This window comes from Sinohyriopsis cumingii, unplaced genomic scaffold (genome assembly GCF_028554795.1).
Source record: "Sinohyriopsis cumingii isolate HCF-2022 unplaced genomic scaffold, ASM2855479v2 utg001437l, whole genome shotgun sequence".
Classification (NCBI taxonomy): Eukaryota; Metazoa; Mollusca; class Bivalvia; order Unionida; family Unionidae; genus Sinohyriopsis; species Sinohyriopsis cumingii.
In genome coordinates, this window is record NW_028315999.1 from 753435 (window position 1) to 825523 (window position 72089).

Consider the following 72089-nt stretch of genomic DNA (forward strand, 5'->3'; position numbering starts at 1 on the left):
ACTTTTCTGCTATGAACCTTGCGTCTTCAGATGCTGCTGGTAACAGGCAGGGCTAACAAAAGTGCGCTGACAAGCAGGGCAATGTACTCGTTGTTGTCCTTCATCCAGACAGGGTTGAGTGGGCAAACATCCTTACATTTCGATCCACAATGCTTGTGTTGCTCTCGGTTGTTATAACCATGGTCACATTTCTCGCAATAATAACTGCATCCTAGGAATGCAGTGATACTGGTGATGGCATCGAAATGTTCATCATGATAATAAACGTGAATGTGTTTTCCGTCTTTGAAATCTTTGCTTCGAAACAACAAAGGTCTGCGCACTTCTTGAGAGTGCACTTTCAAGGTGTAGCGTGGAGCCAAAACGTCTTGCAAGTTTTGCATTTCAGGAATGCCACAGGATGTGTATTTGGACAGGTCAGCTTGCTGTAACAGGACTACTCCTTTTCTTCGTTGTTTGGCACGATTCGATTTTTGAATAGTTGTCCAGGCTTTTGTTCCATTCTACCGTGTCGTCCTTGTCGGCATACGTTCGTCCCACCACGATGGCACGGGCTAAACACATCTGGTCTTGAGAGTTGTTAACTTGAACGAGGCCCTTTTGGGTGCTGAAAAGGTGTCGTGGGTGCACAGACCGATACAGCCGTCCACATCATACGGGCACTGTTCTTCACATGGGTTCATTGAGGAGCATTTTACTTTACATGGGTTCATTAAAGTCGCCCGCCTATTCCAAACAATCTAATGAAACCCACACCAAAAATAATATTCCAATTTTGGGGAGGGAAAAACTATATATTATCTCTCTCTTTCACCTTCTCTTACTAACCTCAAAAACAGCACAGGATTGCATCAGTTTCTCTTTGGCTACAATAATCAACCAGAATTCAGAATTCACCCTACACACAAACCTGGATCCAGTGGACACCACAAAATACAACAGACGACGGCTGCCGCGCCTTGAAATAGAAAATATAATACACATTTGACATGAGTGCATGAAGGGTCTATTCCCACTCGTGTCAGCCTACCATTCAGCTAGCATGAAACATTATGTTTCGCCAGCTGACGTCTAAGATTATCAGCACTCTTTCAGGGCATAAAAGCCTGGGGGATGAGGTACTGTTTCCTTCCCTCTGGAACAATTATCAGGCTGCGGTGCAGTCATAAACCAGTGGTACATTTACCTATGTACGCACGCCACTTTAACTTAATGAAGCAAGCAAGCAACTACCTACATGTTTTCTATCACGTCCGTGTGATAGAGATTTTCGATCCGTTTTGGGATGCTAAGGTATTTCAAAAGTAACTATGAAATGACTTGAAACATACACCAGAAAATTATACAACTTTACTAAATCATAATTGTAACTAACAAAAGAATAACTCCCTTTTGATAAGTATACCATCATAAATGTGCACTCTAAAGAGAAATTACTAGAGAGAGATTTAGGAATAACACAGAAAAATTCAATCCTTATATCAGATGCTAAGGCACTTTCAAGTAACGTTTGTATGCAGTGTGCATAATACACTAAAGCAACAGATTCGTAATGTGTTCCGTGTAATATTGACAGCTGTTTTCGGTTATTGTTGTTAATGAGGCTACACTCTCATCGTATTTTAATTTTTTTGTACAACAGCTTCTCGTTTAAAACCTTCGCCATAAGCCCAAGTGTGTTACCAAATCCATCTAAAAGTTTGAGATACATTAAGTCATGTAATTACTGCAAGATCTAATGTAACAGCCGCTATCAGGAACACTTTCCATTCCAAAATATGCAAGTTAAACGACCAATATGCTTTGTTATAATTTTACCTGAAACTTTTGTTATGTTCTATCTCTTTATCTCTTTAACTAAATCATTCCCCATGTCATTAATTTTCATGGAGCTAAAATTTCTTCCAAGGGTATTACGTCGTTTATCACGTAAAGATAATCATCTATTTACCATTTAATTAATCTTTTTACTTATATATATATATATATATATATATATATATATATATATATATATATATATATATATATATATATATATATATATATATATATATATATATATATATATATATATTCCATTTTAATATGATTATTGGGAAATTAAAATTGGATTTATTTGTGCTGCATATCATATAGAAAGATATGCAAATATTTCGGCTGAGGGATAACTAAATTACTTTAAAGAGAGCGTAAAGGAAACGTTAGTAATTTTGTTTACAACATCGGCCTGAAAAGGTTGTATTTGATAAAGCCTTCTTCGACAAGGACATGTCTATATCATCCTTGATATTTTATTTGATTCGATTATTGCATTCTAGAAATTAGAAGACAATGAACTAATTTGTTATTGTAAATTTAAGCATTATGTAAACCTGACACTAATTGACGAGTTGTAAGTATGTGGCTTCTGGTTGAGTCCTCAATCCAGTTGTTATCAGTTGTAGCGGTTACATATTAGATAAAGAAAGCTTTGAAGTATCACGAACACAAAGGTGAACTGTACTGTTGAGGACCCCACCATCGATTGCATAATGATCATAAGGAGATCAAACAGAACAGGAAATTATGTAAAAGTACATTCTGCGCATTCTCTTCTTGCAAGACAAACAAATTAATTTGCCCGAAATACTCATTAAAATATATAACTTGAAATTGTCGTCCTTATGTTTGATATTTACTTGGTTTGTAGTACCTCCTTGTAATAGTTTATATGGACTACTTATATCATATTTGATGAAATCACTGTGAAATAAATTTTCAATAGTAAAGACTAACAGACTATAGCAGGAACTGCTTTTGTACTTATTTATATTGTTTTGATAATTGAGGAAAATTTATAACTGTTCAGGCTTCAGATATCCGCAACATATTTCTTATTTCGTAAAGTTATTTATTGGTCTCTAATTATTAAATCCTGGAAATTTTGCGTTGCACTTGGTTATATACGATGTGTAATTATGGATAGGAAATATTAAAGCATTAGAGTTTGATTTCTGCTCTCCAATGTGATTTCGTCTTTCAAATATTATTTATATTTACTGCTCAATGACGTTTGTATCCAGTGTGTATAATATACTAAAGCAACAGATTTGTAATGTGTTCCGTGTAATATTGACAGCTGTTTTCGGTTGTTGTTTTTAATGAGGTTACACTCTCATCGTATTTTAATTTTTTTGTACAATAGCTTCTCGTTTAAAACCTTCGCCACAAGCCCAAGTATGTTACCAAATCCATCTAAAAGTTTGAGATACATTAAGTCATGTAATTACTGCAAGATCTAATGTAACAGCCTCTATCAGGAACACTTTCCATTCCGAAATCTGCAAGTTAAACGACCTATATGCTTTTGTTATAATTTTACCTGAAACTTTTGTTATGTTCTGTCTCTTTATCTCTTTAACTAAATCATTCCTCATGTCATTAATTTTCATGGAGCTAAAATTTCTTCCACGGTTATTAAGTCGTTTATCACGTAAAGTTATTCATCTATTTACCATTCAATTAATCGTTTTACTTATATTGTCTATTTGTCTGGAAATATCACTTGTGCATTTAGATAGTCAATCATCAACTGATCTTAGAAAATAAGACTATTTTTATTATTTATTCTGTACCCATGTGTGTTGCATAATTTATTGCAAGCAAAAATCTTTAGGTGAAGCAGTGTCCATTCCCATTGGAAATTAAAGGGTGTGTGATCTGGATCGCATTGAGGCATATTATTTATATTGGTCCTACACATGAAATTAATTAACAGGTTTAAGTTAGACACACAAGAAATAAAGAACCTAACAATCAAAATTAATTTTTAAGTGTTTAAACTTTGCTGTGAGAAATTATTAAATCAACCGTATTTACATTTGCATCTATACTGATGGCAAATATAATAGTTCACGTTAAACGTTCTCCTTATTTTAATAAATCATCACTAAAAATTTTGAGTCTTTATTTAATTTAATGTCATGTATAGTCTAAGGGAGATAAATGAATGAAATACATAAGTGTGGTGTTTTTTATGTCCTACAACATATTATACGTGTAATATAAATTAGTATATACAAACTGGTATTTAAATGCATGTAATTAAATTATCTCAATATAAATTATTGATAAAGTGAGGAACTAAAATTCAGGTTCCTGCATGTAACGGAGACCTTTAAAATGAAATTATTTTTTTTACTGAAACGAGGCGGTTGCCCCATAACAGATGGATCATGTTCTCTAGGGTGCAGTCAGAAATAAATATGATTAACTTAAAGTCAGTAGAGTGTTATACATGGGTTTATGCAAATGTCAATGAAAAATGCTGACTTAAAGAGCTGTTTTTGTCGGCATTCCTGCTTCTTCTACAAAAGAAAACTGAAATAATTTTAAGGCAAGAAAATGTACAAAAAGGACCAATTGTTAGCAATAAAACACGAGAAGGAAGACTATATCTGTATTAAATTACTTAAAATTACTCACATCACAATATCATATATGATACAAAGTGATCAACAACAAATGAACTACCTTTTTGTTTATGGCCCGAATTACAAGACTCAGATAGTTATTAACATGCGTTTTTCCTGAGATGCTGGTAAAATAGTTAATCTTTGGCGAAAGTCATCCACACTATGTTTACATAGCTTATCTTGTTGCACTTGTGCCAATGTTCGAGCTGACTCGGCTGAAACAAAGCCATCAGGACATACAACCCCTATCTGTCATAGCTATATGTATCAAAAAATCTTCTCCAAAGCAAACATATCCTATTTTCATATATTTTATTGCTAAAAGCCTGTCAATATTTGACCATAAATCTTCAGTGTCCATTTGTTTTCTTACATCGATCTAGTACAGTTTATAAATGGTGCCCTCATGTATGCGTTTATATGGATGCATTATGATGCCGTTGTTCCCTATAGCTATCATAATAAAAATTATTTTTCCAAGGACCTCAATGCTAACGTAAGGTGAAATAAATATACTTTCTATCACACACTGTCCTAGAGGGCAATGTTAGATTGTCAGTCTGGCAAGCACACACATGGGTACTTCATTGCGTTTAAGAGAGATAACTCTGCTTGAACTAAACTGGGGTAGGAGTTATCCAATCACAATATATACAATTTAAAAATTATGTGTCACGGCTGTTTAAAAATATAAAATATAAAAAAACATGATCTATATATAAATTAACATAATCTCACATGTTGCCAACAGTCTCATTTTTTTTAACCCTGACAGAAACTACAACCTTACATAATGCACGAATCACAGCTATTTTGTTTGTTTATTTCTGAATACAATGATTCCAACAAATTTAGTTCGGCCCCTGGGTATGTTCAGTTGGGTAACAATGAGAATTTGAAGATGGTTTTGAACGCAATTTTACCGCGGTCAGTCTAATACATAACAAATTAAACTGACTAATTCGCTAGGTACCGTATTAAATTGCTAGTCTTAGACTGCGATAGTCTTAACATCCATGGCTTCGAGAGTGATTGATTTTTAACTGTGATAACGGTCAGAGAGATGGACGAGGCAAGGTGAATTTGTATTTAAGTAGCGGGAAAATGACAAAGTGGAGATGATATAGAGACAGTTTTGTTAAATTTGAACTATGTGTCATAAAGTGAAATTCTCAAAGAATCGGATTACTTAAGAAAAGAGGAATAGAGAGAATTATTCTAAGTTCGATGATAATTTCCTAATTTTCGGCGATTAGATAAATATAATCCCAATTATCTAAGCTAAATAAGGAGTGTGTATTCCGAGACGAAATTCAATGTTTAAGTATTCCCCTCGCAAACTTAGTCAGTCCAAGGTATTGGCTCTGGTGGAATCGAACGTATTCTCCTCTTATAAATTATCTAAAGGACGGGTGTCTGGAGGTTTAAGAAACACGAAACGTAAAGCTAAGCAAACGAGCATCGGAAAGCACGACATAATTGTCTCCATTTCATGCAATGTTCATGGTATGAGTTCATAATTATTTCCATGAATTTATTTGTATTATATTCATACATCATTTTTCCTTTGATTACTTCGGGAGATAATTGTTTGCTTTCATTCGTCTTGAATTATATATGCCTCGTTTATTCTAACAATTTCATTCATTATTTTTTATACGAGTTTGAGAGAATTCGGTGAATTCATCCGTGTTAAATGATATAAATGATATAGGCTAGTAATTGATATTACTATGTCTGGAAATGTTATGCCGATGAATTTTTATTTAGCAAATATTGTAATAAGACATGAAGTGCATTTCGTGAATTCATTTGTATAATCAAAATTTAAACTATTTTAACCGAGAATCATTGGTATTAGCATTAAGAGCGTCTGCCGGCTGACACTTAGTACAGTTAATGATTTATAGTCCACAGCTTAGGAATGGTTCATTAAAAAGTCCAGAGTATGTCATAGTTCAATTAGGGATACTGAATAGCCGTCAGCGGGAGACATTAATCATCTGGTACTAGCCGAGTGGTCTAAAGCGCTCTCCGTTACGGATCACTGCCTTCTCACCTCTGTCTGCGTGGGTTCGAGTCAAGGATTCGGCCAATGTGGCTATGTGAGAAAGCTTGCCAGTAGCTTCTCGTGGGTCGATGTTTCTTCCCGGGGTTTACCCGGGTTCTTCCTCCACCATTAATACTGGCCGCCATGCATAGCCTATCGTGTGCTGAAAAATGGCATTAAACCCTGCAACAACAACAACATCTTTTACTAAGTTTGTGTTAACTGATTTATATTAGCCTTAGTTTCTTTGAATTACGATATGACGATATATTACGTAACGAGAGAGTAAGTAATGTTCGACCTAGAAGTAAAAACCTGACAAACATTAAGTTTGCTTATTTATTTAATTTGAAAAAAGAAATGGCTCATACTATAAACACACATACAGTGCACAAAGTGAAGAGACAACCATAATCACGGCCATGGACCGGAAAGGAAGCTGGAGAGAGAAGATGAAAAGGAATATGTCGACTATAACATATCACCAACGTTGAATTTGGAAGGACCGGCATCTAACCAAGCTATACAAGCAGGTTAGGTAATTGAGTTCAACCGATTTCGTGATGAAGGTTGTCTTATCGGTATAAACAGAACGGCAAAATTCATTGTTTATAACTTTTGTAATTTTATTTCCAAGAGAACGTCTGTCATTCCAATGTCGTGTTCAAATTCATTTTGTTTATATAATTGATTAAATTGTTATATTCAGCATACTGACACTCGTGTTGTTCTATTCAGTACTCTTGCTGAGGTCTTTGATTATTCAACCCATCAATTTCATATTTTATTTGATTATTTACTCCACCCGAGCAATAACACCTTGGTGGATCATCGTCTAGGTAACGATAACCACAACCACCATGTATCAAAGTGGTATCGTTATACCTATAGTCATTTTTAATTTTTCAATAATCTCTGATATATGTCAAGAATGCACAAGTTAGCAAGTCACTTAGTCTCGTTTGCCAAAACACTTTGCTGAGGTACCAAGCTATATCTTATAGTATCGTTTATATAAATGTCATAGCGCAGTTTCAGCTGCTCTTTTCATACTTATGCTTTACTACCAAAATATTGTTGCGAATCAAATCAATTGTTTTAACTGTGAATTATGTGTTTTATTCTTATCTGCACCTATTGAACCTCTCATGAGTGATAAATCACATTATATCATATTATGTAACAACCACGTCTAATCACAATATACCAATCAGCATGTACCTCTCCTATGTCCGAACAGAGAAAGAATTCATACAAAATAAAGCACTTTATATTTGTTTAGTATACACAGAACATAACATCAGAGGCAGGTTAACGTGACCAATTCTTATCATACAATACATGATTGCAGCTCCTGACACTGACTTCAGATACATGAGGTCACTTACCCCAAATCCTTTCAAAAATGAACAACCTACCTATCCTATCTGTAACACAACTAGAAAACTTCCCTCATTTCTGTAGAGAATAAAAATTATTAAAAAAGTATGTCACCAATTACAGTAGATCACAGCTTATGTGCAGTTATTTTAGGTTTTGGGTGATTTTTTGGAGGGGGAATGCGGAACAATTCCAAAGAAAAACATTACGTATCTCAGGTCAAATGGACGGGAGGAAAATGTGCATCTAAAATGGACATGTCATTTATAATAAGGAAATCAAAAGATTCAACAGCAACATAGAGAAAATTAAGAAGAGGCAGTTTGATCACTTTACCTTGCATAAGGTTTGCGGAGTCAGTGAAACATGGGTCCAATCACAGTATGAAGATGCTTATACTATTGCATACCTTACAAGCAGTGTGCATTTCCATCTTAGATAAAACGGTGAATACATTAGATCATATAGATGCATATACCTTTTGATGGTCCTACAAGTGAAAGTGCAAAAATCTTTTTGAAAATCTTTTTATTGCTACTTATCCTGTGTGGATGATTGTACCAACATATGGTTTACACCCTACATCATAACAACATGTAGCTGGTCAAGAATGAAAATGATGCGAATCAGATTGCAACATGTCCATGCTTTGTGAATGAGTTTGAAAGCCAAACCTGCATCACCTTGGGGTCAAGACAAAGATGACAATAATGGTCATCAACTTGTTTGTTACCATTACTTCTCTTGAAGAAGTGTTGATATTGTCATGAGGTTTTAAGTAAAACACTTTTGATTTGCAATTTCAATTTGAGATGTGAAAAGTTAATATCTGATCACCAACATGTCTGTTAAAACCCATACCTATCTTGGGGTCAGGTCAGAGGTCACTGCTTGCTTTCTTATACTTAACAGTGCTTATAACAGTGATTTGCATATCTGCAGTCAACCATAGATACTAACTTACAAGTCAAATTCAACTGCAAACAACAATGAATCATATCTACTGTTACATAATGTGCCAACAGACCCGATCTGCCACCATATTATACAGTGGCAGAAGCTGGTCTGTGCAGTTTGTATATGAACTCTACTTGTAAGTTAGTATATATGGTAGTTGTCTTAAACAAGCTGATAGTCAGCACTCAGAAGTTGATTTCATGATCTAATTCCTCAGTCTGGATTTTATTCATAATGGTTTTGAGCATGATGTCAAAAAAATTATGTATTTTTATCATGCCCAGTTTGTTAATATATCTGACAAATGTTGTGAATGATACTCAGTAACTTGGTGTTTGTTAAAAGATGTGAAAGATATACTGAACCCAATGTAGCATGTGCATCATATGTACTTGCTTATAAGAGGAGTCCAACTGCAAACTACACAGACCCAGATCTTTAGTTGCATAATGTGCCAGCATGATCTCGTTCTGTGAAGTTTGTTAGGAGTAATCAGTAGAACCAACAATGTAGACCCCGATTGGCAGGTACTTTATGCAATGGCAGATCAGGATCTTTGTTTGCAGTTTGACTTGACTTGTAAGCCAGTATATACTGTATTTCTTGACAATAACTGAGACAAGTTCAGTGATTTTCTATCCATGATATCAGGTTCAAAGTCAAAGGTCATGATAAATATTTTTCTAATGCACTTGTGAACATGCTAAATTTGACCGTTAAAAAAATATTTTTGTTACCAAACTTGATATATTGCATTTTTTGGGGTCGCTTATCAGTGATTTAAATACTCAGAGGTTACAGAGAATAAAAGGAGGGTAGAAGGAGGTTTCTTTTCAATTGTTTCTGGTTCTTTTTGACCAGTGGAACATCAGTCCTTTCAAAGAAGCAATTGAGTACAGTTGTGCATATATTTTAAATATATCAGGATTTCAAGTGTTTTTCTATATCTTATAGTTTGCCAAGTCCACATTCGTATCGCTGGATTACATTTAAATTTGGTTCTAGATCATTTATTATTTAAGATATTTTGACAAAGTTTGCAGTTTGCAACTTATCTACAGATTTCTATTATGGTTAGTTGGAAGTTGTAGTATATTTCAGACATTTTGACTGATAATTCTGCCAGTATGCCTTAACCAAGATATGCATTGATTACAATTTTTCATTTATATTGCATTTAAATTTAGTTTGACAATATTTCTTGTGGTTTGAATCTGTTGTTTGCACATACTCTCAGGTCGTTCTTCTAGTTTATTAAATATACAATCTGTTTCAGAAAACGGTGACTCAGATAATTCTACCGATGAGCCTCCACCTCTTCCAGATAAACATTCCTCCACAGATAGAGATGCTCCACCTGTACCTTCTCGGTCTTCCTCATTAGCAATCCCAAAAACACCACGAAAGCCCAAGGTTAGTTTCCTTGAGAAAATCAAAAGTCGTGCATCCATTTCAACAAACTGTCTGTCTCGACTTAGCCGTGAGTCATCACCTGAAAGTACTGATTGACTTCACAGCTAAAGTGATGCTTGTTTATATCATACTGTTTCTTGTTCATGAAACAAAATTTTGTTTAAATATTGAGGACTAATACCTCAACTAGTTATGTCAAAAGTGACTTGGCCAAAATGGCAAACAGGCTGCCTCAGAAACACTGCACAGAACACACTGGAACCATTTTTTTTAACAAAGTGACAGAAATTCTGGAAATGTGTCAGTTAAACAGAATTTTATGAGGAAAAAAATTTAGAAAAAGATGCATAATTATATGAAAATAGGAGTCAGAAATTGCCACTTTGTGACATTGATACTGGGTAATTGTGACATATAGATACTAGGTAATTGTGACGTATTGATACTGGGTAATTGTGACATATAGATACTAGGTAATTGTGACATATTGATACTAGGTAATTGTGACAAATTGATACTGGGTAATTGTGACATATAGATACTAGGTAATTGTGACATATTGATACTAGGTAATTGTGACAAATTGATACTGGGTAATTGTGACATATTGATACTGGGTAATTGTGACATATTGATACTAGGTAATTGTGACATATTGATACTAGGTAATTGTGACAAATTGATACTAGGTAAATTGATTATCAAGTTCATTATTCAACACATGGATGCCACACTTGCATAAAACTTGTCATCAAAAGACAATCAATGGACTAATATAGAGGTTGATTAGGGAAAATGCAAAAATAAATTTTGATCTATATAAAGTGCTGTACTCTGTACAAAGCAGGGCTGGAAAAATTCATTGTCTAGTGGCCAGGGACAAGACAAATTCAAAACTGAGCAACCAATTAACTTAAAGTCTCAGTCAGAGAAACAGTTTTTGTTATGTTTAAGGTAAAACTGAATATATTTGATAAAATGTAAAAGCCATAAAATAAGTTGTCAACAATGGAAATTTAAAATTGGAACTTTGGCCTTCAATTTTAGATGATATCCAATGAATCCAGTGCTTAATTTTCAAAAATAAATTAATCACTGTTTTAATTGGCATTTCCATTTGAAAAATTTAATTAGACAACCAGAAATCTTTGGTGATAAACCACATCCATTTCACTGAAATGTCTCAAATTTCTTCTTCAAACTGTGATTTTTTAAAAATCTTATTGCTTAGTTGATAATCATTGATTTTTCACAGAACAGCCAGTAGACATCAGGAATTAGAAATTGTAGTCATAATATCTTAAATTCTCCAGATAAAAGTCTTGCTTTATGTTGGTGGACGTTTGAAGGATTTGCTCAAATTTGAGAACGTCATAAAATTGATTTAATATCAGTAATACTTAATCTGTTGCTATTTCTTGGATTACTCTTTTTCTGGATGAAAAATACCCTCAGCCAAATGATATGGATTCATCCTCCGATAAGGTGACTTTGAGAAAGTTGTCATGTCTAACCCATGACCAATAGTCCTCATTCATTTTTGGTTGCTGCAGTTATTATGGAGGTTTAAATTACACTTCAAAGAAAATTGTCTTCACTTTCATCCATGTGTTGCGAATAGAGTACTATCATTATATGCTGTGCTTTTACAGTTGGAGTTACCGTCATATCAAGTATTATTTTTCTTCAGAATTAGCTCTCAAGAATTTTTAGCATTGTTTGGTTAGGTTTTTTTCATAACCTTGCACTTAGGTTACTACACACACACATACACACACATCAGATGAAATCTGAAAATTTTGTGAAAACAGATGGACATGCAAAGAAAGGAAGAAAGGGCCCTCCTCTTTTTTCTTTTGAACTTTCTGGATTTTCCATCACTTATTCCCTCTGGTCTCGGCATAGATATAGAATAGATTCTTTGGATATGTAATAAACCCATGGGGCCCTTACTAGGGGAGGAACTAAGTGGTGGAGAGTGAGTTGTGGGCTCCCATTAGGGAGGAGCAGTACCCTCTCCAACCCTTTAGGGCTGAGAGCAAGTTATGACCCCCTCCCCTACAGGAGGGTAGAGCAGCACCCTCAACTGGCCCACAGCTATGGTGTTGGCTAAGAGTAAGTCTTTCAATCCTCACCCCCACAAGGAAGGAGCAAGCACTCTTTCAGCACATGAAGCCCATTGTTGGTGATAAGATTCAGTTACTTGGGAAAGGGAGAGTTACAATACAAATCATTAAGATTTGAGGAAGGGTCTTCCTGCAGATCATTGTCACCTGACCAGTGACTGAGCACTGGGTGTCAGTCACCTGGCACCAGTCTATGAGAATTGGTTATAGGACACACACACTCCAGTATGAGGAAATGGTTCAGGTTGAGACCACCCATTTCACTTGGCTAATATTGAATCCCACGTAGGCATGGGAATCTGTGTACATGTGCCAGATAGGGAAGGGGCTCAGATCAGTAAATTCCTATGGAATATGGGGCTTTCCACCACAAGGACTTCAGGTCTTTGGCCCAGTGGTAGAAAGTTCAATGTTTCAGTCCAGAGGCTGACATTGACCTCTTATAAGGTGAGGTCAGAAAGGAAGGAAGGGGCAGACCTTCTTCCCCTAACCAACCCAGAAAGAATGCAAGTTCTAATCTCTAATCCAACTGCTAAGTCTGCCAGAAGAGACAGAAGGGAAGGGACTCCTCATTGTGAGGAGTTATGGGTCAAGGTCCTCCCCGTACCTGCAAAATCTCCCCTGCCACAGAGGTACATTGAGTCACAAAGTCCTGCACACACACACACACACCACCAAGCTAGAGCAGGATGAGGATGTCTTGTCAGTCCTTGTAGATTCTCACAAGTTTGATGTATAACAGGAAAAAGTGGCACCTTCCCCTTTGGGTCATTTACCCTGTTTTAATCCTACATTCTAACCAAGGTTCAGGGATAGTGTACATGGGCTAAGGTCATGGGTTAGATGTGAGAAATTTCTTAAAGTCACCTAATGGGAGGGCGAATTCTCATCATATCGTCACATCTGGAAAAGAGCACACTTTGCAGTAGAAGTAGGTAAGTATTACATCATTTATTACCACCACCCCACCACCAAACTACATCTTTAGAAATTAAACATTTACCATTAATTAATTCCATTATAAAATGTACCATTTATTTTTTCCTCCTGTCCACTCTTTCTGCCTTTGAAAAAAAATATTGATTTTTTATGAAATGTTATAAGCAAGATTAAGTAAAATCACATTTTGAGGAGAAATTTTGTGAAAATGGAGCTAGATTATTTTTATGGTTGTAGCTCTGTTTGATAAACATTTGTCTTTCCCTGTCTCAGAAGGCAAGTTTAATTTTATCATTTTGTGAAATTGAGATTCGTTTCAGAATTCATCACTGTGTCTGTAAATCATTTGTAACTAAATGAGGTTTTCTTTCTTTAAAGAGTTTCAAAATTTAAATGTAGAGAAATAGGAGGAGGACTGATAAACATGAGAGATGTTTATTGGTATACTTTTAATTATTTGGCTATGATAGATTTAGAAAAAACTGAAGAAATGTAATTCCATTTGTTGCATCTCACCCCCGTACACATTTGGATATCATGGTTAAAATATATACTCACTTATATGTTGATTCCAAGTGCAAACTGCATAGACCAGGATCTGATATTTGCAAAATGCACCATCAGTTCTGGGTGTTATCAATTTATTAGGAGTAATCAGTAGAATAAGCAAAATGGATCTAGTTTGTTTGCAGTTGGACTAAACGTATAAGAAAGCATGTATGGTATATGTTATTTCTTGATCAGTTTGCATATATTTAGGGCAAACTAACGAAATAATCCTAATGTAATACTACTAAACTCTCACATATAAAGGCCAAGAATTTACTTGTGTACATGTGTACATATAATTGAAGTTATCAGTTTTTCTTTTTTCTTGTAGAGTATGAGAATAGTAAGTATATTCACTAGGATGACTTACAAAGACTGATCAGAGCTGTCTTAAGGCTTTTTGAATAGTACCAGTCCCTGTCACCATTTCACAAGGATCTTGTGTGCATGGTCTCTTATAAACGTCATGTATATGAACATTGTATGTCACATGTCTTAGTACCATTGTTTATCAAGTTTTATTGCAAAGTCGTTTAATCTTAAATGGTTGATCTGTTGTTTGATATGGATGTTAAGTCTGTATTTCCATATTGTACATCTGGACTGGCACGGTTTATGGGTTTTCACTCATGTCTGCATCTTAAAAGGCTTTGATCCTCTGAATCAAACTTTAATCAGTCTCAGATTTGTTTTGAATTTCATTCACTCTGTATAGTAGAAAGTCTGTGGACAGTATAAAAAAATTCAAGGTAGTGTATATAATAACTACAAAACTGTTTTGTTTTGAGTCTAGTAGAGAACTCTTTTACAGGTATATGGTATTAACAAAATTGGCCTCACTGCATCAACATATTTCTTCACCATATCAGATTTGTTCTTTTAGGTGACTCCAGACAAAACATATATTATTTTCAAATAACATACATATTAGCTTTGAAAAATCAAGCCATCAAATAACATACATATTAGCTTTGAAAAATCAAGCCAGTGTAATTGGTCCACTAGTGAATGCTGCAATGGTGATCTTCACATTAAATTTTCATCATTGTCCAAGTGTGAAAGACATGTTGATACCTTTTGTCTCACTGACAAAGCTGGTTAAACATATGTGTTATTTTTCCAGTAGCAGCAAGTGGAACAAATCATAATGGTCAATTTTAAGATTCTCTAGCCAAATTGTTTGAAGTTTTTGCAAAGAAGTGAGGATATGTCAGTGCATGGGTCACAAGTGAGACACCTTTCTGTACAGAAGCACTGTAGTCAATGTTGCAGCTTTATTCTTCCAAATATATTGTTATTTATTACAAAATAGTTTTAAGGAGAAAAAAAATTAAAATGAACTGCTTGAGATGATTAAAATTTGTTTCAATAGAATTTAAAAAAAAATACATAATTGAATTATATAATTATTCAGACTTGACAAGTTTCACAATTTGTCCTTTAATTTTTTAAATCTGAGTTCATTACAGTTGAGTTTGTGTGGTCATTATGTTGCTTAGTTGAACAAATTATTGATGTGATGTTTTGAAAGGTTTCTATTGGTGCATTCTTTTGAAGACAAGAATTTGCATCGTTAAGTATGATATAGAGATTTTGATGTTCTAGATGGAATACATGCTTAATTGAATGTGTCTATACTGTATAACATGTATTTATATGCACTGGCTAACTTATTGTTGTATGCTTCTTGTTTATCCAGAGAAACAAACATGTCAGCATTTACATCTACATATATCATAATCCATTACTACTTGATATTTTAAGCCATACAAATGAAACAGAGATGTCAAATTGCAGCTATTCATTTTCACTTCTATTTCATAACTGTTTACTCATTATAATTATGCAGCTAATCTTTCTAGGCTTATATCTTACTTACACAATATAATAATGGTAATAATGGAAGCATTATCTCATTAGCCTGTGATTTTAATAACAATAGTTTGTGTTATTCTAATTGAACTGTGTTGGTACGCTGAATGACATTTCCAGTCAATTAGCTACCATATATACTCATCTCTAAGTTAGGCCCAGCTGCAGACTTGACCCGGCTGGAAAAGTAGTCAAAGGAAATTGCCTCTATAAATCACTTACATATCTCACCTCTGTCCACATGAGTTCAAGTCTTGACTCAATCAATTGTATGTAAGAAGTCTTTCCAGTAGCTGCCTATTGCTTGTTGGCTCTTTCCAGGATCATCATGGGTTCCTCCTCCACCAGATATGACGACTACCATGATATCCTATCAGGTGCTGAAAAATGGCATTAAACCACTTTTTAAAAAAAAACTGCAATCTGCCATTAGCTGCATATATATAGACCATTATCCAACGCACCGGTAGCTTTGGATCAGTGCAGTTTGTTAGGAGTAATCAGTTGTACAACATGGACCTTAATCTGTTTGTGCATTATGTGATGGCAAATCAGTCTTTTCTGCAGTTGGGCTCACCTTATATGTGGGTATATAAGGTTTGATTTGTGCATTTTTCTTCTCGTTTGATTGCTGTTTCAATCAAATTAAAAGTAAGAGCATGTGTTCCAGGTGTATAGTTCTATCTCCTGTATTGGCAAAAACAAATGTCACTTGCACTATAGTCATGTGTCAGTGTCAGCACTGATGTTACTATTTGAATTGTCAGATTCCATGCTTGAATTTTGTATTAAGTGTTTGAAAATCCAACGTATTTTTGGGGTAAATCTTATCATGATGTATAAGTGCTCTGTAGCACCTTTATCATTGTTTATTCATGTTAGGTACAATTTGTTGACTAACTTTTTGGCCTTATCTAGCTGTCCGTCAAATACAGCTTCGTTACATTTTGCACTTAGGTCAGTTTTCAGGCTGTGTGTTGGGGCTTCCCTTTTCCATAATCACTTTCTAGCTTTTCAAAGTTATACATCTCATTTTCAATCAGTTCAGTAAAATTATTTTAAGCATGGTCTATGCAGTTACCCTTTCTTTTCCCCAGACATCATATTGTTGACTTTGATCAAAGTCACAATTCTTGCAAACAGTTTTAGAACTGTATTGGGGTATGCAGCTTTATATGGATGAAACCATGTGTTAGATTAATTTCAGACACTCCACATTATCGTTAAGAAGAATTATGGCTTGGTCCCTGATTGTCTGCTCTCCTTTGGTTTCTGCTGCATAACTGTACTGAGCAATGTCAAATTTCAGTCACTATCATTCTTCTTAATATTGACCTTGAATAAACTGGATTTACAGGATTCCACTGATTGTGCATTCTTCTAACTTGAGTTTTCTAACGCAAGTTCCTGTTTATTATCCTCTCAAGCAATTTGTACTGACTTGGTTTTATTTGATAAAATCCACAGGCATTTATAGTTTCCTTCACAAGTTTACTGCTGGCATCAACTGATGGCATTTATTATGGTTATTAAGTTTCACATTTTGCAGATGCTCAGTTGTTTTCTGATACAGATTTCCTCTATGTGATGGTGTCTGCATATGTCTAGTGACATCATTTTTGTCACCCATGTACTAGGATAAAATCCACTTTGCATGAAGCACACAATGCAAACTCAGGACCTTTGATACTCACCTGCACCAACTTACGCTCTAATTTTCAAGGATTGTTGAACTTGGTGTAATATTTTTAGCTGATTTTGTTTTTCAGCATCAGAAGAAAGCACACATTTCAGCATTTTGACATGAATTGACCAAAAAGATATGATATATTTCAACTATAAAAAGGTATGTGTGGTAGACAGCCTTTAGTATGGTATTTTTTGTCCACCAGCAGAGGGAGACACATGTATGGATAGGTGAATGCTTATCAGTATTGGGGTAGGTTTAACTACATTTTTACGGGCAGTTTTAGTGACATTAAAAGTAGGATTATTTTAAAGACAACACATATCAGCTGAGCTTGAATACAAGTCTTGCCTCTAGTTTTGCATGTATATCTTTTGTTTTGTTTTTCAGCCTCTTCCTCCACAACCCTCAGAATCTGAATCTGAGATGAACTTTCCTGCTATTCCACAGAAGAGGAATGCTGCTCGTCAGAATGGAACAAACTTGGAATGATCTTGCCTGCCTTAATCTTTCTCATTCAGGATCTTCCATAATCTCAACTGCTGATCTAAATTTCTTGTATAACAAATGATGAATGATGCTAATTGGAATGAACCACACAGGAAATGAGCTGATTCTTTCACATTTTACTTTTATATGTTATACAACACACTTCCTTTCCTCTTTCACAGTTAATGAAGGCAATTTGTTTGAATGGCTGAACAGGGAATGCAAAAACTTTCTCACTCTCAGTTTTCAAATAACCTACAACCATTATTCCTTTCTTTTGTCATTATGGCACATATATGTATGAATGAAGTTTTCGCTGTTTTATTTTGATCTGTTTGAATGGTCAACTATTTTGTATTCTTCATGCACTATTACTTTCTCTGCACAAGCTTAAACAGATATAATATAGAAACATCAAAGAATATTTTTCTTATATATTTGCATAAATCAGAGATTTATTTAATCTCCTTTGAGAATAAAATGTGCTTTTAGAAGGTCCAAATTTGTTGCAGTAATAGTTGTGAATAAATTCAACATTCATTGTATGCATCTAGTGCAGTAGGAAAAGGGGGCATGTTTAGTTGCTAATATTGATCCATTCATCTGTAAGTCTGAATGTAAAATCTCAAACCTGAAAGATGAGAAATTTTTTCACATTTTATCATGGTCATAAATAGATGACTTAATTAGATTTTAACACCATTGTTGCATCCTTTCAGTTCTTGTACACATTTCTATATATTTAAAACTTAGACATTTTGACAACCAATAGACTACCTAAAGATAATTTCAGGGTCCTGTTTGCCATAAATTTTAAATATATCTCCAGAACTTGAGCAACACTTGATGTAATCTTTCTGACACTTGTTAAAAGCTGTTTCATTTTTCATAGATCCCAATTTCAGTTTTTAATTATTTTTATTCGAACAAAGAAGAATGATATTTGATAAAGATGTGAGAAATATTCAAGGATAAATGAACCATAAATCAATACAATGCTCAAGTTTTAAGCAATAAAAGCTTCTAAATGTGGACTGTTAAGGCCGCATTGCTTGGAAATTGGCATTTAATTGTAGAAGTTTGAAAGTGGGAATATTATACTCTCACAGGTAGTGTTTGAATTTTTTTAATGAAATTGGTAAAAATGCCAGAACTATACTTAAAACAACTTAAGAAATATTTCTGCATTGAATACCTTAACGTACATACAGAAGCCTGAATGAGTTCATTTTTTTCTTCTGCATTTTTAGTAAGGCTGTGCTAGAAGTGTTTGTTCCTTTTTTAAATGTTTACATTTTTATAAGACATTGGTTTTTAGCTTGATATATTTAAGTGAACATTTGTTAAAATTTTGTAAATACTTTTGGAACGTAAATAAATATTTCAAGCTTTTAAAAGTTTAGTATATATTCAGCAAAGGAAACATTTCACAAAGAAAATGAAATTGAAGAGCTGGGAACCAGTATGTATTCAATATGGAGCCTTTTTTTAAATGCACCCACTGCTTGCAACCAGGGCATATTGATTTAGGCCCCACTGTCTGATGAAACTTGTAATGTGGCACAAAAACACTAAACCTAAGCAGATGAATTTTTTCTATCATGTTTGTATTGATATTTTGATCACTTTGATTGTCAGTCTCATTTGATGTCAGTCTGTTAAGCAAATTTTCAGTTTTTTTAAATAAAAAAATTGAATTTTGTGGACTTAGACATTTTTGGACAAAAGCCATGCTTGCATGATACAACAAACAATACCTGAGGTAGACAAATGAAATTATTGATAATAAAATTTGAGCCATTACTGTTTGCAGACAAAATGTAGTAGAATACTTTGGATTCTAATTTCGGAATTTAGGTTTTGTGGTAAAAACTGGTTGGAACCATGCTTATTTTAATACACTGTGTATTTTATTGTCAAGTTTGGGAATCAAATTTACACCAAATCTGTGTGAAGATTTTATAGAAAGAACTGCTTCCCCCTCTCCATTTTTGTAACCAAATTAGATTACATTTTTTGCATTCATTTAATGGAAGAAAAAGATATGAATATGTACTCATTTCCATTTAACATGTACATTATCATTATGCAATCTTACAGAGTATATCCATTGTTTCATTTGATGCTCAGGTCCAATAGGTAGACACTGGCAGTTCACTTGTAGTGTCTGACCGATAACTTTTAAAATATGCAGGAGCTTTTAGTCACATCTAAATATTTTACTTATAATTATTAAAAGGACCATGTGCAAAGTCCAGAGGATCAAATGATATTTATGAACTTCAAATGTACTTCTGTTTGTTCTCAAGCTTGTTAACCATGAGACAAAACTTAATGAAACTTTACACAAATACACATCATCACCATATGATGTTTTGCATGGCAGATTTAAAAGCTTTAATTCAGAAAAAAATAAGCAGGCAAAATAATAAAGGGAAAAGTCTTCTGACTTGCACTTTTGTATATATTACTTTATTATATTAAAATTTATATTTAGCAAATGTTTATTTCTCTTTAAATATGTTCATAATTATTAAATGCTAAAAATGGACCATAATATGCTTTGTTATGTAAGTAGACGCTGAATAGCTATATTTAAAATGAAATCATAACACATTCCAATGCAGCTTTTGTGAGACACTTGCCAGAACCTTAGTGACTGTTGGCAATTAAGGTTGACCTTAATTGGTTAAAACTAGAATCGGGAACTAAATGGTGTTGAACTTAAAAGTGATTTTGCATTTACATGTAACCTTCATGTCAATTATTATAACTGGACAAAGTGATGAGGTATGTGAAAAGATGATTGAAAAGAAAGTGTTTACAGTAGGAAAATGTAACTGATATACATGCGAATGAAGAACCACAGTGAAAATTTGTTGCTAAAAGTTCCCATTAACAATTTTATTTACAGTTGGACATGTTTAGTTTCGGTCAGTTGTATTCATTTTCTATATGCAGATATTAATTTCAACATGAACCTATTTTTCACATATGCATATATTTGATTTTAAATATTCTGCTGAAATATGCTGTTCATGTCATCATTTAAAGCATATTCCATCATATATTACATTATGTTTTACTTCATGTCATCATTTAAAGCATATTCCATCATATATTACATTATGTTTTACTTCATGCACACATCTACTGCTATGATAAGTTCACCTTTACCAGTTATCTTCACCTGGTTTGATTGCGTTGCACCATTAATTTCTAATGTAATTTATTTGTCACAGACATTCTATAAATATATGATTACCAAATGACATGTTCCTTAAGTATGTCAAGGAATCAGAACAATATGTTCTGCATTTAAAACTAAGAGGTTACCTCAACTTGGAAGTACTAATGTTAGAAGATAACATTCCACTATCAGGACCTTCTTTAGATTCCTTTACTTTTTTTGCATACATGAAAGTCATTCATTGTTTTGTTCATTGCTAAATTTTGTCCTCTGAGCATTTCTGTTTCTTTGCTTCATTTTCTCATGTGAAAAGGTTGCTTTACATATAATGTGAAAATGATTCACACTTAGTGGGTTGTTGTTTTTGTTTTTTAAGGAGTGTATTGGTTTGTAACTGTAAAGGTCAAAACTAGTCTAATAGTTTTATCTATACAAAGGTTGAACATTACATTCTGTCATTTACATTAGCTGCAGTACTTTTGCAAGGTGAACATAATTTTTGTATATAGATTCTGTATTTAAACAAATGATCATGCAAAGAAGGGTAAATGTCCAAAAATACTGCTCAGAATGTCAAACCAGTCTGCTCTGTCAAACCAGTCTGTTATGTTTTTTAAAAGTAATGTGAGTCATGTACAGAGAAATACATCTTGCCATTGGTCATATTTGCAGTGTTTGAGAATAAGTTACTTTTTTATTTAGGCTTGAAAAACCTTGCTTCATTTAAAAGAGAAAGTGAACAGTTTTACACATGTTTTACTTAGATTGGCCTTGGTTCATTAGTTAGAAGCAAAGCTTAAGGTTTTTCACATTGAATTTGTATCCTCTTGGTTTCATTATAAAATGTATTCATATTCTTTGAGCATTTATTGATGTGCCTTGGGGAAATGTTGCACTGTGTGCAATAAAGAAAACAATATTTTTATTCTATCTTTAGGTAATAGTCAAGCAGTATTATTAGCTATGTATTCATTCATATTGAACTTCATTAATTGTATGTGGAATACTTGATGTGTCTTTTATCTTTGAAATTTTGTGGCCTAATTTTTGTTTTTATGTATTTTGCTTGAGCTTCAGTGTCAGTGTATTTGCTGTTTGCTGACATCTCTAGCTATGTCATTGTGGCCTTTTAGTTGACCCTGTAGGTTTGTTGTGTATGCTTGTTCAGATAGCATGTTCACTGTTTTTCCTTGAAAACCAATTGTTTGTACATTTCATGGTTACTGCCATCTTCACTAGCCAAGGTTTCAATATGTTAACCATATCTACACCTTGGTGAATCGAGCAGATATTTTAGTGCTTTGTCCTAGTGACATCTATTGTATTTCGTGAGTTGCATCCCTTAAAACGTGGTGCCAACTGACCAATATCATGTGACAGCAGTACGTTGTACATAGTGGAGGCAGTTGACTTCAGAAGGATACTTTGTAGGTTTAACATCAAAAGTATGACTACATACCAGAGAGAAGCCATTACTGTTGTATTTAAATGAAAGGTATTTTTAGAAACACGGACCGTCAGTGGAAGTTTGCTTATTTATCAGTCCATTTGAGTTTTGTGCTCCCTTTATCTTGATCATGTAGGAACAGTGTTCAAATTTGAACAATTTAATTTTGATTAGAGGCAGTGGCTTGCCGCTGCATCCACTGAAATTCACAGACATGAAGCATAGAAATATCTGCCCGATCTGCCAAGGTATAGAAATGGTTCATATTGGAACCTTGGCTAGCGAAGATGGGTTACTGCAAACCACAGACCCAATGAACTTCATACATGAGCAACGAAACAGTGGACTTTTGGTTGAATTCACACATTTCAGTACCAATAGAAATATAATATTTTGTGAAATCTACAAAAATTTGTTACCACAAAAAGGAATTGAAATAACTAGTCTATATAATTAGTCTATATTAATCAAGTTCTTGTATTGACTCAAGTCCAACTGCAAACTGCACAGACCTAATGCTCTGGCAGATCGGGGTCTTTGCAGTTTGTTAGGTGTAGTCAGTAGAACAAAGAAAATTGGCCTTGATCTGCCAGCACAATATGCAGTTGCAGATGAAGGTCTATGCTGTTTGCAGTTGAACTCAACTTAAAAGTGAGGTTATGTGGTAATTAGTCCATGCCATGTGCAAAAAATGCATAATGTGCAATATCAATATTCCTGTTAGTGTCTGAAATTTCTGCATCACATGGGTAAATCTCAACATGTATTGATCTTAGGTTTGATCAGGGCTTTTTCAGAGGCATTCCATCGGCCAAATTTGTTGGGTTTTTTTTTTAAAGAGGCAATGATTATATTGTTGAATGACATTATTTCTCAGATCCTGTAGTTCTCACATTTTATAGTAACCATGTCATAATACATGTGTATGAGTACAAGTGGTTCCAAAAAATGAATCCGTTTACAACAGTCTAGTAATTATTTTAGAACCTGACTTTGTAAAAGGCCACTGGTAAGATAAATTGCTAGTATTAAAAGAATGAAGCCACTAGTCAGACAGTTTTTAAGAGTTCTTTTCAGGGAGGAAAAACTGTTTACTTGGAGGATTTGAGCTACCACGTTTATCTTTGTACAAAATGCATCTATATGTAAATGGCTGGCAGATTAGGCACCTACATCATAAAAATGACTGACTACAAATCTTAAATATTCTGAGCAAGCAAAAAGCTGTTTGTCAGTTTTAAGTAATATTTCCAAGCCGAGTAATTTTTTACTAACTCTAATGTTGAGTAAAGTTTTATGATTTAGGAACCATGATTGATGCTGTTTGTTTGTAATCATAAATAGAGCACACAGTGTAAAATCTGATCTGTCCTCTGCACCCTTATTTAGCTTCTGCCCCCTGATCTGCTATCCTCGGCAGCATGCTCTGCCATGTTTGCTGATCTGTCCATTGTTCCCTGGTCTCACATTTGTGCCCTGATTGTGCTGGCATAGATACGTTATTTGTGCAGTTGTTTGTGCATTAGGCATGAGAAAATATGTTTTAGTACATCACATGATAACTTTTCAGGTTCTGATTAACTAGGACACCATTTTTCCCAGTGACTATTGACTGGGGGATGCTATAGGCCTTTTTGATAACTGATTTATCTGTCTTTAGAGGGAAGCTCTTCATGGCTGGCAATCACGTCTGAGGGCTATGCTGTCAACAATGGCATTCATGGATAAAGGAATCTTTGAAATCAGTAACACATACAAGAACAAATCATCAAAAGATAGGATGATATGATGTATGGTTAAATAATAGAAATGATAAAATTGGTGTCATACCAAATTTTATTAAAATTGTTCTCTGTGATTAACACAAACTGGATTGGTTATCTTTTGTAGAAATCCTCCAAAAGACAATATTTACAGTTTATATAACGGGAATCCAGTTGGAAGAGTATTTGATAAAATTCCTAATAAAGTGTATTTAACCATATTGAAATTTAGGTTGTCACACCATAAATTACCTTTTGAAACTTGTCAGTGGATTGAAATTCCCTATGAAGAAAGAAAATATATTAAATGTTATTGAGCAAATTCCATGACCTCTTTCAGTGTGAATTTTTCAGGGAAGCTAGAGTGAATCTGATTAAGTAATAGTATTACCTATGACTGAATAATTTGATATTTCAAAATTTAATGACAAATAGGAACAAAAGTACTGGTTAAAAACTAAAGCAAAATTATGAATGAATTAGATGCCAAATGGAGGACTTTATTGGCTACCTATCCTGATTCCACATTTCAACTGTTTGCCACTCTTTTAATTATTACAGTGAAATGGATCAAAGCATTATCGTTTAAATCATTGATCACTTTTCTTTAGATACTTCCTGGACTTGTAAATACTTAGATGATGTAAACAGTTAGATGATCCATTCTCTCTCATTTTCTGTCTCCTAGCATTTTCTCACTTGTTTATATTACGCCAAGATGGATTCGTATATAACACAAATTTGATTGTACTTGGCTCGTATGCCATATATGTATGGCCTGAGAATGATTTTTTCAGTCAAATCAGTTTTTGTTATAGATAAGTGCTTACGAACAAGTGAATAAGAAAAATATAACACAACTGCAGAATACACCAAAATCCAAATTAATACATAGTACTTTCTCCGTTTTCAGTCTTGATTAGAAGCAGTCAACTGCCACAGGATCTGACCCTTGTATATATGAGTTCAGTATCATATCTTTTCCATGTGCATTGCTTTGATCTTTGCAAGAAGACTGATTATTATAACAGAGTGTGCTAACTAACAGTTATTTACACAGATCTCAGTAGCAATGGAAATGTCAGTGGACAAGATGTTTTTTTACATTATTCAGTCTGTCATTTGTAAACATGAAGAAAATCAATTTAAAATCAGCCATACTTATTCACGTCTTTCAGTGAAATAGTATCTACTGAAATACAGTGTGAAAATAATAAATATCTGAACTTAGCATTTTGGGCTTGCTTTAATTTGGGTATTTTAGATTTTACAACTTCTTATTATAACAGTGTGATAAATTATGAACATTTGGATCAGTGGTCCTGGAAATTCATGTGCCAAGGTCCACTGAGTCAACAGAAGAATTCAATTCAAGGGGTGTAATCTAGTTTCCAAAGAGGCCTGTACTTGACTTCTGGATTTGTATCTGTTTCAGTGGGCACTATTGTTATACACATGATGTTATGTGATGTACTTAATCTATTATTGCCTTCTCCTTTGGAAACTTTCTTCTTTCAGAGTTTTAAGTGAAATGAAGGTGAGGGCACTACACCCTACCAAACAACATTGTAGTGTTGTTTTGTGCAGAGAAGGTGACAATAGAATAATACTATATTGCCCAAAATACAAAAATGGAAAGTGTTTATTACAGAAAGAGCTTTAAAAAAAAGAAAAATAAGGTATAACCTGGATGAGATTAGGGACACTGGCATTTTATTTTAATTATAAATTTTAGATGCATGTGTAGAAATTATGTGCAAAAGAAAATGTGGAGTTCGAAGAGGCATATCCTGATTTGAAGGTTCAGAATCTATTATTTTCATGTGATCCCACCTTACGGTTTTGGATGAAGAAGCAATGCTTTTTACATGCATAGGAACAATACCAAACTATTGTTTGATGCAGATATCTCAGCTACATTATGCAGGTTCTGTGTTAAGTATCCTTACATATAACACTAGAACCAATTGTACATAAATACTTCAAAAGAAAACTTTTATCATACTTGTAATGCAATTTTTTATGAGTTTAGCTATCAGTATCACAGAGTATAAAATATTTAGTCGATGACATGTTTCTGTTGTAAGTGAAACTGTTTGCATTTTGTAAACAGTGTTGCACAATATCATAGACAAGTCCACCTTAGCAGAAGCTTGACATAGCAATCACTTTGGCATCCATGTGATTGTTCATACATCTGTCCATAGCTTAGACTCAGGTCACTGTTAAAGTTTTGTACTTTTGTAGCTAAATAAAATATGGGTTTAACAAATGGGGAGTTTGTTTTTATCTGAGTACAATGCACACACATTTAACTATAAACTGCACAGACCCCGATCTTTTTGTGATTATGTTTTGGTCCATAATATGAGGTAGCATATACCCAGATCTCTTGATGGATTATTTTCAAGTCCAGCAAATTAGGTAATATAGAACCATATTTGTTGGTGCGTTATGTTGGAGTCCAGCTGACTAAGATAACATAGACCCAGATCTGTTGGTGCAATATGTTTGTGTCCAGCTCATTAACATAACATGGACCCCAGACCTGCTACCACACTATGATCATGTCAAGCATATTAAGGTAGAATGTACACAGTTCTTTGGTGCATTATATTCAGGTCCAAGTAGATTAAGGTAGCATAGACTCTGACCTGTTGGTATATTATGTTCATGTGCAACAGATTAAGTTAGCATAGGTCTAGATCTGTTCATGCTTTATGTTTGAGTCCTGTAGATTAAGACAGCATAGGTGGCCCCGATCTGTTGGTGCATTACTTTCAAGACCACATATTAAGGTCTACAATGGTCACTTCATATTGTAAGTAGAATAAATAGCATAGCTCTAGATCTGTATGTGCATTATGTTCAGGTCCAGCAGATTAAGTAGCATAGACCCAGATCTGTTCATTCATTATCTTAAAGTTGCAGATTAAGGTCTACAATGTTTACTTAATATTGTAAATAGGACAAGTAGCATAGACCCTGATCTTCATGTATTATTTGGTACACATTTGGGTGTGTGCTACAGTCTTATTTTTTTAAGCCTGCCTTAACTGAAGCTCAACATAGATGTTCAATGTTTGTATGTCCATGCATCCATCCACATCCTAGATTAAGGTCAGTGTTAAATTTTGTTTTAACAATATAGCTAATAAAAGATGGACTGAACATAAAGAGGGTCTCATGCTTTCATATAAATGTTAGTGCTGTGAATACAGCAAGATCCACTTCTTAATGATCTGTATATTTTCATATTTGTACTTGCATCATGCTTCATTAATTCCGTAACCTAATTTTTGTTATGTACCAACTTGCACATCTAATTTTATATGGAGATGTGTAATAATTATATATAGATTGTGTATTTTATTGCTTTTGTACAGATCTTTACATTTTATATGAAAAAAATGTTATAATAAAGAAATAATATATATCTACAATGTTGTCTCTTTCTTTTTCTTTATTTTCATTAAAATTTCAGTGCTAAAGGGAACAAGTAGTATGTGTTTATTTTATAGTTAAACATGATTAGTTTTGCAATCATTCAGTCTGTTGCATCTGTTTTTATATAAAACATTTTCTTTATTCAGATGCATTATAAAGTTCCATGATAAACTTTACTCGGGACTGTGTACTGGTTATTCAGACTGGAGTGTGCATGTGTGCAGGTACATATTTATATCTACTGTTATATCTGTACATTTGCTAAATCTGTGTTATAGATTCCATTGTATAAATTAGTACATTTAAGTATGTATTTATGCCTTTCTTCCTGTTAAGGTGTCTACAGCGATATTATGTCCGATCATCTGGTTGAAGGCTTAATGGATGAACTTCTTTAGTCTCAGTTGGCAAGAACCAAGATTACTTTGAGCTGATGTAAATGGGGTCCAATGCAGCTTTAAATATTTGTCCAGTGACATTTAGATAGGTTCTTTCTTGTGTTCTGTTTCTTCTGAACTATTTTATCGACAGAAAACTTAATTGGGACCACTCGGATGTTACTAAACACATGTATGTCTTTATTATATGCATTTAAATACCTAAGATTTAAGAACACATTCAGATAAACAAAGCATAACACACAGCACTCACACAGTCAACTTGTACAAATGGTAATGTCAATCACACATTGAAGATTCCTGTGGACAACTTGTACAAATGGCACAGTTGATCACAAATTGAAGAACCACATGGACGACTTGTACAAATGGCACAGTCGATCACACATTGAAGAACCACATGGACGACTTGTACAAATGGCAATGTCAATCACACATTGAAGATTCACATGGACGACTTGTACAAAAGGCACAGTCAATCACACATTGAAGAACCACATGATCAACTTGTACAAATGGCAGTCAATAACACTGAAGACTTGCATGGTCAACTTGTATAAATGGCAGTTAATCACAAAATGACAACTTACATGGTCAACTTGAACAAATGGCACAATCAATCGTACACTGAAGACTGACATAGTTGAACAAATGGCACAGTCAATCACACACTGAAGACTCACTCGGTTAACTTGTACAAATTGCAATCAATAACACAGAATACTTGCATAGTCAACTTGAACAAATTGCACAATCACATACTGAAGACTCAAATGGACAATTTGTACAAATGAAAGTCAATCACACAATAAAAGGCACATGGTCAACTTATAAAAATGGCACAGTCATACATTCAAGACCTGCATGGTCAACTTGTTATAGGGTTAAACGCCATTTTTCAGCACAAGATCAACTTGTACAAAAATGGCAAAGTCAATAACATAATGAAGACTCACATGGTCATTTTGTACAAATAGCACAGTCAATCGGACATTAAAGACTGACATGGTCAACTTGTACAAATGACAGTCAATCAGACATTAAAGACTGACATGGTCATTTTGTACAAATAGCACAGTGAATCAGACATTAAAGACTGACATGGTCAACTTGTACAAATGGCAGAGTCAATCAGACATTAAAGACTGATGTGGTCAACCTGTACAAATGGCACAGTCAATCAGACATTAAAGACTGACATGGTCAACCTGTACAAATGACACAGTCAATCAGACATTAAAGACTGACGTGGTCAACCTGTACAAATGGCACAGTCAATCAGACATTAAAGTCTGACATGGTCAACCTGTACAAATGGCACAGTCAGACATTAAAGACTGATGTTGTCAACCTGTACAAATGGCACAGTCAATCAGACATTAAAGACTGACATGGTCAACATGTACAAATGACACAGTCAAACATGCTTAGAAGACATACATGGACAACTTGTACAAATGACACGGACAATAACACTTTGAAGACTCATGGACAATTCTTACAAATGACAGAATTGTACATTTAAGAAACCTGGACATCTTGTACAAATGACACGGTCAATCACACAGCATCTGCCATATCACTATTCAGTGTGTACATGTAGCCATAAAGTATTCAACTGCTTAAACAAATTTTATAAGGATATTTACAATTTCAAATTTGTAGGAAATAAATTCACAAACCAAGGACTTCAGAATGTAGTGGCATCAGAACAATATTCAAATTCTATTGGATATTCTCTTATTGAAAAAGTAATTAAAACAATAGGTTTCCACAGTCTTTGTAAGTAGGACAAGAAGGTGACTAGTCCTGCTGAATCTTCACGTCATTCCCACAAAACAATGTTAGCTACGTATCTAGATTAACACTCCACAGAGAAGCAAGGCCATCAATTGTTTCTGAAATACATGTAAACATATTCTGTGCATGTGGAAATATTCCAATGATATATTAGCCAAGGTTGTGTGATTTATTATTACTGTAAGTGTTGCCTATACTTTTGAGATTTGAGATTATTTGAATAAATGTTTCTGCACAATCAATAATGTTTGTAGTGTGGGGGTTGTTATCTCTGAAAGATTCTGGGCAACAATCTCAACTTATTTCGCATGGAAGCCTTGTTTTCAGCAATTTCAAATTATCTGGAATCCAAGAATTGAACATCTTTGGCATCCCTTGGGTTTCACCGTCCACTGCATGAGGTTAGTTGTGGTAAGAGTGTAGAAAACCATGCAGTATCTATGAGGTGGAATCACCAGTATGACTGATGTCAGGGCCAAATGGCCAACATGCCCTATCTATGAGGCCGAATCGCCAATATGACTGATGTCAGGGCCAAATGGTCAACATGCCCTATCTATGAGGTGGAATCGCCAGTATGACTGATGTCAGGGCCAAATGGCCAACATGCCCTATCTATGAGGCCGAATCACCAGTATGACTGATGTCAGGGCCAAACGGCCAACATGCCCTATCTATGAGGTGGAATCGCCAGTATGACTGATGTCAGGGCCAAATGGCCAACATGCCCTATCTATGTGGCCGAATCGCCAATATGACTGATGTCAGGGCCAAATGGCCAACATGCCCTATCTATGAGGCCGAATCACCAGTATGACTGATGTCAGGGCCAAACGGCCAACATGCCCTATCTATGAGGTGGAATCGCCAGTATGACTGATGTCAGGGCCAAACGGCCAACATGCCCTATCTATGAGGTGGAATCGCCAGTATGACTGACGTCAGGGCCGAATGGCCAACATGCCCTATCTATGATGTAGAAACACCAGTATGATGTCAAGACAGAATTGCTGATGTTTGAGGCGGACTCGCTAGTATGACTGACTGACAATAAATAGATAATAGTGTAAGAACCCATGCCAAGGTGTTACTGTTCAGGGATCCATGCCTGCATACAATATTATGGTGATAACAAGACTAAAATCACAGTATATCTAAATTGTAGCTGTAAGCAATGCTGTGATGCAAGAATCTGTAAGAAAGTCATATATGACTAAACTAAGACAAATTATAATCATGTACATTCAGCAATGTTCAAGGCTTTTTCCCCGTTTGGGGTCAATGTATAAATAAAGTTTTCACAAACGGCCCTAAAATCTACTCCGCAGCCACGCATACAGTTGATGTAGTTCAATAATAAAGTCAGATGCACAAAACAGATTTGCAGTGCACAGTCGGTAAACTGATTGAACTAGAAACCTAACAGATGCAACAAACAACATTATGTAAACACGGGGTGCACACGCTACTGGTGCCATATATGGGCTGCAACTACAATGGGGTAGTTTTCCAGCAGGGCCATAGATGACTTGTCTGTGTCTAGTACGTCCAAATTGTCCGGCCACAATCCTTCAAATCATCTGCCTTGGAAATAAATCCCAAATTCGTGAGTTGATGCTGCATCAGCAAAGAGCTCAAAATCTGTAGCAATAGTAATATTAGAGTCCAAGAAAAAAGAAATTCCATTCCATTGAGCCATAAAGTCACTACACATCTTTAACATGATGATTCGATTTGGTGATTGTTGTTGACAAGGATATTCGATGTGAAAGACCGACCAGGGGCAATCACTCTACATGCGTAATGTAAATGGCCCAACAGACTCAGCAATTCCCTCTTCATGCAAGATTTCCTTTGCTGGAAAGTTTTTAGCAATGCAGCTAATCTGCTCAGCTTTTCTTGTGGCAATCTAGCTTCCATTTCTTCTGAGTCTAAAATTATAGCCAAGTATTTCAGGACTGGTGACAGTCCTAAAGTCTTGTGGGGAGCAATTAGAATAAGTAATCTATTGAAAAACAATGTGATGAATGCCATTGTTCTTTCAGCTGGAAAATCAGACTCATCAATGGACAAAAAAATCATCCAGTAATGCAAGAAATGTGATAAACCATAATTATGTTGAGCTATCCACAAAATCACTCTGGACAGTGTATAAAAAAATCTTAGGACTACTACTACCAAACAGTAACTTGGTGTAGAAACAATATTTTTTCCTCCACTTGACACCATACAGAGGCCACATTGTTGGGAGTATGGGAATTAGTATGAATGCATCGGTAATATCCGTCTTGCCATATTAGCACCCTTTCCAGAATGTGAATAGCATCATCTATTTTTACGTACGAGAGAGAAAAAATCTTCTTTGCTGATTAAGGCATTGATACTTTCATGCTCGAGTGAACTGTAAGGTGCCGACAGATCTACTGTAAGTCTGTACTTGCCAGAATATTACTCTGTACTACACCCAGGGGGCTATTCCAGAATATATGAAATGGTGGACTTTCAAAGGGACCTATGAGGTAGATCTTGGAGAGCTCATACTCAAGTAATATGTCACTCGAATGAAGAAGTAGGCTGATGAGAAAGTCCTGTATGAAAACCATAGCAGAGACCATTTATAAGATAGTCCACAAATTCTTTATCAGGATGGTGTTGCAATTCCTCTTGCAATCTAGTGATGTTGATGGGTGTGGTTGTCTGAAATGCTGTTAACGCTATATCATGATTCAGTCACTGAGGTTTTGTAGGTGGCAGTACCTGCTTAGTCCTCAGGTCACACTTGACTGTGAATGTGTTTTTTGCAAGTCAAGCACATGTGCGCATTACCACAATTTGGTCGGAAACAACTATTTGTTTGACTGAATTCTTTGAATTAATCAAGATGTTCAGTTTAAATGACATTCATATATTCAGTTTAGAATTAAGAGGTGCCACCTCTTAATTCAGCTGCAAAAGTTGCTCGTAATTCCATTCCTTTTTGGGAGTACTCCAAAAGTAGTGACATCATATATTCAATAAATTGTGCTAATACTAGCCTAATAAAAACAAAATTGATTTAACAGGGAATGAAGAGAGGTAGGCCTGCTTTTTGAAGTGGATCATGATATGTTTGACCGTTTCCTTTGATTTTGTTTGCAATTTTATTATATCTGTAACAAAGTAATCTAGAATAAAATCATAAGGATAACCTACCATATTTTACATAGCATGATGTTGTCTTCTTCTGTTTACAATGGTAATGTCATCAAATTTTGTGTTCCAGCTTTTGAATGAACTCAACTGACCCACAGATGTTGCCAATCAACATCAGATTAATTTGTACATATGTGAAAAATGCCCACCTTTTTCAGTTCAAGAGAAATTATGTGGCTCCTAAAGTGATGAAATGTCAATAATATCTAGTTTTAAAGGATGATTAATACCAATATCTTTCAAGATTCAGTATTATTCAGGTGAATGGTACATATGACATTTTGCACATAACTGTGGCATTATGAGAAAGGGCAATAACTCTAATAAAAAATTTCTGAGTGCTAAGGGATTTGTAAAAGTGTGCATCTTCAGGTGATGACCATCAAATTTATGAACTTTCAAGGCAATCCACCAAAAACTGCAGAACTAGTTGCACTAACAAGACTGTCATATACTGCTACAAAAAATGGCAATAACTGTAACAAAAATCAATGAAGCAAAGTGACTTGTCAATAAGTGCATCTTCAGGTGATGACGATAATTATTTACCAAGTTTCATGGCAGTCTATCAAAAGCTGGATCTAATTCCACTTATGAGATTGATGGCAGATGAACATGAGGACTGTTGTATTCCCCTGCCATTACTGAATGTATAAAAACAACAAGACAAGTACACGATGTGATCAGTCTGTATTATACGGCATACTAAAAAACAAACCTTTTTGAGTGAAGATGCTAAAATCTTCTAATACATATTTCAAGTAGAAATGAGAAGAAAAGGAATAAAAATCAAATATAATTAATTATTTCTCAAACATGAACTTATAACCAACCCATCTATTCCTCAATAGGGATAGTAACTTAACACCCGTGAAACCACTCGTGTGCAGTAACCATTTTTATTCTTTCAACTTCAAATGAAAAAAGAAATTAGCCACCCTTGATAGTGAGGGATATTGAAATCAAGCTAGAAAGGTCATATATTTTTACTGCAACATTCACAGGTCTTTCTGCACATGTGATAGTTTAACATTCATAGTAGTACACGACACTTCTGAAATGGTGAATACCAATACATAGCTCTGCCTTCCATAACCATCAATTGTGTAATTATCAGCATTTACATTGTATTCATTATGATCTTTTTCATCAAATTATTCTATCATAAAATCAATTTTTATGAAATTAGTTCACATGCTAAATTCACTAGAATTATATGCTTGCTAAAATGCAATTTACAACAATTATAAATCCATAAATACAAATATAAAATCTTTCAATGTCATGCACAGCAGTATCTTAATATTTAAAAGGTTCATTACAACATACACATTTTAGATACTGACAAAAACTGTTGATATTATTGGAATAAATTATCAAAAGGACTCGGTGGTAAATTATCAGTTGATGCAAACAAAATATTTTCAATTACTACAATGAAAAACTGAAAGAACAAGATTCAAAGTAGATGAAGAAAAATTATTAACAGCAATAATATAAAAAATATAAATATGATGTGTGCATGCATTAAAACATGAATGTATATTCAATAATAATGCATTACACAATTACAGTGGCTAACTCATATAATCATGCATTCTTCTAAGTGAAATCAAATTATAAATATTATCACAGCCTGCAAATATTCTGATTCAATAGTGATAGCTGCAGTATAACATTATACATGTTGAAAATAAATGTGCATAAAACTGACAGTAGTTTAAAAATTATACAAAAGGAAATAGTAAAATCATATATTGTAACATTATTTGTGCTGACAATGAGTAAATATCAAATTTAAATACAATTTAATATAGTTCAGTTATTGTGCAATAAATATTCATAAAATTAAGGTAAGATTTGTTATAGATCAAAGACTTCAAATTCTTTATTAGGGCCCTACTTGACAAGTTGGCAGAATCCTACAGTACGTGCATCTATCTCTCCATTGTGGTTTCTTTAAAATTTGAATCAAATGTGCTGCTTTATACTTATGAGATCGTAAAAGTTTAACATCTTTCTTTGTTATTATTTAGAGGAGTTAAGGCCCCTTATTGCCCATTATCACAACTTGCATTTGCATATCTTAACTTTATCATGAATTGTTGGATTTCAGCCAAATTTGGTATGCAGTTCTATACTGATGAAACACTGAAAGTATTAGAATTTCAGCATTCCAAGTCATCATTTGCAAGAGTGGTTCCCCCGATTACCCAGTCTTGTTTTAACCAGCATAGTATTTCAAAGGACTGCTGAATTTCAACCAAATTTGGTATGGACCTTTATGCTGATGAAATCTTAATGTTCTTAATTTTAGGCATTCAATGGACTGTTGTACTTAATCCAAGCTTAGTATGCTGTTTAGTGTTGACAAGACCCTGAACAGATTGTTTCCTGCATTCCATGACATCATTTACCCATCCCTGCCCTAGAATGCCCTTCCCTGCATTCCTCAATATCATTTACCCATCTCTTTCCCAGAATGCTCATCTTCCTATGGTTTCCACAGTAGTTTTTTTTAGTGAGGTATGTTTAATGCTGCTTTACATTGATGAGACATTAATTCAAATGACTTTCCATCATTACACATCATTTAAAGGAGTTATGACCCATCAAATTTCATCTTTGTAACTTTGGTTTCTACAGCAGAACTGTTACTAGTAATTTTGGATTGTAAGCAAATTTAGCATACACATTTATACTGGTAAGCCCTTAAATTAGTTCCATTTCTAGCATTCCAAAACTTCATTTACAAGAGTTTTGTCCCCTTCCACAGCATTACTTTATTAAAAATTGTTGGATTTCAACTAAATTTGGCATCCAGTTTTATACTGATCAGACTTTTTACTGGTTGGATTTCCAGCAGTATGATTCAGAAATCAAATGAGAAAATATGTCTTATACTGAAGACTAATATAAGAATATTATAAAAACAAAAATTTATCACAGAAAAAATAAAGTACCTTAAAAATATATAGCATGTGCAGAAGCATACAATATCTTTGCAAATCATGAGTATCAGTTTTGATTTCAATCGAGTCAAGCCAGAGTCACACTGATCAGTTAAATAATAATAATAATAAAAAGATATTCCTGAGAATTATTTACTAAGTGTATATATATGCTGCATTCTGAATGATGTCATGAGGTGAACTCCATTTCAAACTATATCTATGGACTATGCACCATGAATTGTCTCCCCTTTCAAAAACTTGAATGCTGATTTCATGGTTGTGGGTTTAACTTTTTTTTTTCCCTCAGTGAACTTTGGGGTCTTGAGGCTGCAGACTTGGGTCTTATGCCTGGGAAATAAAATTTTCAATACCATGAAACATATTTTTACATTCAAAAGAACATAGCTGTAAACAATAATTTCATTACACTATACTCCATAAAATTTGTTTATTTCTAAAAGAGGAAAATATTTTTTTCTCCAAAAGTAATTATTCAACCATATTAACATTAGGAAATTACCTTCTGCTACCTCAAAATCTAACCATCCCTGGAGACAAAGAAATGTTTTTCTATCTACATGTCATACAGATGATGGGATGTAACTCAGACATGTTAACTCCCAAAGTTTCCACTAGATAACCACCCATATCCTGGATATTTATTAGGAAAGCTTGAGTAAACCTGTAATGGGATGCTTTCATTTGTAGGAAAGAGTGGAAGGGTTTAATAATAATGTGATGAAGTATTTTCAGAGAAACGTAATTTACTACAACATTTCTTTTCTCCATCATATGCATCACCCAAATACACTAACATTATTAGAATAGGTAAAAAGAAGGCATGCTTGAGCAACCAACTCTAACCACATCACCCTATGATGACTGCTCTTCCAAAAGGATCAGCCCCTCCTATCATGAGGCTAGTACAACTGAAGATTACATATTTCAAAGTTCACTTTTTATCCTAACTGAACAGAATATGTGGGCTTAGAAAACATGCATTTTTGAAGTCCAAAGCTGTTTCTATTTTGAGACTTTCCCACGACCATGTACTAAACCACATGTTGTATCACTACAAAAAATTAATAACACTATTGAAATTCATGTAAAATTTGCATGTAACTCATTTAGATTTACAGAATAAAAATGCTAATTTTATTCTTCTTAACTATCTATATGATAGACATCTATAAGTGTGATGCCTGCCATATTTACAAAAACGTGCAAACATTTACACATTAGTTGGACAATGAAACAATTATGTTTAAACATTACTAATCCTCCTGCATACCGTAATTGTCACTTTGTACCAAATTAGTTTCTTTCAGTAAAGATATTGATATGAAAAGTAAAGTTTTGTTACTTAAGTCTAAAAATAAGCATTTTCCACCATAACTTAGATTACTTCGTTAAACACTGCAAAAACAACACCCATGGCATAACTATCTACCCACCCATACATTCAGCTGCTTCACTTTCAAGCTGTGGGGGTAAACAGGGCCATTAATAATGTTACACATAGTATAACTGCATAGAAGACTTGAGAAGATTTAGAAACTGGAACTTTGTGCAAGAGGTTCAATTCAGCACAAAATCTTTTAAAATCTTCCCCATAAAGTAGACCATGCACATTCATGATGGCAGGTTTTTTCAGCATATGACTGAACAACTATGTATAACACACTGTCTCACACCAAACCCCCCCCCATAATTTTCTTTAATCTATGGAAAAAGAAAAAACAAAAATGAGAAATTTTTTGACCACCACTATGCATGTCAGAAGCATGTGATCTCTATGAACAGTCCTACCATAGTAAAAATATCCTTGGGACAGTTTATATAGCTGATTATCATCAAGTCAATTAAAAGATGAGACAGTCAGAGATAAGCAACCACCACTTAAAAGATTAATTAATTGGCTGATGATGCTATGTCAAGTCCTTGAACCCTGTTGTGGGAGAGTTCATTGAGCTACTCAGTATGCGTAAAGTACACTAAGTGGAACAACCCAAATTGTTTGAGTTAGGTACAATTATGGAGGGGTGTGATAATGAACATAAGTTATTACACATCATTTCCTTGAATAAGAATGTTTAAGCCATCATTATTAAGGATTGCTATCAACGTTGGGATTAATGGCAACATTTCTTTTTGAAGTTGGATAACAGTAAACCTTGTCATGGCCATCTCAATAATCAAATGTGCCAAACAAAAGTACAATTTAAGTATGCTCTTAGATTATATAAGAAGGAAGAAGTAAAACATAGAGCAGACTTGCTAGCCCAAAAATTAAACAATTTTGACCAACATGAATTCTGGAAGTAAGTTAAACAAAATAAAAGACAACTTCCAATATGCTACCAATCTGCATTGATGGGAACCATGGTCAAAATAATATATGCAACATGTGGAAAATCATTTTGAAGACTTATTAAATAACGTTAAAAATGAATTGAATAAGAAGCGTGTTCTTTTGGCACTGAATACCCCTTCTGCTCATATTGAGGTAATCACACTATCTGAGACCCAACATGCAATAATAAGACAAAAAGGAGGTAAATGATCAGATTTTATAAGTGGAATATTTTAAATTTTCAGATTCTAGACTTACGTGCTTTTGATGATTTTATTTAATTGTATCTTTGTACATAACTTTGTTACAGATGATTTCACAATAGTTACAATTATATTGCTACTGAAAAACAAAATTGGTAACCTGGCAAACAAAAATAACTACAGACCTATAGCTCTTAAAACTATTATTTCAAAAATATTTGAATGCATCATGATGTGAAGTTACAATCTCAGATAATCAGTTTGGTTTCAAAAAGCAACATTCAACAGATTTATGCCAATAATCCTTTAAGGAAACTGTCAGATATTATGAAGAAAATGGCTGCCCTGTATCTTCTTTAGACATTAGTAAGGCATTTGATAGGGTCAATTACTGGACACTGTTTTAAAAGCTGTTCAACATTCAAATACCTGTTACATAGTTCATACTTTTGTTAACTGGTATGGCAAAGAGTTGTACTATGTGTGCTAGGGAAGTGTAATATTTAACATTTTCTATGCAACCAATGGGGTGAGGCAGGGAGGTATTCTTTCCCCTTTATTATTTAATATATATGCATAGATGAATTAAATCGTAATCTGGGTCAGTATCATGTGTGGTTATGTCTGCCACTATATGTACTGTTTCTTAACAATTTTAGTTTCACTGATGATATGTCATTGATGAGTCCTTCTATTGCAGGTTTAAGGATATTATTAAAGATATGTGAACAATACGCATTAGAGAATGATATCATCTATAATAGACAAAAATCAGTATGCATGGTCTTTCAGTCAACTTCTTTCAAATTACCATCTCCTCCCCCTGTACATCTTAACAGCAATGCTCTTGCATATGTCAACAGTTATACATATTTGGGTCATATTTTAAAATCCAATTGGTCAGATAATGAAGATATGATGAGACATTACCAATTTTTATGTACTTGAACAAACATGCTTCTACATAAATTTAAGAATTATTCATTGAACATCAAAATTAGATTATTCAAATCTTATTACTGCACAATGTATTGTGCTCCTCTGTGGACAAACATTAGTGAATGTATGAAAGAAAACTAGTTATTGGTTATAATAATAGTTTTTATTTTCTATAAGGCCTTCCATGATGGAACAGTGCCTCCAACATGTTTGTAAATTATAATTTATTCAGTTTTGATGAAGTAATGAGAAAGTATGTATTCTCAATGATGACAAGAATATCTAATAAAGAAAAGAACTGTATATTGAAATCTCTACGGAACTATGACATTCATTTAAATTCTCGTATTATTAGATAATGGAACAAATTTTTGCTCTTTAAATGTGCTACTTAATTTAATTCTTAACAATGCAGGGCACAGTCCATTGTTGTAGATGTACCTGTATACTTGTACATAATATATAAATGATCTTTTATGTTTACAATGTTTTTACTTTATATTTGTATTTTAATTTAGATGTATGGACTATGTAGTCTGAAATAAAGATATCTCATCTCATCTTATCTTACCTTATCTTATCTTATCTTATCTTATCTTATCTTATCTTATCTTATCTTAACTTAAATAAACCAAGTTACTATTTTTAAAATCCATTGCATAGTGGAATACAGTCTTAATTAGATTCAATCATTGTTGCTCTCAATACTTCAGTAGAATGTCTGACTATAATGCATCTCTGTTAATGTTCATCTTTCCACTCATTAGAGATTGGGAATTAATGTTGTTTAAACTTCTTTCAAGATCTTGTTGAATTTTTCTAAGCATGGAAAATAAATCTTTCTGAATCTGCAGAGCTGTGAGGGAATGACATACATGCAGGTCTGAAAAATGATGAGCTGTCAGGAATGTCATACATGCAGGTCTGAAAAATGATCAGCTGTCAGGGAATGTCATACATGCAGGTCTGAAAAACGATCAGCTGTCAGGGAATGTCATACATGCAGGTCTGAAAAATGATCAGCTGAGTCAACAGCAGAATGCGGTCTGCAATCAAAATGCAGAAAAGTATTTCAGTTCTTGTGACATGGTCTGTTGATGATTGGTTATACATGTTTGTTACTCCTGGGATTGGGCACTGTCCCAATGCTGTGATGCTTTAATGTCAAAAGGCATTGTACGTTGCAGAATGACCTGTGTCAATATGGTGTCTGCAGTATGTGCAATGAATTTGGTCCACCTTGCTACTGTGATTCATTAAGTCCAAGAATTCTGAAATCTAGTTTTGCTTGGCTTTGCTCTCTTTGCAGTTATTTCACCATTCCCTTAACAACAGATGCATTTCACCATTTTGTTTAAATCACCCTTGCATGCTATCCCAACTACTGAAATAATCTGTTAATACATTAAGATAGGACTTCAATGAAACACTGCCATTAACCACAAACTTACAATTAATTTTTGATAACAATGGCTAAAATGTTCTAATTCAAGCCAATGATGCTTAAAAACTTCTGTTCTTCAACACTCATTTCCATGATTAAATACCTATAATTTCAAATGAATTACATTCTTACTTTACCAATGCAAATTAGCCTCATGGACCCCCCCCCACATCAGTGCTCATAGAACAATAAAGTAATGAGAAAGTAAGTATTCTTAATGATGACAATGAATATGTGAGATGAAGGTTGACTATTAATTATCTAAACTTTACTAAAACTTTGAGCAGGAATGTGTACTATTTATACAGGCTGGAGTGTGAGTGTGAGTAGCATGATGTCCCACCTAGTCACATTATCCTGACACCAGGCTGACCACCCCTAACACTACCCTCTTAATGCTGAGTGTCAATCGAGGCAGCTGCTAGTACCATTTTTATAAGACTTTGGTGTGAGTCAGCTGGGGTTCAAACCTATGACCTCCTGCATCCAAGGTGGATGCTCTAACCGCTTAGGACACCAGAGCAATTACAAAGCTGGAAGTTACAGTCATATATTGTGGTGATTAAGCAAGGCCTCTTAATATCTTTTATGTTTTTGTACTATGCATACAATCAGAGCGAGAGACAACATTGCCGTCGCCACCTGGAACATTAGAACTCTGGCGCAAATTGGAAGACTCCAAGAGTTGACACATGAGCTGGAACACTACACATGGCACATTCTGGGACTCTGTGAAGTTAGATGGAAAGTCGTAGGAGAACACCAAACTGAAGATGGGCATATATTATACTATAGTGGAGAGTGTGACAAGTCCATACATGGAGTAGGCTTCCTTGTAAACAAAGCCATAAAGGGATCTGTGCTTGAATGCTGTCCTATATCTAGCAGAATCATTTCCATTCGTCTGAAAGCATCTCCCTTTAACATCATAATTATCCAAGTCTATGCTCCAACTACCGATCATGATGATGAAGAAATAGAGGAGTTTTACAATAAACTACAGGGTATTCTAAACATGGTCAGTAAGAAAGATATCCTCATTGTCCAAGGAGACTGGAATGCCAAAGTTGGCAAAGATGCTCTAAAAGACTAGGAAGTACATTGTGGACCTTCTTGCAATGAGCTTACCAATGAAAGAGGGTGATGGCTGCTCGAGTTCGCAAGCTACAACAACTTGGTACTAGTCAACACCCTGGGACAACATAAAGCTTCACGATGCTGGATATGGCACTCACCAAATGGAACCCATCACAACCAGATCGACTACATACTGGTTCAAAACCGTTACCGATCTGGCATCAATAGAGCAAAAACAAGGACATTCCCAGGTGCTGATGTTGGGAGTGATCACGACCTCGTGATTATGAACTTCCGAGTGAGGCTGAAGAAAATTAACAAGCCAAAGAACATCAGGCTCAATTTCAACCTTGAACAACTGAAGGATCCTAACATCTGCAAGTCATTCCCGAAGAAAAAACCCTGGGTTACAGAAGAGATTCTGAAGTTGTGTGATGCCCGAAGAGAACTGAAAAACATCAGACACACAACAGGGGCATTGAAGTACTGAGAAATAAACAAGAATATCAGAAAAAAAACTTGAGCAAAGCAAAAGAAAATTGGATTGGACAAAAGTGCACGGAAATGGAGAACAGTCTGATAAAGAATAACAGCAAAAAGGCATTCCAAATTGTGAAAGACCTCACCAGACAGAAACAACCAAGAGTCAGTACCATTCAAGACAAAAATGGTAAATGCCTCTCAGAAGCGAGTGACATTGCAGAAAGATGGACTGAGTATTGCAAAGAACTCTACAACCATCAGTCCACAGGAGACCCAGAGGTGCTAGAAGTTCCAAACTCCTCAAATGATGATGACTTCCCCATTCTCAAAGAAGAGGTGGAGTCAGCAATAATAAGCACTGAAGAATAGGAAGGCAGCTGGAGTAGACAACATCCCAGCTGAACTTATCAAGAATGGGGGAGAATCAGTGAAAGAGCTACTAAGAAAAATCTGCAACAAGATCTGGCAGACAGGTGAATGGCCAACACAATGGACCCAGTCACTGATTATAACACTTCCTAAAAAAGGCAATCTCCAGCTGTGCCAAAATTACGGAACTATCAGTTTGATCAGCCATGCTAGTAAGGTAATGCTGAAGATCATCTTGAACAGACTGAAACCACAAGCAGAAGAAATAATCGCTGGAGAACAGGCCGGGTTCCGGAGTGGAAGAAGCACAACAGAACAAATATTCAATCTCAGGGTTCTGTGCGAAAAGTACTCGCAACACCAACAAGACATCTATCATGTGTTCATAGATTTCAAAAGGGCCTTTGACAGAGTGTGGCATGAGACATTGTGGACCACAATGAAGAAGTATAACATGGGTCAAAAGTTAACCAATACCATCAAGCAGCTGTACGCCAAGGCTACCAGTGCAGTAATTGCCCAAGGTGCTGTGGGGGACTGGTTCCAGACAACAAACAGTGGGAGTGCGTCAAGGCTGTCTCCTGTCACCCACGCTTTTCAACATCTACTTAGAGCGCATCATGATCGAAGCCCTGGAAACCCACTGTGGGACAGTCAGCATTGGAGGGCGTAACATCACCAACCTCCGCTTTGCAGACGACATTGATGGGCTGGCAGGCAGTGAAGACGAGCTAGCCACCTTAGTGAAGAACCTGGATGAAACATCTTCCAGATTTGACATGGAGATAAGCGCTGAGAAGACAAAACTGATGACAAATAGTGGCAAACAAATCTCAGCCAAGATTAAAGTCAGAGGACATGAACTAGAAACAGTGAGCCAGTTCAAATATCTTGGTTCCATAATCACTGAAGAGGGATCAAGAGCAGAAATTTTGTCAAGAGCAGCACAAACAATGGCAGCTATGTCAAAGCTAAGACTCATCTGGAGAGACAAGAATATCTGTCTGAAAACTAAAATTAGACTATTGCAAGCTCTAGTCATCTCAGTCTTTTTGTACTCATGTGAGGCATGGACCCTGACAGCAGAATTACAACGAAGAATCCAGTCACTTGAAATGAGATGCTACAGAACCATCCTTGGCATCTCTTACATGGACCACATCACAAATGAAGAAGTGCGTAACACCATCAGGCGCGAAGTAGGCCAATATGAGGACCTCCTCACCACCGTCAAAAAGAGAAAGCTGAAATGGTATGGCCATGTCACTAGAGCCAACAGTCTATCCACAACAGTCCTGCAGGGTAGCGTCCAGGGTGGCAGAAGGAGAGGTAGACAAAGAAAAAAGTGGACTGACAACATCACAGAATGGACCAGGAAAAGTTTTGCGGATACACATGCATTGGCACATGATCGAGACAAGTGGAGAGAACTGGTCAGATGTTCAGCAGCACAGTGCCTCAACGACCACACTAGGTCATGAGACTGATGATGATGATGATGATGTTTTTGTATGTTATAGCACCAAGATTCATGAAAACTGTGTTTTTCAAAACATAACCATATCGGAGGATTTGGGAGTCTGAAACTTTTCTTGTATAACATGCCAGGCGTCTCTTATAATAGGTCATAACAACGTATCATCATTAAATCTGTGTTCTCAAGACATGTGGTGTCTTACAGCAGTGGTCTTTTAAGATGGGTTATACTACTATGTAATGAAAATATAACTGGCATAAATAGTAAGATAAAATGGATTTCATATTTCAGTCAGTTTTGTCAATATAATCAGTTATATACCAATTTCTTCTTCCTCATCATCTTCCATCAAGTCCACAGAAGTTTTGGCTTTGTTAATCTCCTGTCTTAACTCCTTTGCCAGTTACTGTCATATATGTGCATTACTACCAAGTCTATCTTGAAAACAAGTAAAACCGCAAAACTTAAAAGTTATTTCTTTACTGACAAATATAGCCCATGGTTGTTGCCAATATATGTTTGTTTTCTGCCATTCTGTTTGACTATTTGCATATTCGTAAATAAACTAGTTCATGCGTATCAAAGAGAATGTGCCAATTTCATCCAGTTCTAAACTTACGAAAAATACATCCATTGCAGAAATCTCTTTGACATAATACCATCAAAGTTGCTCTAGCAACCATATGCATAAAAAGACCACCCATGTAAAACGACAATTCTAGAAACACCATTTATACATACTTTACATATGCATATACAAGTTCGATCCAACAGCAAATAACTTAGACCCACTACCATATGTACTCATGTTAAAACTTGATCCAACAGCATACAACAGTCTCAGTTCCATATCTACTCATGTACAAGTTTGATCCAACAGCAAATAACACAGAAACACCACCATATATACTCATGTATAAGTCTGATCCAACAGCATACAACAGTCCCAGTTCCATATCTACTCATGTACAAGTTTGATCCAACAGAAAATAACATAGACCCACTACCATATATACTCATGTATAAACTTGATCCAATAGCAAATGACATAAACCCAGAACTGTATATACCAGGGCCGTGCAGAGGATTTGGGGGCCCCGAGCATCATTCCGATTTTGCCCCCCCCAAAAAAAATAGCCGATTATAAGAAATCCAGCTTTCTTTAGTTACAAGGTCATTTTTCTTGCACTTGTTTTTGCAAATTCCTCAATGATATGGAAATCAAGTTTTCGCGCTAATTCACACTCAATACTGAAAATGGCAAGATCACTAGTTCGTTATTGTCCCAGAGTTGAGCGCAAGAAATTATTGATGAGTTTCAGTTTACTGAAAGAACGCTCACATGGTATTGAAGAGAAAATATGCAGCGCTATCACTACATTTCTGAAGAGTTCACCAAGCTTCAGTTCTGAAATCTTCAACAAGTCAAATTGGGAAAGAGGTTTCTCACCAAAATTTGCTGCATGAATTTGTTTCATATGAAGCATTTCTTCAGACAGTTCAGTTTCAGTTAGGTCACATGAATATTTCTTCGCAAAATCAGAACAGGCACTCTTAATTTCATCTTCAGATTGTTTTTAATACTCCCACAAGAAAGAGAATGTAGCCAAGATTTTTTGAATGGCTGTGAAACGAACTGTAAGTCCACCAATAACTGAATCAATAATGTGATAAAAACAGTTCTCCGAAAAGTTGCCTCTTCTTCTGATTCCATTTCCGTTGAATCTGTGATATGTTCGTCGCCTTCAACTTGTTCTCCAGCAAAATGTTTACGCTTCACTTTCCGATGGATTGGAAATTCAAAACTGATTTTTGGAGATACTGCCACTGTTTTTGGCTTTTTTCAAAATTGTTGGCCAGTCATCCCGAACAGATTTGAGGTGACTGATCAATGCCTCAATATTTTTCACCGCAACATCAATAGTTGCCTTTCTTGCCTGAATGAACTGGTTGCAGCGATCAATCAATGTGAGAACTTTCATCCAAATGCCTGCCATGATAACACATTTGAAGGAGTTCATATATTTTATGGCACCTTTCACATCAGTTCGTGCTTTTGCAGTCAGATTCAAGCTCTGAACTTGTTCCAAAGAGGTAATGATTCCACACAAGTGATTAGAGAAGGGGCGAATGCTATCAAGTCTCTCAGTCCTTCGCGTCCCAGATTGCCCATGCAGAGACACACCATGCAGCTTCTTTCGTAATATTTCCCAGCGTTGTGGACTAGCAGAGAAGATGGTATACATAGTTTGAACAATTCCAAAGAAGGTCTCAGCATCTGTGCAGCTTGAGGCAGCATTCAGTCCACACAAATTCATTGAATGACAGCCACATGGTGAGAATATAGAAAGTGGGTTCTTCTTTAGGAAAATTGCTTGAACACCTTTGTACTTTCCTGACATGTTGGCCCCATTATCATAGCCTTGGCCATGGCAGTCCTCAAAGCGAATTTTCAAAGTTTCCAAAGTCTCCAGGACTAATCTTGCAATATCAGATCCAGTCTCTTTTGCACAATCTGCAAAGATCAAAAACCGCTCTTCGATGGAAAATTTTCTAAGTTCTTCATGTACGTATCGTATGACAAAAGTAGTTTGTTCAGTATTACTCACATCAGGGCTGGCATCAACCATAATTGAAAAATACTTTGCAGATTCACACTCTTCTACGATTCGTCTCCGAACTTCATCAGCACAAAGTCCAATGAATTCATTTTGAGAACGATTTGAGAGATAATGCGCTTGAAGCCTTTGACCCTTTTCCTGTGACCGTTTAACTTTCATCACATGTTCCTTGAGAATTGGATCATAATGCGAAATCATTTCTAGCAATCATAAGAAATTTCCATTATGAGGATCTCCAATAATGTCGGACTTCCCGCGAAAAGCAAATCCACGTTCACCAAGAAACAGAACCACATCCAAGAGTCGTTCTAGAATTTTTCTCCATGTAGCTGCTGCGGTGAGGATTTGGCGATCTAAAAAATATTCAATTGACCGATCATTCTTCACTCGAACTTTTAATTCACGCAACTGAATGTAGCACTGTTTATGCGCTTTTGAATGCTCATGCTCAGGAATACGATTGATAAGATTCTTCTATTTCTATCCAGGTCCCCATCATTCCGTCATTGCAAGTGATGAAGTCAAGCGTTGAATCTGAATTTCAGGTGAAAATAATCGATATGGCAAACAAAATAGTGCCATCTTTTCTCGGCTAAATACAAGCCAATCTCGCGAAAATGGTTCCCCATTTGGCATTTTACCTTTCAAATATGTGATTTCCAGTATCTTTTGGCAGCTCCAGTGGAAAGGAAATGTTACCAACCATGACAAAATTTTCCAGCTGAGTGGGTAAGAATGTTTCAGTTTCAAATTCCCCAATGTCAAATGGCTGCAACAAAACTACTCCAGTTGGCCTTGCAGAAGTATTGTCACTCTCACCAATTTCAGTGATTGGACTGTCCTCAAAAATGGCTGGTGCACCTGCACTTTGGCTTTCTGCTAAACTTTCTAAATCATGACTAGTGGTACCAGCTTCTAAACTCTCTATGGCTGCTGGAACAAAAGATCGGATGTAGGGTCATCTTCTTTCTGAGTTGATGAACTACTGGAATGGGCATCTGAGGTCTTGGGATTCGTCGTAATTCCAACATCAAATAAGGTTTGCCTCCCTTTTTGCAGAGCTGCTTTTTTTGCTTTGCTGATTTTTAGCTTTGACTCACCTGATGGATATATGCGTTTCATTTCAATTCTTTCGACGTACTATGCAATGCTTTGACTACTTCAGGGTTATATCTTCCAACTAGAAAAGTAACGTATTGAAATGCAGTATTTGCTGAGTACTACTGTAGTACTGCTGAATCTTCAACCAAAGTACTCATTTCTCACCAGTATTTCCATATTTACGTTTTTAAATACGGTACACGTGAATTATTTTCAATTTGGAAGACATCGGCAGATCACCGCTCACAGATCCTTTTCATGCAAAATATATGCCTGACGACTGACGTTTCAGACCAAGAGAAAGTAACGAACTGACGAAGTCATATAAAACTCACGCCAGTCAAGTGAGTCGCATTACCGGTAGAAACCAAATAGCAGGATGATTCAACCCGTCATCCCACTTCCTTTTTTCCCCGTCTTAATCACTGTCATTAGTTACTTCGTGCTGTAGTGCATGTTATAACTGGTTCTCTTTTTTAAAAAAAATGGAAAAAAAAACGCAAGCTTTCGGCCCGCAGAATTTGCCGTGTTTGACTGCGTGTGGCCCCCCCCCCCCGCCGGGAGCGGGGCCCGAGCAAATTGCTCGGGTATCTCGGCCTCTGCACGGCCCTGGTATATACTCGTTTTTAAGTTCGATCCAATAGCAAACAACATAGTCCCAGTACTGTATATACTCGTGTATAAATTTAATCCAACAGCAAACAACAGGGGACCTGGCTTCTATTTATTTTACTTATTTAATGTGCCAAAGACATTTGCTAGTTGGATCGCCAAGTCATCAATGATCGGTAAACTCCCATTGCTTGCTGATGCATTGTATGTTTATGAGGTCAAATAATGTTCACAAATGGGGTCTGGGACCCATCTGCTAAGTCATAAAAACTTGTGATGGTTATATAATCCCGGACAAAACATCAAGCTTATCAAATGAGAATGCTTGCAATATTGATTTTGATGTGTCATCCTGAAAAAAACTTGGTTGTCAAATATGAATACTCATTACTGGTATTGCGGTTGTATAGAAAGAGTATTTTTTTTGTTGTTGAAAACGTTTATGGGTAAAATTTCTAAAAATCGTGCTTTTCTAAGCATGGCCATGTCGACTGGTCTGCAAGTCCAAAATTGTGATTTTTTTTAACACGGCATGTTATGCACAGGTATAAGTCTGTGTACATAATAATGCATAACAAATCACAGTATATACTGTGTTAATATTTAAATTATACTATACGAACAGGAGACTTTTTCACATTCATTGAATATTGTATTTTTGTATATTGTATTTTGTAAATATGTTTGCATATCATCACACCTATCACGTAGCTAGGAATGCGTTTGTACAGTATTGTAATGAGAAAAATCCATGAACAGTAATTTTCGTTTCATAGAAGCAAATGTTTGTTTCGTTAAAGTTTATGCTTGATTTTAAATGTTAGTGGATTTTGTAGCACCGTTAGTGTCTAAGATTTGGGGTCACACGATTCGCCTGTAATATATTCGAGGCAATTGTGGATACAATTGTGATATGTTATGAAGCATTATTGCGTGAAGACTTCCACTTGCAAGCGAAGCAGCATAACCACAACACTCAGACCAAGCACATCTGGTCATATTTCACCGAACAAGAAAGGGCCAGGCCAGGGACTCTAAAACGTGTAGGGACTAGGTATTTAGTCGACCAGAAGACAGGAGCTACAAGGCTCATTCAAGAAATGTAGAAATCTTGCGACAATACACTTTTTAACTTAAGATATCTCTTCTCTCATCATTTCGCACTGTTTGTCTCTCTCTGTCAATCTTAATTCAATAACGATTCTGTGACCAAGTCAGCGACACAGTCGAAGACTCGGTGACTCATTCGGCGACCTAGTCAGCGACTCTACGACTCAGTCGGCGACTCTGTGACAAAGCCAGAAACTCTTTCGCTCATTCGGCGACCCTGTTGGCGACTCTACGACTCATTTGGCGATCAAGTCGGCAACTCTGTGACACATAGAGCGACCCAATCGGTTACCCTTCGACCAAGTCAACGACTCTGCAACTCACTTGGCGACTACATGACAGTGACTCTGCAACCCAGTCTGCGACTCTGTGACCCAGACAGCGAGCCAGTTGAACACTCTGCAACCCAGTGGGGAACTCTGCGACCAAGTATGTGACCCAGTCAGTGACACAGTTGATGACTCTGCGACCCTGTCAATAACACAGTCAACAACTCTGCGACCCAATCAGTGATTATGTGACCAAGTCGGCGACATAAAGCCAGGAATAAGACAGTATTCCGTTGAAGTATAAATCTGTCGCACTCTGGAGCGCCAGTCCTCAGAAAAATACAGAGGAGTATCACTTCAAATGGAAAGACCGATCCTAAAGAACCAGAGATAGCGAGACTCCGGGTAGTGTAGCTGAGGGAGTTTCCGCTACGCTCTCATGTAAGACTGGGCCTTTATATTCTACTTTTTTTCTGAACCACTCCCATAAAAATTAAAAAGATCTACTGTCTGCAAAACTTGTTTCTAACTCGGTGTATCAAGAAAAGAACAGATTTTAAACATTGCTGAAACAGTAGTACAATAAATATCTGTGAGAATTACTATGACTGTCTATTTCATTTACAAAGGGTTAATTTAACTTTACAGCAGTGCCATACAGCACTAAATCTTTCAAGACATGACATGTCTTTAGTGCTGATGTCCGCGCAAGTTTTGTTTTGCCATATATTGAATTAGTACAGCACATTCCAATCTGTGACCAAGTAACTGGCTCATAATAGCCACATGGGAATATGGAGCCATTTCCGAGTCCTGTGTTTGTCAGTATGTCACCAGACATTGCTAAAATCGGTAAGGAGAATGCTGTATGTTTATGGTATGTTTTGGATTGTATCTTCTGTGTGAAAAGAGTTTGTCAATGTTTACCTTAGTAACATTCCAGCTTGTTGCAGAAAAACAACGGATAGAATTCAGTAGATCTCCATCTCATTTCATACTTCAAATCACAAGCATCACGCTAAATAATAGCAACATAGATAAAAGGATAAAGGGTTGGTGGTTTGTTTTTGATGTTCTGTATGAAGACCGCCATCTTGAATTTCCAGCCTATATTAGTGGCCGTCGAATAGTACCCTGTTTTAACAGTTTACCAATGCACGTTATGCTTTTCAGAATGAGCAATGATTTGAGGAATTTGAAAACTTTTTTGTAACATCTTTTTGGTTTACATTCCAGGTTTATATAACTCTTTTAAAACACAATTTCGAACGCTGAATTTTTCACTTCGAAAAGACACACTCTCTCTCTCTCTCTCTCTCTCTCTCTGATCTAACTCGACATTAGACTTCATTGTTGAAATATCATCCTCTGTATCACGAGAAACTCCAATACTTTCTTCATTCACTATCTACATTCCAGCCACCACTGATCTGAAATCCACCTGCAACATTCCTACCACCACTAACTTGACACTGAAAATAATCAGTAATTGTATATCCCACTGATTTCACTTTCCAGAAATGGACCAAAGTTTGCACATGCACATATTGAAGGAAAGGGTACAAATTGCAGCATGCATCTAGAATCAGATCACAATTATTAGTTCCGATTCAGTACCCACAAAGCATTTTTTCCTGTATCCTCTTGGTGGTGATACAAGAGTTAGATTTAGACATTTTTGGGAATTTGATCTAGAGCTAATTGTTATTCCTTAGAATGTGAACTAATTCTGTGGTTGTCTGTGTGTGCTTCAGCAACAGTGCACAGTGACTAATATGGCCATGGTGATGATCCGGAAATAAAATCTGTGTTCCATTGCACCATGTTTAGTTTACAGTCTAGCCTCTGAAAGAAATGTCAGTGACAAGAACTTTAGAATGTGATATGATATATTCTCATTTTGATACTAAGAAACGTTCAGTGCTGAGAATGTGTGTGTGTGATTTTGATTTTTAACGTAGCTTTAACAATTGTTTCAGTCATATCGCTACGATGCCTGCAGTGTGGCAGATTTTAGTGATGTCTAGCACTGGGGCATCTTGCCGCAGACATGTAGCATGATGTCCCACCCAGTCATATTATCATGAAACCAGGCCGACCAGTCCTAACACTAACCTGTTAACACTGGAGCGGTCAGTACTGAGAAACAAATGTAGAGAATATATAGTAACATTAATTGTGTTCTGAGTTCTGTTCAGTACAGTATTGATTAAAGTTTGAATTGGTATAAAATGTTCAATAAAAATGAAAGGCACTCGAAACTTTAATGTGTATATTGACTTCAGAAATAGGAGATTGAAATTAAAAATTAAAAAGATTAAAAAAAATTAATTTTTATTTGAAAAAATCAAATGAAATTTTTCGCTCCAAAATGCACATAAATAATATTTATTGGGAATGATATTAAATATTGTCATGTATTTCTACACCATATACAAGCTGCAATGATGGAATTTGTCAAATGTTGTCAGAGAAAATATTTTTGAATGTCAAAATGAGAGCTGTATTTAAATTAAAAGAGGGCAGATTTCTATAGGATATTGTGGCTTTCAGTTATTCAGACTACATATTATGGCTCCAAGCAGTTAAATTATGTTTTTATGATGAAGGTCCCTTCCTGAGTAACACATATCAGCTTGTACCAGGGACCAGCTGAGATAGTGTGAATAAAACGGATATCCGAACGTGGTGTATGTGATCGATCTGTGCTAATTGCATGTTTAAACGTAATAATTCCTATGAGGTTAGGTCGCTCGGATCACCCTCTGGACCTGCTAGAATATCGCCTGGCAATCTAGGGTTTCACTGGGGATTGTGGCTGTGCTTAAATTAGCACTGACAAATACAATGCCTGTTGGACGTAAAATAATACATGAGCACTATCAGCTTATGGTATCTGATGTCTGTATATATAAGCAGAGTATAAACTCCCAGGAAATACTATCAATGAGCATCACCTGGGTCCAGCTATCATTTTTTGTGCTATCCATATATTTAAAAAAAATAATTAAGGAATGTAAATTTTTTTTAATTTTAAATAGGCATTTTGTAAAATAATGAATTACAAAAATATTAATGTGATCATTTCTGCGATTGAAATATTACATGACGATGATATAAAACTTTCTATTGAACGTACTTATGATTTTGAGTCACTACAAGAATGAAAATCCGAAGTTAGATATACACTACCAGCCGAATACAGGTTTATCAAATTACTCCAGCAGGCAAGGACGCAATCGTTAGCTTGCGTCGATGACATACCATCTGAGCAATTCGTTTTACTCGCACATGCGATTAAAAAAATTAGATTAGAGTTGTCTAGCGAGTACAAAACAAAAAGGATTGTGAATGCGCGTGTAAGACAGTTGAAAAAAAAAATATGGCTAATCGCGAAACGATCCATTGTGAAAGTGAAATTAGTGACAATGTCACTGGTAACTGATTGTAAACACATTCACTTTGTCAAGGGTGAAAGTGGTGACACAGTTCGGATATTAGAAATTCCTCCGTGAATTCTATTATTATTGTAATATGAAACCTTGATCAGTGGCAGGGTCAGAAAAATCAGTTTTTTCATGCCAGACTTTATCAGGTGGTTAATTTTCATTGCTTTTAAGTCCGATTGTAAATATATTGAGGGCGAAAACCCCAGTCCGTCTTCTAATCGATCTGTTAGAGAAATTCAAAAGTCTTTGGAAAATTCATTGAAAATATATCCAAATTCAGTGAAAACTGACCCGAATTCAGTGAAAATCCATTCAATTTTACGGATTTTTCCAAAGACTTTTTAAATTCTCTAATAGATCAATTAGAGAAGGTGGTCGGGTTTTTGCCCGAAAAAAGTATGAAATTGAACTGAAAACCGATTTTTTCGACCTTTTTACCCTGAAAATGACGAAATTGGTCCAAAAACAAAATAATTTCGACTTAACAGAGAAAATTGTGATATTTATTTTATTCTAATACCCTTTTTGAGCTTATCAGGTTTAATACATGCGGATCAGGGTAAATAGACAGGGTCGCTTCTCAGTGAAGTAAGAATGCCTTGGCACTGTGTAGCCCATAGGGTGATCGAACAGATGTTTTAAGGATCACTTGCTCACCTACGTAGTATGAAGGAGAGGTTAGTAAAATTTACACACACATTAGCTGCGGAACATTAACTCTGATCAGTATACCGCCGGCAACGGGGATCCCGCATTAGTGGTCGAAAACGAATAAAAAGAAAAAGGGGACGCAACTGACCGTTTTGTGCCTGGAATGTATGCGCACTAAAATACAATACATAATCAGACCAGAGAAGATAATTCTAGTTTTCCAGATTAAATATCCAGAGAGCAGTTCTGGGCGAAGCATGCCTAGCCGATTAAAAACAACTCATCGAGGTAGGGGCCGGCTTTACATTTCCTGGAGTGTAAAGATGAGCGACGTATATGAAGCTGCTATCAGTTCTACCATAGAATCACATCTTGTAAACAAGCTGATAAATCTCCCAAACGGCGGTAAAACAGATTAATCCAAATGAGACTTCCACCGACCGGAAAAGACATGCAACAGTCAGCAGCGCCTATGCACCAACCATGAACAAACCAGATTAGATCAAGGACAAAGTTTATGAAGTAATGGATACTTCAATGTTGGAGCTCGCGCAGATCACCTGACACTGAGCGGTGTCATTGCCAAGATATGTCTTGGCATATGCCATACCAACGGCTTCCCTCTCCTTGGGCAATGCATAGAACATGACCTTCTAATCACCAAAACATTCTTATGTTGCCAAACTGCATACATACATACATACATACATACATACATAGTCTCCTTTGTTTATTCTGAAAAAGTTTGGGAACTATTCAACCAATCTATTGTATAATCTGGTGACAATAATTCTGCTTATAACTTGTTTAAAGGCTTGTATTTTTAGTTTCGGTTTGTTGCAAAGCGTGCATTAGTAACTCTTTGTAAAGTGTTGTTCATAATATCTAAATCCGATTTCTACTAGTTGCTACATGTTAGAATCACTAGTGGATTTACAACAGGAAGTATTACAATATATATATATATATATATATATATATATATATATATATATATATATATATATATATATATATATATATATATATATATATATATATGTGTGTGTGTGTGTGTGTGTGTGTGTGTGTGTGTGTGTGTGTGTGTGTGGAGAGGTTTCCGCTTCTATCTCCTCCCAGTGACACACGTTAGAGGTAAAGTTCGCAACGTACAATGAAGCTTTCAGTTGCGGACTATGATTCAAGATATTTTCCGCGACCAACACATGTTCGCAATGACAAATAGTTGCTCCGAACCAAAAAGCTTCATTTGAATATTTCACTGTAAAACATTTCAATCATTCTATCTGATATTCAGTCTTGAGCAATGAAGCTATAAAGGCCGTACAGTAATTGTAAAATAGAACAGACATCATAATCAAAACCAAATTCTGGTCTATGCAAAACCTAGTATTAATCGTTATTATGGCAACGTACCAGAAACAGAGAAGCAAGTAAAAATGACTGCGTAAACCAAGGAAACCCTGGACAGGAAGATTTTATATTCTACATAAAATACACACACTAAAAAAATGGATACATATTTAATTTTTGGAATGGACATCTCACTGAAAAGATGTAATAATAACTGGATCTTTTCATGTGACCACATGTCCACAAATTACCATCCTATCATTAGAAAATGACAGATTATATCAGATACTATGAATGTTTCCTTTGACGTACGCGAATTAATGCACAAAATCAGGGATCTAAGTGTATACAAAAGGACGGAAAACAAGAGCTGCACAAGATCCGCCAGCGCATTTCATACTTAAATTCCTGGAGCTAGTTTAAAAAATCAGTAGCTCTGCATTCAGAGAAGAAACCTACCTTCACATCAATAGAATAGCAATTGTTACAAAAAGACCCCCTTACATGCTATTATTTTCATGGGAAAACTAGAGGTACAACTTACACTACATCAGTGCAAAATGAAAAGATCTGGATGACCTAATATCAAAAGAAAGGACCGTACATCCTTCAATAAAAATCACGTACGTAGTCTCTAATTAAACACATGTTGTTCTGGAGACAACAACTAGACTCGCAGTAAACAAACTTCATAATAATATCTACTTAAAACCAACGAACAAGCACCTAATATCTTCTCCCACGCAGCTATCATCCAAAATATTACCTTCGGAATATTCAGGATAGAGAGACCCAGACGGTACGCGGAATTTACTCCGACAATGTAACAGTGCAGAAAAGGTGTGACGGCTTGGCTGGGAATTCGAGGTTACAACAAAGACCTTATAGCAAAGGCTGCACAATGGTCTTAACAAGAACATCCTAACGACCTATTTGAATATATAAATAAGCAAAGAGTTTATCGGATACCATTTATCCTGACATAACATCCATGCAAGCCCAACGTACATAAAAATCATACAAAGATACTAACGCATCACTGAATCTTGCAGTCCAACTAGTACATGCATTATCCTACCGCATGCAGAAAACTCGAAGAAATCCCAGCCAATGCAAAGCGCAGATCACAGGTCAAGACCATGGTGGTACAGGTACCGATGTTTTTCACACAGTTGCCTATGCCAGTAATGATAGAAAGAAGGTAAATATGTTTATGGATGTTTTGAAAATATATTTGAACTTAATGATGTTATTTGTCCTATTACGGGTGACACATTCACAGGGACAATATTATATTAACAATACATTTTTTTTAGAAAGAGCGACATTGCATTATCATATAAGACAGCCGCGTTACCTCAGTTCATAGAGTTCCTTACTCGTACTTCCACCTTCCTGGTTATATACCTTTCCATACAGGATAATGTGTCTTTGTGGAAAGACTTAGCTCCTATTTACGCGGAAACATGTAGCCAATAATCTGTTTTCATGTTTGGTAGTTACTTATTTTTTAAATATAGCTTCCATTATTCTTAAGTACGAGTTAAACTTGTGTCAATATGTGCAAATTTAATTCCTGAATAGTGAATAGTTATGATCTTTTATGCATATGCGTGAATTGTTTTGAATCAATACTCGTGATAATCTCAGTTTCTATTAAGCTATACAGCGAATGCGATTTATGTTTCTGTCTCTGCAAAAATTGTTGTGCACATATCTATATGGGACATCAGGATTTATGTATAGTTTAAAGCATCATTGTACCTACTCAAACACTACAAGTATATAGATATATATCGAGAAGATTTAACCTAGTTAACAATCTCCTAATTCTTTTTGGGAGAAGGACATGTCGTCTGTAACATCACCACTTATGACAAAACTAAAACTAACGGCTTAAAAATAACTAGACTTGCAAAAGAAAACCTAGTTTTAAATGAACAAGAAATCTTTCCTCATATTGTGTTCCATCTTGATATTGTTACGACTTTATCTTCTTGAACTATGACTCAGAAAAGAAGCGAAACCACTTGTAAAGGGGCTCTCGCTGACTGCCTTAGGTTGGGGAGGGGTACTCCCAGTATTATCTTTAATTATTACAGAAGACCCACCCTGGCTCGTTTTTGTTAGAAATTGAAGTAGTGATAGAGATGCAGGTAATGCCGACAGCAGTGGACGTATCTCCGTGATGAGTTCATCCAACGCAGTGTTCGATCTGGGGTACCATGCTTGATCGCGAAATAAATCTCTCTAACGAAGGAACAGTTCATTTCATAGAATGAAATTTTGTCTGGGGTTGAGTATAACTTAAACTTCTCGTTTCCTTCTCTTTATCATTGCAGTAATGGTTGAGATAAATTTATTTATCTTTTATTGTATGTACTTTAAAACATATGTCTAATTGCTTTTTTATTTATTTAATTGTTTGTAATATTCGAAGTAGTGATAAAAAAGAACCGATGTCAGTGGTTGTTTCAGAGCACGAGATGCAATAGAACCTGCAGAGACGAATACTGTGCCCAGTACAACCACGATAATCAAAAAAAGGAAGCTCAGGACCTCAGGCCAGCCTGGGATATGGAGTTGGTGTTCGTAGATGAGTACAAGTGTTTTGGAACTGCTGCAGCCGAAACATTTAGGCGACCAAAGATTATTAGGAGAAAGTAAGAAAATGCAAAAAGATGAAGAAAACCACATCGATCATAGACGACAATATGACAGGGCAGGCTTAGAGCCATTGGCGCCAGCGACATGGAGTGGCCAACAATTATGAGAGCCATGTTTCTCGTGGTTACGAGATCATTTAGACAACATTTAATAATGTTGCTCCATGTATGAGTTTGATGAGTTCTTCTCGATGCATAAGGAGATGCTGAGACTACAATGACTTTGACGAGTCAGAGCTGCTCAAATTACTTCAGTAGTGTCTGGACACGAAAGTAATGCTGTACCCGAACTAAAAAATGTGTGACGTGGTTACTATATCGACATGATTTATCCGAAGAAAAGCATCGTCGCGTTTAAGCTGATGATGATACGAAAACATGAATATATTCTAAGGAGAATTATCGCGATATGATCGACCAGGCTCTCTCGCGTGTTCAAGAGAAAATACGATCCGTAAAGCAGGCTGAAACGTTGGTTTCTCTTTTCGATGGTGTGTGTGACCATTTCTTTTGTAGGCCTTTTCGAAGCGACTCACTAACGTCGGTGTCAGATGGATGTCGTTTACCGTTCGCAGCTCGCGAATCAGCAGGTGAATGTCGAATTTACCACCACGAAGGTACGATTGGATTTTGCTGATAAATGTTTGAACCGCCGACTAGGACTTATTGATATTATTATTTTAGATTAAAGCGCAGACTCCACCCACTTGATCATCGTTTGAAAACCCAGTCCGGTTCCGGATAAAATCAGCATGAACCGATCGGCCGTTGCGCCTCTGGAGACGATCCCGGCCTCGGTCATTGCGAGGGGTACCGCTGCATCGATAATGCTGATGCGCGCGTCTGTACACATAGGCATTTTGATGGTAATATCAGTAATAGCGCTCTACGGTCATCGTCTGACACATTCTCGTTGATGTGATTAAAATCGATAATGAGTCTACAAAATTCTGACATAACACTTCAAGTTACAGAAGATGATCCGTCAGGACATTCGTGTACTGTTTCACGCTGAGCAGGTGATAAATTGCGTGGGCGATTCTTTCCAAGCTGAGGTTTACTTTCTCGTACATTATTGTTTCATAAAAAAGTTTTGTCACGATCTTCTCGCTGGTCAGTGCCATTATGATATTCTTGGAAATACCGAGTTTTCTTTTCATGATGGTATTTTTGTATACAGGGTCATTCGTTTGATCAGGTAAAAACAACAGTCTCGTGACATTTCGAGCTATACATACAGTGCCTGTCGTTATTTGTTTTATAAAATATTGTCCACTGAAAATAGCGGCAAATAACTGAGCCCGTGATCCGAGGGCTCCGCCGTAACGCAGTAAATTCTGTACATGTTCTATTGTAGCGATCGTCAAGCAAGGGTAAACTCTTGCAGAGTGTTTCCGATGATGGTAGTACCCATGTGCAATGTCGGTCGTATGGCTTCGGACATTTGTTGGGGCTTCTAACCTCTAGTTGGCCATCTTTTGGGTGAACTTTCCACACAGAGAACTCAAATGTAAACAATCTTGAGTGAATTTTGTTTTTGCAAGTTCTCCTTCGTATCAAAATTATTATGTCCTAAATGGGTTTTTTATGGCGTCTTTCCATTCTTTTGGAATTTTGGATATTAAGGGGAAGTATTTCAAAAGTCATTGCTTCTAGTGTTTTGTTTTATTATTTTAAAAGGTATTAAATTACCGTGATCATCTACTAGATCATTCATAATTTCAAAACCGGCTTCTGTCCAGGATTTCTATTGATAGAACATTTTAGGGGGGACAAAATTTAAAATACTCATGGATAGATACTCGTTAGGACTTTGCGGTTCCTCTTTCCAATTAGATACGTCCAAAATTACATCTCTCCAAAAACTGTTTTTAATGAACTTACTAAATTCTTCTAATTTACTTCTCCCTAAATACCAAATATCCTTTTTATTTCTGAATATAGTTGTATTGACTAAGTTCTGCCACGTTCCATTTTCCTTTTTCAGCAATCTTTTAACGCATCTTATCTTAATATACCTAATGAATGAAAATATGTGTATCATATTTATTCCCCCTTCGTTTTCTGGGGAAACTAGTATTTCGCGTTTTATTCTCTCTACTTTTCCACCCATACAGACTTAAATAATATGCGATTTAGTTATGCTTCATCTTTTGCTGATGGGTTTGGAAGTGCTGAAAAAAGATATATGAAAATATGGGCAGAACAAGAGTTTTTACAACAATTACTTTACCAACTATTGACAGATGTCTTTGATCCAGCTTGCCAGTATTCGTTTTGCCTTTGTTAGTTTCTTCATATAATTAATTTCCACCATTTGTTGTAAATCTGGAGAAATATGCCAAGGAGTGTAAAGTTAGAAGAGGACCAAATTAGGCACATTTCGGGACATATTCTTTCATTAGAAAATTTCCTGTTTCCAATCCAAATAGCTTTTGTTTTTGTTATGTTACATTTAAGTCCAGATAATAGAAAAAAGCTTGCAAGATATTCATAGTTGCTTTAAGAGAAAGTTGAGATCGATCAAGAAGGATTAAAGCGTCATCGACATACTGACCCAATTTATATTCACTGGCGTCAAAGATTAGTCCCCGTAATTCACATTTTGCTTTAAAGTTGTAGCTAAAATCTCAACCCCAATGATAAACAAATAAGGTACAAGGGGATCTCCTTGACAACATCCTCTTTCAAGTCTAAAAAAGGATGACATATGCCCATTATTTATAACACAACATTTAGAGTCATTACAAAACAGTTTAAACCACTTACAAAATTTAATCACCAAAATTAAAATATTGTAAAGCTTCTTCCACAGCGATCCAATTAATTGAGTCAAAGGCTTTTTCAAAGTCTATTAACAATAATAAATCATATCTGTTTTCATTCTCAAGTTGGTCCATGATATCGTATAATAGCCTGGTATTTTCTCCAATGAATCTACCATTCATATATCCTTTTTGAGTATCACTGATTATTGATGAAATAACCTTTTTAATCCTAGCTGCAATGGCTCTCGAAGCAATCTTATAGTCAACATTTAAAAGTGATTTAGGTCTCCAGTTTTTAAAATATCTTCTGTCTTTTTCTTCCTTTGGTAGACATGTGATGACTCCTTGAGTCTGAATATCTGTTTTCCTACAGTATATCCGTAATTTATTGATCTGCATATAAATCCGCCAAGAGACTTCCAAAAGAATTTCTAGAACTCTACAGTGAATCCATCCGAGCCAGGACTTTTTTTATTTACCATCCGTTTTAGAGACATACCGAATTCATTGATTGTAAGCAGACCCTCCCATGATTATCTCTCATCTTGACTAAGTTTAATATTGTGATTAAAAAATCTATTTCGAGTTTCTTGAGAATCCTCATCATCAAGCTGAGCAATTCTACTTTTGTACAGTTCCATATAAAACTGTTTCTGAGCTTCTAAAATATCTATTTGGTCAGATATATTTGTCCCATCATCTAAAATAATGTCCTTTATTGTCTTGTTGACATAGTTTCTTTTTTCAAGATTTAAAAAGTACTTTGTGCTTTTTTCCCCAAATTCATACCATCTAGCTTTAGATAATAATATGACACCTTCTACGTAATTTTTCCTAGATTCCTTTAATTCTGCTTTTTTTCCTCTAAATTTTCCAGAGTTTCCCCATCTATGCTATTAGATAGTCCCTCGTTAATTTCTATTACTTCCTGCTCAATTTTCTTTAATTTTTCCAGTTTCTCTTTTGTTTTCCTAATAGAATAACTTATAGTTTCAGATCTTATTTTGATTTTCAGAATTTCAAAGAACATTTGATCATTACAGGAAAGAGAAACCTGGAGAGACTCATCTTAATTTCCACCTACATAATATTCATTTACAGAGTCAGTTATACACTTTTTGACCAAATCAGTATACTCAATATTTCTCAACAATTGGGCATTAAGTTTCCAATATCCTTTTCCCCTCGGACACGTTGAAAAACCCACACTCCAAATAATAGCTGAATGATCAGTCTTATAACCTGGTAAGATACACGCATCAGCTGTATTCATATGAATGTCATCCGATACAAGAAAGTAATCTAATCTACTTTGTTTCAAGGGAGATCGTTGCCTCCAGGTATACATCTTTACGTCTTGATTGGAATTTTGCCAGGGATCAATTAATTCCAATTCATTTTTCAGGTCTTGAATCGCTGCCGTAGACTGTTGGTGTTTGTTATGTACAATATTAAAGGTATCCAAATCTAAGTCTTGACATCTCCTCCTTTAACTTTCTAACAAAGCTAGGATTATCATCGTTATAACCATACAAATTCACGAGGGTTATTATGTTGCCATTAATTGTAATATCTAAAATAATGCATCTCCCTTGACTGTCACATCTTTCTCTGTGAATTATAAACTCAAAAGTATTTGTTAAAAATATTGCAACCCCGGCACTATTACTAGAACAGTGGCTAAATATACATTTGTATCCCCATTGATCTGCCCAATGTATTTCATCGTTCTTTGTACTATGAGTTTCTTGCAAGCATACTATATATACCTTCTTTTGTTTTACCCAGTGGAAAATGTCCCTTCGTTTAAAGACTGAACCTTGCAGGCCTCTAACATTTTATATATATAATTTTTAAGTTATTATCCATGAAAACAGCATAAATTTGACATATATATGCTGTACAGGAATGTATGAAGTAATCATCACCTTGAGTTTATCATATGCATGACTTTCACACTCACTCCTGTGACGATTAAGTTTCCAGAAACGGTTCCGCCAGTTTTATCGTACTTGTAAATGAGGACCACTTTGAAATCCGATCCCGATTAGGACTAAGCCGAGACCAGAGACTGTCTTGTAGGCGCAGGAACACCGTACATAATCCTTCCTTCCATGTAAATGTTTACTGTCATCTCCCCTCTTAGCATCATAGCTGCCTGACCCGATGAGTGTACTAAAGAGAGTGTAGGACATGATTAATTTAAAAACAAACGTTATTAATTTTGATACCAGGAAGATGATGAAAAAGCATCAGCACAATTTACAGCTGCCGGATTGCCCTTACATGATTGGGAGTTTTACGGGCCGCGGTAAAACGATTCTGGTAAGGAATCTGCTTCTAAATAACATGCTGAATTACGATAGCGTGATCATCTACACGTTAACTCCGCATCAGGACAAATACAAAACTTTGTCCAAGTTTAACGAGTCGTTGGAAACAAATGTTACAATCGACGACTCCTTCTTTACAATGGTTGAATCGGATGAGATCCAGCCAGTGAAGGAACTGAATTCAGACATTTCACGAAATTATCGTATTTGACAAAATTGAAATCAACCGCGAGAAGATGACAAAGATTCGCGAATATTTCTCGTTGTCGCGAAAGAATCACTGCAGTAGCATTTACTTGACGAGGTCGTATTACGACGTGTCAAATTATATCTGATGCAGCAAGGGATGTTTTGCCCATAATTCCGGGATGGACAACCGAGACATCGACGCGATTGCAAGCGACCACTGCTGCAGCTGAATTACCCCGAAAGGATTCAAAGAATGTTACTCAGTCGCGACATTTGGATCCAAGCACGATTTCGGACGTTTTGACGAATTTTATATGAACCCGTCGGTGTAACAACATGTCGTTTGAGAAAATCAGCCGTAGACATCAACGCGAGGACTTGATCAGAAAATTTGTCGAGCAACGAGCAGCGTTACGTCAAAAGGTCATCGAGGATAAAATGGGTCAGCGCGATGTCGCACACGAACTGTTTAAACCATTGTTAATCAAGATCAATTAAACGAAAACAGCACGTAATGTGAAACAGGGCCAGCTTTTTGATACATTAAAAGCGGCACATCAGTCTCAGAAAACATTGCTTGATCAATTATTGCAAGAGATTATTTTTGCATCCGAACAAGATGTGGATAAACGCATGAGCAGGGCTGAAGAACAACATCAGGTCAGAGAGAAAACTAATACTAAAAGGAAAAAGTTGCCAGAGCTGAAGAAACAGGAGGAAAAAAACCAAAGCCAGGTTAGAAGAGATGCAAGAAGAGAAAAGATTAATTATGGACATGTGTTCATATCAGGGACAAAAGGCAGGAAGGACTAAACAATAGATGGCCCTTTTTATCAACGATGTCTTCTAAACCACTGCCGGTATGAATCATGTGGTAAATAACGAATCTCTGCAGTCAGCCTCTTTTGCGCCACATCTTGCCTATCCTGCTCCTTCGACCGATGGCTGGTTTCTTTTTTCTTTTACTGCATTTCCCATGATAGAAGAGATGAAGAAAAAGAAAGAAGAAATGAGCAATCGCTCGAAGAAACAGGATATTCGTGGTGCAGCGCAAAAGAGGAAATGTTAGGGAAGGGCAGTTTTTTGCAGCTTTATCTGCCATCTTATTACCCTTTCTACCAGGGAGGCTGCCAAAAGATGTCCACATTGTATGAAAATGTCGTGTTACTCCAATAGCTGGAATATTAACTGGTTGTAGGATTTAAGATTTTGTAAGTCTTTAAACGTAAAAAGAAAATCCTAAAAGATGACATATCTTTATTTGATGTTTCAACATAGTTCAAAGCTTAGAGTAAGTCTATAATTGTTAACTTATAACAGAGTGAATCCTTGAATTTCAATACTCAGTGTCAGAATGATGTAAGGACATGCTGGTTAGCCAACCAGGGCTCATACTGCACCAGCAAACTGAAGTCTAAACTTAAATTTAAGAACAAAATACATTTGGGGAATCTGGATCATTTGGGGACTCTGGATCATAAGGTGGAGTATCAGATTAATAACCCAATGGTTCACGTTCAACTGGTTAATTGTACCTTTGGCTTGCTTAAGGCACAAAGTTTCATCCTTGTGGCATCTTGCTGCCAATAATGTGTTAAAAGTACTGCCAAAGACAACAATAATTAGATATCTGACTTGTTTTATCGCCATTTACTTCATAATCGATTATGTATCTGGCTTCAGTTTGATCACCCTGTTCCTCATTATCAGTTAGAACGGGGTCTTTTTCTTCAGACATCTCAGATTTTATGTCTTAACTGCACACACATGTAATACACGAGTAGTAACAATTTTTGTAGCAAAATTTGAAGGTTCCACTGATAATTAAAACCTTTTTTAAATGTGTATCAATATTAAAAGATTAATCACATAATTGTTCACCTCCTCTGATCAGATGTCGTGTAACATCAGGCACGTGTAGTATTTGAAAAAATGAGAATATAAATGGCACTGGAAATTTTATATAATCAGCAGAGTTAGTTACATTGATTCAGTTATTAAGCTGTACTGAATACTTTTTATTTTACATGTATTTGTTGTGCCGTTCATTCAAACCTTGTACTTTTGTATATCACTGTAATGTTTCTTTCTCAGATCCTCTGTACCATGAATATTCGTACAGTATAAAGCAGACGATGTATAACTATATTCATGTCTACACTTGCATCGAAAGTGCGCAGAAAATCCCCCTTTGAGGAGTATTTTGTGCGGACAATATGATCCATACTAGAATAGAACTTACATAGTCTGTCTCCACCCCCCACCCAAAATTCTTGGGCACAAGAATTAAATTGTCCAAGATTTTCTCATTTAACGCATTTTCTCACAGTAAAACATGGTAATACACAAAACACATTCGCGTCGCACGGCTATATAGTCCACGTGATTTGATTCAGAAATTGAATATCCTTCAGGCAGTAAACAAGAACACAAAGCAGCATTATAACAAAGCTGGTCCAATGGATTCTGCAATATTCGTACTGTATAGTTAACAAGTCATAAACAGAAGCGTACATTCACTGCGAAGTTTGTTGCTGGTTTGAAGCCAGCAACATTATACCTGATATAACCATGAGGTCTCACTGGACAGTTTTTCTGGTGAATTTTCATCCAACAATAACCTATTGCAGAAAAATGAGAATAATTTTACACTGAAGATACAAAAAAAAAATAACTAATGATTTTTGTAGAAAGCATAATGTGAGATTTTGACTGCAGCAATCAGGTTAATTCTTGATGAGACTGGTGGTTTTTATACTGAACCAAAACTGCCACCTACCCTTAAATTTTATATTCATTTTTGACAGAAAATAGCTATTTTGAATATTTTCCTGTGATAAGGCAGCTAAAAGAATCAGTATGTGCCTTATGCATGGATAAAGTCCACTAGTACTATAAAAAATTAGCATACTTTTCATCACCCCTCAACCATCTAGATTGTTAGATATTTACCTCTGTAGCAGACACAAGTAAATACGTAAGCCAAGTCGGCTGCTCATATGCAGTCCAAGTTACGCATTTGATCTCCAATGCTCGTCTAAATGTGACAGGTAGTCACCAACAAGCCAACCCATTTCCAAGCCTAACTCAAAGTAAATCTAAACCACATTACAGATTTAGCTTATGTGTGAATTTATAAATGCTAGGCTTGTGATAATTAGGTTCATGATTTCTACCTTAAAAATTAGGGGGTTGTCAAAATACGAAACTGTCCGGTGAGACCTGAGAGTTTATTTGGACTCATTAATCATTCTTCACTTATCTTAGAAATCGTGCCGTACCATAGATACAAAGATAACACGAACAATCTGTCAATACGTTTTAATGTTAGGGTCAGGAATGAAAGCACCCACTTACCTGTGAATCAATAATAAAACAAACGAAGGAACATAGACCACCACATGATGCAATAAACACGTAATAGGAAAAATAACATCGTTAGTTTCAAATATATTTCCAAAACATTCATAAACTAGCTTTGTCTTCACGATTCCACAGCTAAAGTTGTGAAATTAACAATTGATAAGGCACATATTTACATTCTTTCTATACTTACTGGCAAAGGAAACTGTGTTAGAAACACTGGTGTTTGTATCACCAGCTGTACTAGCATGGTCTTGGCTTGTGATTCGCCTTTTGTGCTGGTTGTGATGTCTTTGGGGTTATCTGTATGCGGTAAAATAACACATGTACTTGTTTTTGTTTGATTAACTTCCGTGTGTCACAAGATTCAATGATGCGTTAGTATCTTTGGATAATTTATAAGTACTTTGGTTTTGTATGAATGTTATGCCATAATAAATAGTATTCGATAAACTCTGTTCTATATATTTTAGTAGGTCATTTGGATGTGTTTTTAGACCTTTGTGTTGCTATTGCTATAAGGTATTTGTTGTAACGTCTGATGTTTTTTCCCAGCCTCGCCGTCACACCTTTTCAGGAGTGTTTCATTGTCGGAGCAAATTCCACGTATCCTCAGTGTCTTGGTATCCCGGATATTCCGGAGATAATATCTGGATCACAGCTGCGTGGGAAAAGATAGCTGATGTTTGTTATTTGGTTTATAGTAGATATTGTTATGAAGTTTGTTTACTACCAGATTGGATGTTGTCTCCAAAACATCACGTTTAGTTAGAGACTGTCTGTGATTTTTACTAAAGGATGACGTTCTTAGCTTTTCATGTTCAGTCATTCAGATTTTCTCTTTCATGTTACACTAATATAGTGTAAGTTCTACTGAAGCTAAAAGTTAACCCTCCAAGTTTTCCATGAAAATATTAGCATAGGCCATTTTAATATCCATTGCGCTTCTATTACCGTTGGTAGGTTTCTTCACTGAATGCAAAGTTACAGATTTTTCACACTAGCTCCAGGAGTTTAAGTAGGAAATGCACTAATGAATCTTGTGATGCTCTTGTTTTCCCTTCTTTTGTATAGTCTTAGATGTCTTTATTTTTCGAATTCATGCATGTACATCTAAGGAAACATGCATAGTATCTGAGATAATCTGTCATCTTCCAGTGATAGAACATCGTATATGTGAAATGCCCATTTCCGAAAATTAAATATATACCCGGGTTTCGTAATTTGTCGATTTTATGCAGAACATTAAATTTTCCCATCTCGGGGTTTCCCATGTTTAGACAGTCTTTTGATATATATATATATATATATATATATATATATATATATATATATATATATATATATATATATATATATATATATATATATATATATATATATATAATTTCAATTTTGTACCTCTTGTTGTAAATCCTTATGTGATTCTAACATGTAGGGAACAGGAGAAATTGGTTTTATATAGGACAAACAACACTTTACAAAGAGCTATTAGTACACGCTGTGCAAGAAAATTAAGCTACAAGTGAATTGTACTTCGTATATCGTTCGCACATTAACGTTCTGGAAAATATATGCAGCCCTAAGGTGACGCTGAGATCAAAGATATGAATGGGTGAGCCTTGTGTTCATCTTAAACTGCTTGTATTTATCAGCAGAGTTATTGTCACGTAATTATAGAAGAGACTGGTTGCATAGGTCCCAAATGTTTTTTGAATAAATATAGTAGACTGTAATATCCATTTCATGTTCAATGTATGCATGTATGTTTCAATGTTCATGTTCAATGTATGTATGTATGTATGTATGTTTTGCAATTCTGCTCCTAAAAGCAGGGTCTTTAAATAATGTTTTCAAATGATCAAGTTTTCCTGTAATGGATTTGCCTGCAAACAATTTATAGGAATCTAAGATAAGATCATTTTTCTGTTATTTTAGCTGCTAGTATTGAAATATTGATGTTCGTGACAAACTCTACGCACACATTTGGCACCAAAAGTATTTTCTTACTGGTTGAAAATATACTTGTGAGTAGAGTACATAATATTTAAAACTTCATCTAGCTCATGTGGTTTGTAAAATGCAGATCTGATTTTCAAACGCTTGACAAATTTCAAGTTTTATAAATGTTCTGTATTTATATTTTTAGCTTAGTTTCATTGCTGTTCTATAAATCGTATATGTCTCTGATTTCAGAGGGGTCTAATGCCTATGGGATACTCTTGTTTGAAATTTGATAATGATCTGCTAGTTAACAGTATTCGAACAAAATACATAATTTTAACCAGAGTTTTAAGTATAAAGAAGATTATTTTCTTTGGCATTGTGTTCACTTTCATCAGGTTCTAGAGTAACTTTAATTCAAACGTGCCTTACATAAAATTGCATATTTAAGTGATATGTGCATATGCATGGAAGCACATTGGGTGGCAAAAAGGTTTCTTTAGCCCACGAGAGATGACTCAAAAGGTACTGTTTGCAATATTACTCTTTTTGTCAGATGACAACTCGTGGAATTCGCATAAGAGCCTTAATATTTTATTTTTGGCACCAAAGCAAATTTATCAGATGCTTTCAAATCAGGTGGGGGTTAATCACTCCCACATTTTAAATGTGAGAAATACATTTCTATGTTATACACAACCAGTTATCAGATCATCAAAAACCTCCATATTTTCCCTTTAAGGTCTGATTGATATTCATGTCCGTAATGTACCCGTCCACATAATTCTGAGAACTTTGCATGCATGCATCTTCATGCAATATACAAAATAATGAATATGATTATATCAGTAAGAGCTTCATTCACCTTCCAAAACAATTATAAAACAGTAATGAGCCCTGAATAATAAAACAGAATATGAAATTCATGGATAGAATAAGAACTGAGCAGATATAAAGGTCATACAGATATTGGTCTGAACAGAGATAAAGAACAAAGTACTTCGAAGTTGCATTAAATTTGAACAAATGTAAGGAAGCTTAACTCAGTCATAAGAATAATGGAATGTATATTTAGAAAACAAAGCATCTCGCAAAAGTGTAAACCCCATGCATAAATAATGACACACATTGCAATATCAAAGTTTCTCCTAAAGTTACGTATGACAACATAAATCTGTATAAATGTGCATAGAAAATTCACTCTGAACTATCCATTTGATGAGTTTGCCATATTTTATCCTGGCCGTAAGAAACAACAAAATGTATATTTATAAGGAATCTGATTCCATTTATTCTATGATATTCATATTCTCTAACTAATAAGCTATAAACAGTTACTTGCGTACTCTCTGAATAGTTGTTGAAGGGTTTAACGCCATTTTGCAGCACAAGATAGGCTATTCATGGCGGTCAGTATAACTGGTGGAGGGAGAACCCTGGAAAACCCCGGGAAGAACCACTGACCCAAGAGAAGCTACTGGTAGGCTTTCTCACGTTCCCATGTTAGCCGAGCCTGAGACTCGAACCCACGCAGACAGAGGTGAGATGGCAGTGATCCGGAACGATTCGCGCTTTAGACCACTCGGTCACTCGGGGCCCCACTGAACAGTTAGTTACTGGTTTGAAGGCTTCAACGCTACCCATGAACAGTCTTGATATTTATGTATGGCCTCCATGAGCATCATGTACTCGCGGGTGTAATTTCTCGTGGAGACATGAAAATTACAAAAGTTCTCGTTCTGGATACTGCCTGGAATTGATACGGACGTGGCTACGATATGAATTAGGATGGTCAAACACGTGCTTGTTTCTTTCCTGGTTTTCACGTCATGCCGCTAATTGAAACGCCACAAACACTCTGTACGGCGTGCTCGGCTGCACAGATACAAACTGCTGAATGTAAATTCGGTGTTGCTCGAAATAATGCTTTTTGTTTAATCGAGCGAGTGTAGTTTCTAAGTTGAGTGCATGGTACGACGATGGGGTGATTTAAAGCACCCACGGTGCGAGTTACATTATGGTTAACAGGCCATTGACCAGTTCCATACGCTTTGTGTATCATGGGAGAATGTCTTTCCAGGATCAGAGTATGCTTGACGCCTTCGAATATCGTGCGGGTATCGCTGCACACTCTGAAATTCTACTTAGATGAATCATCTTTAAATTTGTCTCAGAATCCCACCACATTCTGGTGGCGCACGATCTCATGTTGTCGTCGTTGAAAATGATTACATTTAGGATCGTGCTGGCCTGTGTAAGTAGCCGTTGATCTCTTCCACGATCTGATTGCTCAGCTGATACTGTGCCTACTTGAACAGCGACCATCCATTGTCCTGAAGTGTGATCTGAGACCCAGTGGTATAATCTCCTCCGAAGACAGGCTGGATTTTCCCACAGACTTCCACGGAAAGTCTTTTGTGGAAGCAGGTACATATCATCGTCACGTGTATCGATTTTTCGATGGGTACTCGCATTGAGGTTGATGATTTTCGTGTCCTAGCATTCGACGTACGTGTACTCGATCGTTGAGACCTTGATGGGTATATTATCGTTCAGCCTCAGATAATCGGGTGGAAATGTCGAATACATGGTTTTTATAATATGGCAGTGTGGTTAAATTCGCACAATGGTCACCATAATCTCTTTAGGCCGAATCCTAGCATGATACGACGGGCTTATGGCATGAAAACGTTGCAAACGCTCATAAATCGATTTTGATGTTTGTGGCATTGTGTCCGTTGGCCTTGATCAGCATTGAAAATTCCGTGGCAATGTCTGTAATATTGTAACCGCCTGGAGAGATTGCGATCTTTTGACGTTGTGAGCTAGCCCTGTACGACAAATGATTGTTGTTTGTGGTGACATTATAAAAGCTGTTCCAGGTCTCGGCGGAAAGAAGACAATTTGAAATCTCGACCATCGCGTTATCTATTTCTTCACCAACATTACCTGCTTTCTTAGAGACGATCAGTAATTCTAATCACTCACCGGACTTGGATGGAGTTTTGTAGTAAGCTCCACCTCCAGTCATCTTTATATCCTCCTTTTTCATAAACCACGATGATAATCTACCTAGTCTGACCGCCTGCTGACTTGTTCTAGGGACTGCTGGATATGAATCAGATCTGTACTATTTTTCTTTTTCATCCACGACTTCGTGCAGATCGCTGTTTAATTCTTTTAACATGTTGATTTTTTTTCTCAG

General features: G+C 35.7%; 1 protein-coding gene and 1 long non-coding RNA gene across 2 annotated transcripts; both read right to left on the reverse strand.

Moving 5' to 3' along the window:
• Nucleotides 1–33829: 33829 nt before the first annotated feature.
• LOC149772492 (uncharacterized) lies at nt 33830–44863 on the reverse strand. The gene is made up of 2 exons (XR_016417689.1): nt 44777–44863; nt 33830–36458 (listed from the first exon to the last, which is right to left on the reverse strand). It is a non-coding gene; the product is annotated as an uncharacterized LOC149772492 (long non-coding RNA).
• Nucleotides 44864–46254: 1391 nt separating this feature from the next.
• Nucleotides 46255–47274, reverse strand: LOC149772493 (zinc finger MYM-type protein 1-like). The gene has a single exon (XM_089947703.1). It carries the CDS (start codon nt 47272–47274, stop codon nt 46255–46257), a length of 1020 nt encoding a protein of 339 aa, XP_089803829.1.
• Nucleotides 47275–72089: the final 24815 nt, after the last annotated feature.

What these genes read in the sequence shown, in the direction of transcription:
- LOC149772493 (XM_089947703.1), bottom strand. Translation starts at nt 47,274, where the DNA reads ATGATTTCGCATTATGATCCAATTCTCAAGGAACATGTGATGAAAGTT.